The sequence below is a fragment of the Pteropus alecto genome, unplaced genomic scaffold (assembly GCF_000325575.1).
Source record: "Pteropus alecto unplaced genomic scaffold, ASM32557v1 scaffold166, whole genome shotgun sequence".
Taxonomy (NCBI): Eukaryota; Metazoa; Chordata; class Mammalia; order Chiroptera; family Pteropodidae; genus Pteropus; species Pteropus alecto.
In genome coordinates, this window is record NW_006439757.1 from 3,050,004 (window position 1) to 3,104,529 (window position 54,526).

General features: G+C 34.6%; 2 protein-coding genes across 2 annotated transcripts; one reads left to right on the forward strand and one right to left on the reverse strand.

The window, feature by feature from the left end:
- Nucleotides 1–14,600: 14,600 nt before the first annotated feature.
- TDO2 (tryptophan 2,3-dioxygenase) lies at nt 14,601–31,471 on the forward strand. Its single transcript, XM_006916990.3, has 12 exons — nt 14,601–14,688; nt 14,893–14,998; nt 16,271–16,361; nt 19,178–19,248; nt 20,343–20,470; nt 22,090–22,273; nt 23,442–23,549; nt 26,178–26,289; nt 27,519–27,576; nt 28,711–28,790; nt 29,489–29,579; nt 31,279–31,471. The coding sequence occupies exons 1-12, from the start codon at nt 14,654–14,656 to the stop codon at nt 31,430–31,432; spliced, it is 1,218 nt and encodes a 405-aa protein (XP_006917052.1). The 5' UTR covers nt 14,601–14,653; the 3' UTR covers nt 31,433–31,471.
- A 1,557-nt stretch (nt 31,472–33,028) lies between these two features.
- CTSO (cathepsin O) lies at nt 33,029–49,321 on the reverse strand. The gene is made up of 8 exons (XM_006917030.3): nt 48,956–49,321; nt 45,615–45,723; nt 44,895–45,034; nt 42,119–42,286; nt 40,715–40,836; nt 37,184–37,347; nt 36,526–36,618; nt 33,029–34,555 (listed from the first exon to the last, which is right to left on the reverse strand). Exons 1-8 carry the CDS (start codon nt 49,304–49,306, stop codon nt 34,521–34,523), a joined length of 1,182 nt encoding a protein of 393 aa, XP_006917092.3. The 5' UTR covers nt 49,307–49,321; the 3' UTR covers nt 33,029–34,520.
- Nucleotides 49,322–54,526: the final 5,205 nt, after the last annotated feature.

The following is a 54,526-nucleotide window of genomic DNA, read 5'->3' on the forward strand; positions in this document are numbered from 1 at the left end:
ATTTCTGTCCTTCCATCTTATTAAGGGAATCTTAATGACTAACCATGATAACAATATGAGAGCTCTCTAAAAAATTTTTTTCTTTCTTTCTTTTGACTTAGAAGTTTTTCCAATTCAAAGGATCCATCAGATCCTACTGGCCTTGACAAGTAGGATTTTAGTAGCCACTCAAAGCAATAAGCTTTTTTATGGCTGATGGACGGAAGAAGCATTCCCAAAGAGGGATACTAAAAAATGCAACCTTGTCAAGATAAAGTTCATTCCCAAACAGGGAAATCACATCTCCCCACCCACCCCCCTTCTGAATGGGCTGTTTAGATTGCTTCAGTTCAGATCTGCAGCCTGCTTGGATGCCTGCCAGATGCATGTGCGTCCTCTAACTGGTGAGAAACAAGAATGAAGGGCCCTGTTTTTACCATCTCTGAGAGGAAATGAATAGACACAGAACACACTCTTGAAAACTTAGCACGACCGGGCAGACAGTAAGGTACAACACGGTACGTTCACCCTGGAGATGGTGGAGGCCAGAGAGAAAATATTCTCACTGGTCATAAGGCCAGAATCTCAGGACATATAACAAGATGAAAGAAGAGAAACCAGACAGAGAAGGGAAAAAAAGAACAAAACCCTGTGAATACGCATACCAAATACCCCAAAATTGCTACACCCAAGAAACTAGTTTTATAAATATTTTTTCCTGCTAATTTAAATTTAGAAAAGGAAAAAAAAAAAAGACTCTCACCACTCTGCATCTACCACTCTGCAGACAGAGATCCGAGAATCTAACTTGGCAAGAATTCTTACCTTGGCTGGCTCATGCTAGAGTTCCCAGGGTCTTTCTACTGTAACAGCTTTGGAGTGAGCAGTGTCCAGCTGGTAAGGTATCCTGCTCAGAGCACCAACTGTAGGGATGGAAGAAACTTTCTTCTACCTCTAAGTTCTCTCAGCTGGTCCAAGTCAAATAGACATGAAACACTTTAGCAAGAGAAAATGACCAAATTTAATGACATGCCTCTGTATAGGAACCCCACACACATGTGAGGGTCAGAGACCCTATATGCATGAGAAGTTCAGAGACAGAAAGGGAAAATGAGGTATTTATGACATTCTGAGCTAAAGATGAGGTAAGATGCTTTGGGGCTTCAAAGGGGAGAAAGATCTTTGAAGGGTGCTAAGAAGAGCAGATGTTTCGTAATTAGAAGTTTGCCTCGACCTATAGATAAAGCATAAGGAGTTATTTCTGGTGAAACTCTTACTTTGGCCAAGGCCCCTAATTTAAATTCTTTAAGGGAGAAGTAAAAGTTTCTTGTGAGTTCTCATGGTCTGGATTGCTTTCAGCTCAAAATAATTCACATGCCAAAATGGTAGATTTTGGGGAGGCTTGTTCTGAACCCCTATGCAAGAAAATATTACATATCTGTGACATCATCATTAACAAACATATATTAAACATGCCATGGATATATCCTAATTATTTGATTATTCAGAAAACCCATCCCCAGCTGGTGTGCTTTGGGAAATCTATACATGAGTTTCTTACTCCACTTCTCTGCAATAGTCTGCAACTGGCTCGGTCTACGGAGAGGTTTCTGTTTGTCACTCAGTGGTAGCCACATCATCAGCAAAATACCGTACTGAAAATGTTTTTGTCGTTGGTCAAGGTAAGGGGATGGACTCCGCTAATGCTTAACTTGTAGACTGGTAAGGTTGCAAAATTATGTGTACATGACATTATGCGTCAAGGTTACTTGGAGAGGGTCAAATTACGCAAACATTCTACCAGCCTGTCTGTTTTCTCAACTCAGATCTCCTATCCCTTTGTGCAATAGATCATTTGGGAGAAATGTACCTTCCTGCCAATTACTTATAACAAAAATATAGATTTACCATTATTTTCATACCTTTGGGGACTATTCCATAGGAGGGTTATAAGTTGTATGCTTAGTGCATCTCACAAAAAGGAAAGCAAAACAAACAAACAAGCAAACAACTCGAAGGTGACAAAATTTCAAAATGGAACATGTAAGTATAATGTAAATGGTTTAAATTTTTAAATTTTCAAGTGAGCAAACTAGCTAAGTCAGCTAGAGGGAAGAAATATCTTTAGATATCAGAAGTTGTCCTACTTGCTTGTGTGTGGTTTAGGAAGTGTATTGTATAAAATATGTAGATGGCCAATGTCTGCTTCTGTAATCCATTTACTTGTTAATTAAGGGTGTTGTTCCGGGCAAAGATATGCTAACAGCCAACTTCCACTTCTGTAATCTGCTGGCTTGTTCAGGGGACCACCAGGATATGGTCTCGAGCTTTATCAGCTGCCTCCTCTGAAAGCTCGGGGCTGATCTCTTCTAGCCCTGCGTGGTAGAGAGTCAGTCGCTGGCCGGCTAATAAAGGCTCATGATTAATCTCAATTGGCTCCGTGGGTCTCAGAATCGTTTGCGCCATAACATATGGATTTTACACACTGCAGTGGGATAAATAGTGTCTGCCGAAATTCATGTCCTCCCAGAACCTCAGTGTGACTCTTTTAAAAAGAGAGTCTTTGTAAAGGTGATTAGTTAAGAAATCATCAATTTGAAATCAATCTGAATTTAACGTGGGCTTTAAATCCGATGACTGTTGTCTTTATAGAGAAAAGAGAAGATTTGGACACAGTCGTACAGAGAGTAAAACAGATTAAAGTTAAGCTGCTACAAACCAAGAAACCCCAGGAGCCACCAGAAGCTGGAAGAGGAAAAGAAAGATTCTCTTCTAGAGCCTTCAGTGGGAGCGTGGCCCTGGCAACACCTTAATTTAGGACCTCTGGAGAACTGTGAGAGAATAAATTTCTGTTGTTTTAAGCCACTGTATTTGTGATTTGTTGTGGAAGTCCTAGGAAAGTAGTACACACACTGAAGCAAAATCAGATAGATTTTAACTGAGGATTCCTAAAAAGTTATAAGCTTCCTTGGCAACTACAAGAATTTTAAGCCTGATGACAAAGCCTAGCTTTGCTATGTCTTCCAAAAGTGTTCACTGACCTTACGTATGAGATGAAACTCTTTTGCAGCTCCATGGAAAAACAAATATGATAATCCAGACGAATGTGAGGATAAATGTAGAATAAACTATTACAATGGCAAGAAATAATCCATCAACATCTGTGTCACGCACACGAATTGATCAATATGACACATCATACAAAATAAAAGATAAAAATTATATGAACATATCAACAGATGCAGAAAAAGCATTCAATAAGATATAACATCCATTTATGATGAAAACACTTACTAAAATAGGTATAGAAGGAAAGTATCTCAACATAAAGAGGGCTATTTATGACAAATCTTCAGCTAATATCATACTTCATGGTGAAAAACTGAAAATTTTTCCTCTAACATCAGGAACAAGACAAGGATGCCCACTCTCACCGCTCTTATTCAGTATAGTGTTGGAATTCCTAGCTAGAGCAATCAAGCAAGAGAACTAAATAAAAGACACTTAAATTGAGAACAAAGTCAAATTGTCACTTTTTCCAAGCCATGTGATGGATTTTTGTATTGATATTTTGTTACAATATGTATATTTTTATTTGAATAAGGAAAAATTAATACCTAGTCTTTCCTTAAGGTCTTTTATTTTGATATAACCTCTCTACTGAAGAAAACAAGAGGTTTTCAAATAAATTGCTGAGTGAGAATGTTCCATGTGTGTGAGTGTGTGTGTGTGCATTTTAAATATCTAGTGACATTAATAAATATAAAAAATAAAGTGACCAAGAGGTCAGTAATAAAGGAAACCAGAATATGTCACTCCAAAATCTGCTTCTTTGACATAAACATTATTTGGAGGTAAAATCAATTAAGAAGCAGTAAATGCAGAAAAAGCTCCTCCTTTTTTGCCCAGAAGCAGGAAATAAATTCTCCTTTTACTGAGAAGAGTCTCACACCAGTTCAGAGAAGACACCAAAAGAATCTGCAAATAAACCTTGATAAACTATCTCTTATTTTTATAGTTATTTCATCACCATTTACTACCTCCAGCCCATACCCCTTTGTCGTGTCATTTCTTCACAAATTTATTTTTTCTTCGTTTAAAATGTGTAGAAGCTTCCTGATCTGGTCACTTTGTGTCATCATTCTCTTGTGAAGTCTTCTATGCACATGTACAAATTTAATAAAAAATTTTATACTTTCTCTTGTTAATCTGTCATTGTCAGTTTAATTTTTGGACACAACTAGGGACACTGAAAGGATCAAGGAAAAATTATTTTCTACTCTAACAATTCTGAGCATTCATTGTATACAAAGCAAACACTAAACTTCACCAGGGAAAACAGGTTTTTCAAAGTAGACATCAAGGCAGGTGGCTAAAAGATAGCTGGAATCTATTGACATAAGAGTTGCCGAGAAATTGCTATTGATGGATGAAATGAATTTAACAATCGATGAGAGAGCAATGATTCTTTCTCTTCTGTGAAATGAAATGTTTCTTGGTTGGCGGTAGCAGCTCTTTTACAACAGCCTTTTTAGCCTGAGATGATGGAAAACATTTGCTTAAAATAAACCACAACTCCCTAAAGTCAGAATGATAATTTGACTTAAAAACACACACACACACACAAAAAGAAAGAAAGAAAAGAAAAGAGTTGCCATTGCTTTGCTTTTCTGGCATTTAAAATTTTTAACTTAGAATCTTAATTTGTTTTTGTTGGTTGGTAGAATTTTTTCATATTACATTTTGTGGTCTTCTTACTTGCCATTATTATAATTCATCAGGTTGGTTATACTTTGTCAACCAGTTTGAACAAATATTAAGATGACAAACTTTTTAAGAGAAAAAATTATTTTATTCTTAGAGGGCAGCAGATAAGAGAATAGAAAGAATATGTATTTGAATGGACTGAGGGTTCTCTCCACCAAATTCATATGTTGAAATCCTAGCCCCTAAAGTGGTCGGTAATATTAGGAGATGGGCCCTTTGGGAGGTGATTGGGTCATGAGGGCAGAGCCCTCATGAATGGGATTAGTACTTTATTCAGGAGACCTAAGTGAGCTCCTTAGGACCTTTTGTCAAGTGAGCGTCAATGAGGAAGTAGGCTCTCACCAGACACCTAATCTGTCAGTACCATGGTCTTGGACATCTCAGCAAACAGAATTATGAGAAATAAATGTTTATTGTTTATAAGCCACCTAGTTTATAATATTTTTGTTACAGCAGCCCAAATGGATGAAGATAGTATTTGAAATCAGACTTAAGATTCAAATCCCGATTCTACCACTTCCTGACTAAGTGACCATGAAAAGTCACTCGGATTCTCCAAGGTACCATTTCTCCTTCTGTGTAATGACTGCAGTGTCATATATAAAGAAGAATTAAGTGAAATAACATGTATCTCCTATATGATAGGTTCGATATGTGTTAGCAATTATTGTTACAGACCAGCCCATATTGTCAATTAAGAATGACTTGTACAAGTTTTTCTTTTTTGTTGTTAAAATTTGAACAATAATTATAATTACAAGAATATTTTCTAATTTTTAGATTGATATTATAATTTAAATTCTCAAAGTCATATGCAGTCTAGAGTCTTTTATTTGTTTTTTTAGCATCAATAAAATTTTTTATATAATCAAATCGATTGTGTAGTATCATAAAATCAAATTCACAAAATGTCATAGTGTCTACCAGGAGTAGGACAAGCTATGGAGTTTTCTGGTGTATATAAAGTCTGCCCTCTAGATTCAGAGATGAAGAAAACATTTGTCAGATGAGTTTTTATAACAGGCATACGGGTTTTACATAATAGATAAATAATAGACCCTCTGAAATCACAGGAATTTAACTTCACTGTGTGCTGATGGTGCTGCGAGATGACATTATGATAAAGGAAGGACTTCAACCAAATCTTGAAGAATTAAGGAAATATTGGGGGATTATCCATTATTTTGTACAGGATGAAGACATCTTACGAAAGTGTGTTTATTACTTTCCACAGCAAAAAAGATCCCATCTGAACTCAAATTTCCTCTTCTGCTAATCTGAGATTTTACTTCTCCAATGAAAACTCCAGCTCCACTTTTTCCTCCTGACTTCTGGAAATTATAATACCCAATCACCAGTCATTAATTGTATAATCACAGCACTTTTTTTGTATTTCATTTATTTTACCATGTTAAATTTACCTAATGAGATGTTAAGATTCTGATGAGAAGTAGGCAGTATATGGTATTTTCGATACAGTATTTCCCAAGTTTTGTTCTATATGCTACCAGTTTGTTTTGTTTTTGTTTTGGTAAATCTCTGGTTGTATTTAACTAGGTTTTTAAAAACCCAAACTGGTGATTTCCAATGCACTTTGACAGTTTTAAAGGTTTTAAGAAGCCTTGCAGGATCTAAGCCTGCTTGTGTGCAGCCAGCATTTGATTATAGAAACCTTTATTTCTGTTATTCCTGTGAAATCAGTGTAGGAAATTTTGTTCCAGGCTATTCCCTAAAGTGATGAGTTAAAACTGCAGTGTATTAATAAAACTTCTTAGGCAATTCAGGCACATCAGAATCCTCAATCAAATTTCTATTGACTGAGATTAGTGCCTAACTCATCCATTCATCCATTCACCCATCCACTCTCCATATTCTGGATAATCTCCTTATATTAGAACAAAGAAAATTTCTCTTCATGTCCTTACCAGGACTGTTTGTGGATTTCCTGAATAATTGATGTATCTTTATTTTAATGGAACTCTAAATCATATACTTATCTAAAATCCTTCTTTGTATTGGCTACTAGAAAACTTAGACTTAAATTTTGACCTATGTCCAAAAACTCCAGATTCTTACAGCTTGCGTTATAATAATCTCGTTTTTTACTTTATTGTATTTTCCTATGTTTATTTTCCTTTTGCCCTGTTCTCTTTATCTGCCTAGTTTTAGTTGCATTTTTCCATGCTCATTAAATGTATATTCTAAGTTGCCTTAAAGTTGTTTGTTTTTTCTTTTGCAATCGGAAAAATATAAACAAATAATAAGTAGCAGTGTTTTACCCAAGTACTTGCAGGCATTTTGTTAATCAACCCAGTCTTCTTTTAGAAAATGTAACGACTGCATTCTAAGACCTAGGAGACTTTTATGTGGCTTTGTCCTAACTCTTTCTCTAACTTCCTATTACATTTATTAGGCAATATTTTGAAATTCCCTTGGTTTTCGTTTCCTCATCTGGGATGTGAGTTCATTAGAAATAGTTTAGGTTAAAGATTGCAGGCCAAGTAGTTTTTCTGAGAGATATAACAAATCTTTAATTTCATACTGCCAGCTAGAAAAGGAGAAAGAAATGACAGGGCCAGCTTCTGTCAGATGTGGGATAAACACGGGGCTGATCTAAAACTTGTGGGCAACTAGAGTTAGCTAACATGTCGGTGGCCTTTCAAATAGATATCTCATAGATCTGTTTTTGTTTTTGTCAGTTTATTTGTTCAGTGGGACTAAGGAAGAACAAACTTTCGTTTAATCAAAACTTTAAAACAGATTAACACTATAATTCACTTTCAATATCTGAAATGGAATGGATAGTTTGAAAAATATTCAAAAAATGACATCTTCATTATTATTCTGTCTTTTAAATTCCTCTGAAAATAGGATGTCAAAGGATTGAAAATTATATATTAAAATAAGTTATTTTTTTCCTATTAAACAACAATATTTTTGCATTTTTTAGCTTCTCAGTTTTAGCTGACTGTATTGCACATGCTCATGGCACAAAGTGTTCAACTGCAGGGGTTTAGGGTTAACGAGGAGACTGTGCCCCACCCTTTCAGCCTTGACGATGTTTTCTGTGTAGGCAGAAGAAAATTCTGGTTGTATTTAACCAGTGATATGAAGATCTATATTTATATTAATGTCATAACCCAAAACTTCTCTAACTGTCCTCGGCAAATGAGACAAAAATACAGGTGAGCTTAATAGATATATGACTGTTCACACTAAGCAAAGCCAGGATGTTATCACTGTGTTTTGTTGGAAAAGATGTTTCATAATTGTCTAAATAGACAAAAGTGCTGGAAGAATTGAGACATCACACGACCCTGTCCTTGTAGGCAAGCAAAACCTGAGAGACTTGCATTGAAACAAGTGTAAATAACTACACTGGATTGCCACACAGTTTCAACAGAACATTGAGTTAGATGTATACATTTAAATTTATTAGATATATAGTTTTATTTCTATGCTTTTGCAAATTTGCTTTGGAGTTAAAATTCTGTGTTATGGCGCAAACGATTCTGAGACCCACGGAGCCAATTGAGATTAATCATGAGCCTTTATTAGCCGGCCGGCGACTGACTCTCTACCACGCAGGGCTAGAAGAGATCAGCCCCGAGCTTTCAGAGAAGGCAGCTGATAAAGCTTAAGGCCATATCTTGGTGGTCTCCTGAACAAGCCAGCAGATTACAGAAGTGGAAGTTGGCTGTTAGCATATCTTTGCCTGGAACAACACCCTTAATTAACAAGTAAATGGATTACAGAAGCAGACATTGGCCATCTTCATATTTTATACAATACACTTCCTAAACCACACACAAGCAAGTAGGACAACTTCTGGTATCTAAAGATATTTCTTCCCTGTAGCTGACTTAGCTAGTTTGCTCACTTGAAAATTTTCTACCCTTAACATATGCAAAGGAAAATCACCTAATATCTGATATTATGTTCACTCAAATCTAGATCTGGCTGATTCTTTCTCACCATTTAGGCTTAGCATCATCCTCTCAGAGGGACTTTCTCATCAAGACTTCCTACTCTCTGTTATTCCCTGGCTCATTATCCTATTTTATTTTATTCATAGCCCTTATTGTGATCTAAAATCATTACCTCATTTCTTAATTTGTCTTATTTCTTATTGTAATTTTTCTCTATTGGGTATTAGCTTCATGAAAGAATGAATATTTTCCATCTAGCTCATTTTAATCCTGGGGCCTGGAACATTGCTTATAACATAGTCATCATGCTCATTTTGAGTGAGTGAATGTTTCAGTACAAATTCAAATAACCTCATAATATATGTAATTTAAATCAATACTTAAGATTATATCTTGGTACAGTATTTTAAAGGATTCTTTACTACTGGATAGATGTTGTAACTGGCTTTTAACTTCTAAAACCTAGGCTGAATTTAAAATGTGTAAAATATAATGAAATAAGATATATTATGTAGAAAATATTAAGAATTTGTTCTTACACCAGAGATATGAGTTTTTGGTTCCTATTGATATTTTACCCTATTAACTTTTGATACATTTCTTCCAATTTGTCTATTTAAACATACCTAAGCCTTGAAGCAAAAAGGGATCTTCCTATTCTTTCACAAATGCCTTAATTCCTGGAGACACTAGTAAACTTGCCATATGGGTCAGATTCTGGATTTTGCAGTTTTGTCATGTAATAAAATAAATGTTAAATTCAAAGTCAAATTAACAAATCATTATTTATTAATTCCTTTGTAGCCTAAAGTAATTAAAGGTATTTCTAGATTTACAGCAATGCAAAACATGAAACTTAATCCTTGATGGAGAAGAGAATCAGTAAAGATATATAAAAGGGAAAAACTCAGTTTTCTACCTGTCGTGTCACCTTTACTTTTACACAGAACACTTCTAGCCACCAAATATGTGGAGGTTTTTCCCCACAGCAAGCAATTCTCTCTGTCTCTTTCTCTTCTTTTTTGTCCAGAATTACTGATAACTGTTATTGCAATCAATGCAGGTTTTAAAATCCCACCTGGACATCTGGTGAGAGCAGGAGAAAGCGGATGGCTGGTGAGCTTGCGGCCACTCGTATTTCCACCAGACAATGGCTACTGGACAGGAAAGAAGTGGTCCTCACAAGCAGAGGCTCTGCCCTAGAGCAACAGGGTAAAGAGACCACCAAGAGCTCCCAACTAACCACATGGGAGAAGCAAGAACATAAAGCATCCAAGGGGAAGGAGAAAGAAAGCTAGATGCCAGTTGGGTTTCCTATAATTGAATTCACTTCTGACACAGTCTCTCTGGAGATAGTGTCAGACTTCCCCCTCCCCTCTCAAGTGAAGGACTCGGTCTCACAAGACTGCTCCCATCAGGTGCCAGTCATAAGTAGAGTTTCCCCACAACTTCTGTCCAATTTAATTATAAATTGGGGGTTTCCACAACCCTCTCCTCAGGTTCAATTAATTTGCTAGAGTGGTTTGCAGAACTCAGGAAGACACTTACTTACATTTACCAGTTTATTAAAGGACATGATAAAAGATACAGATGAACAAATAGAGGTCCATGGGGAAAAGTATGTAGGATGAGGTATGGAGCTTCTGTGACTTCTCTGAGTGTGCCTCTCTTCCCTCACTTCCACCTGTTCATCAATCCAGAACATTTCCATAATCTACAGTACTGAGATTTTTAAGGTGGCTTCATCACATAGACCTGATGGATTGTCAACTCCATTTTTGCCCTTCTCCTTTCTCAAGAGAAGGAGGAGGGGTGGGCTGAAAACTCTAAGCTTCTAATCACGGCTTGTTCTTTCCAGCGACCATCCCTCATCCGGAAGCAATCCAGGAGCCCACCCAGAGTCAGCCTCATTAGAACAAAAGATACTCCTATCACCCAGGAAATTACAAGGGTTTTAGGAGCTGTGTGCCAGGAACTAGCGGCAGACACCAATATATATTTTCTATTATCTCGCAGTATGCTATCCGAAGTCCAACAACTGGGGATCTGTGTAGGAGAAAGAGCAGGGACTTCAAAGTGAGAGTCTTTGGTTTATATTTCAGCTCTGTCAATTACCACTATCGGGGCCCATAGATGAGTAACCCCCCCAAGATCTCACACAATGGCGTATTGATAATTTTGAATTAAAGTCACTTGAGAAACAGCAGAAACAGCAGAAACCAGCAGAGGACAATCCTGTGTCTCTAAATGCAGAAAATAACTCTCCCTGAGGGCTGAGAGACAATCTTATCACAAGAGTTATAAAATCCAGAGTGACAAAAGTCAGTATAAACAAATCTTGTAAGACTTTATTAATTTGTTAGCTAAGCCCAAATCTTGCTTAGATTTCTTTCTCAAAATACCAAGTTTTATTGACCTGTTAATTTCCCACAAATTTATTGTTTCTTTGTCTAAAAAGGAGAAGAAGGTGCCTAGTTCGATCATTTCTTTGAGATTCATTTTGTGATCTGAGCATCACATTGTGATTCTCCCATGCACGTGTATGAAGTTGTTCTTTTGCTCTCCTGTCAATCTAGTGTTGCATCAATTTTATTGTTTTATTATTTTCCAGCCATGAAACTAAAGGAAGGTAGAAAGGGGGCATTCTTCTCCCCCAGATTCCAGCAGATGCAGTAGCCTCAGTTCTCAGAGGACTAAATGAATAATCATAAGGAATGACCTTAGCGTAATGTATGGCATACAGTAGGCATTACAAAAGTGTAATTCTTGTCTCTTTCTCTTTATTGAACTTTCTCCATCCATTTGTGCCAATCATTTCACACATATTGGCTGATTATTTGGGAGTGATCAATTTAATCCTGGACACATGAGAATTCAAAATGCTCCGAAGATCGTTAACTGCACCGGGACAACGAGTTCTTGACTTACTGACTAGCCTGTGTGCAAAGATTAGGTATAAATATACAATCCATAGGATCTAACGCTTCATCATTTTAAAACAAAGCTTATTGACTTTCTTCCTAAATTATCCATGCTCATTCTTTCCCATGTTTCCAAATACTAACAACCTGCTACTTCGCTACTAGTTACCTGAGCTTTTAAATTTATCTTTGCCTTGACTGAACAAACAGTGATGGAAAGATGAGGTCCACTTTTGCTGAGAATGTTTGTTGTGTCCTTATTTACCTGGCTCTTTGACAGGTGCAAAAGATTCAAGTGCAAAGTACTTAAACACAAAGCCTTGTGGAATCACCGAGGAGGAAGGAAGAAATTACTCCACTGAAGATATCATAGAAAGCATGCCAGAGAGGAAGTGCTATTTAAAATGTGTTTCAAAGAATGCTTAAGGAATCAGTAGGTGGAGGGGTAGGAAGATCACTGTAAGCATGGAGCATTTAGGAGATTCAGAACTTAGTCTCTGTGCTCTGGATTTACTATGAGGTGTTTTGATGGGAAGTGATGGGAAATGAAATCTGAAAATTATAGAATCTGTTGTAAGAATATGAAGTCTTTGGTTCTCTGCTAATAGTTTAGGCATTATGCATATTTTGTTAAATATTTCAAGATATGCATTTATCCTGTTAAGTATTAGATTTTGCTTCTTTCTTCTCCTTTGAAGAACAGATTTGTTTATGAGGGCATTTTGCAAATTTTTCTAACTCAGAAGCCCCTTTAATAATATTTTTTTGTTTCGCATTATTACTTGAATAGTTATAAGGTGGACCATATGAAATTGCTGGCGTTCAACCATTCTGACTCACAAAAGCAAAAATTTCATAAGATTCAAACTATATATTATGACTACAGTTTCTAAACTTTTTCATAATTTTATTGATTTTAATGTGGTTGAACACATAATTTTAGTTATGTGCTCTTAGTACTTTTTAAAATTATATGATACATGAAGATTATATTATAAAGTTTATTTTAATACAATTCATTCTATACAGATTATTTAAATCATCATTTACAAATAGTACAGTAATCTAAAAAATTTTATTGTTATATAATAAAAAGCATGATTTTTGACAAAATTTAAATGGCAACGTATCACCTTTAACCTGGGGAAAAAGTGAATGTTAAAATGTTGATTGGAGTTTTTTCAATACGTTGCACCATCAATTGTGGACAAAAGCAGTTTTTATAACTTTGTGCTTGAAATTACAACTTATGTTTAAAATATCAATGGAATTGTTTTTATAATGTTCATGGTTTTTAATAAGTAAGGAAAATAAGAGAAAAATATGTTTATCTGTAAGCATATCTCCACGAATACCACATTCCATAGCCCAGGGTAAAAAAAGGTCCCCTGGTTCCTGTCTCCTTTGTGATACTTTTGCTGTGTGAGACAGGACAATTTTCTACAAAATAACCTAGAGCAACCTTATGTAAAAACAGCTTCCTGTAATGTTTTTTTCTTCTTTCCTTGGAAACTAGTCATCCAAAATTCACACAGAAGTAAGAAATAGTCGCATAATTAGCAACACCAGTACTCCTTCCCTTAAAATTGGTGTCCTATTGGTTTCTGCTTTTTTTTTTTTTTCTGCCATAATAATTACAGCTGAACAAACATTACTTGTTGATGGACATTCTTGGGTTTTATCAAAGAGACTTCGAAAAGTTCCTACTTGTTAGACTAAGTTTAAATCTCAACTAAGGAGTTTTAGTTTCTCTGCAAACTCCTGCCTATAGAAATAAAACAAAACATTAACAACAAAACAAAAACAAAGGCCCACTTCATATAACAAATAGCCATAAACCATATCAACTAAATGAATGGCCTATTGAATGGCTGCTATGTTTATGGAACTTCCTTTTCTTGGAAAGAAAAAATATTTTCAAAGACCAAAAAGTAATTATTCAGTTCCTAAATGTATTAGATCTCATGATGAATAAGAGACCTATGTATTAGTTTGGCTTTCTCCAAAGCAGAATTTGAGATAAGGAAGTGTGTGGTGAGAAGGTATTTGAGAGGTGTTCTCAGGAAATGGTGAGAGAGTAGGGAGTGTGAGACAGGAAGGGAAGGACAAAAGGCCAAAATAAGGATTCAATATTGAGGTCAACCCCGTGAACAACTGGGCATTCCTCAACAATATGTGGAGAAAAGTGCAGAGTACTTTCTGAATTATCTTCTGAAAAATAAGATGCTGAATCATTTATTCATGAGAACACCCCTTTGGGCTTAGGGTTTCTGAGTCTGTTGCAATCTCTAGCTATTGAGTAAGAAAAATGTAAATAATGGGGTTACAGGGTGGAGGTGGGAGTTGCTGTGGTCCTAAGCAATGAGGGTGATGTGACAGAAGGTAATGTAACATTCCACAGCAGATTACACATGCCCTGTTGCTGGAAACCAAAATGGTGATGGCTGAAGGAATAAATTCCTATTCACTTTCTAAATTTAGCTTAACAGTTTAGTTTAGTTTAGTTTCCTATTCACTTTCTAAATTTAGCTTAACAGTTTAGTTTAATTTAGTTTCCTATTCACTTTCTAAATTTAGCTTAACAGTTTAGTTTAGTTTTTTTGGCTTAGGAGTTCTAAGAATATCCACACCTGAGACTGAGAGAATAGGTATTTAGTACTTTACAAGCTCCTCATCTTACATATCCTAACATTATGCCAAATGTGTTTTTGAAATAGAATAGTTAGATATCTTTTTTAAAGACTTAACCTCCATTTATTTATTTATTTAATGTTTGCTACTTTGGATACAAAAATAGAACCTGGGAAGTCAAATGATTTGGTTTGACAGAATATTTAATATTCTAGCAAACAAACTGTTTCCACAGTAAATCCATTCTGAAGTTTACAGAGGTTCAACCAATTGAAATGAGAGTCTATCTAGGAGTACAAAGAGAAGGCTGATTGGCAGATTCAAGGTGAGTAGGATAAATAAAAGGCAGCAGTAGAACATCTAGGAGGGTCAATATCCTTCAGCCAGAACCAAACTCTGGTGTTTCTCAGACAGTGCGTTTTCACTATGAGTGGCTGCCCATTTTTACGAGATAAATTTGGGTAAGTATTTACCTGTATTTTATGTATGGTGAGACTCTTAAAAATGCCAAGTATGACACTTTAATTTCTGAATTTTGAGAGCATTTGAAAACTGTCTCCCTTGTTCCCTTGATTAATAATCTAAGAGAATTTTAATCACTCATATTATTAGCTACTGTGCTTTCTCAAGTTCCATTTTTTTCTCTTCACTTATTTAATCTTCAGATATGATTTTAAAAAACGCTCTTTAGAAGGCAGTGAAGAAGACAAATCACAAACCGGTATAAATAGAGCCAGCAAAGAAGGACTTAACTATGGCAATTATCTGCATGTGAGTGGCTGAGTGTCTTACAGTGTTTAGCTTCTATTGTTGGGCACTAAATTCTGCTAAGTGACATTTTCATGTTTTTTTGGGGGGGGGGGTTGTTTGTTTGTTTGTTTTATTTTTTTCTCAGTCATCAAATCGTTTTCTGGACCTAATGATATCTTTTCAACAAATGTATGGTTTTTCATTTTTTTTTGCTTGAAATGTTCAAGAGACTCATATGAAAATTCACCTCTCCAACAGAGGTACAGTAAAAGAAGTAAGTAAATGGAGATATTGAGCAGAAAAGTATAAATAAGATTAGTGTAGATAACTGGCAGGCATTGTATAACCTATATAAATAAGACATGGTCACTAAATCTCAACCTACATAATTATAAATGATTCCAGAAAATTTTCTCTTTTAAACTCTTTATTATATAGTAGAAATGTTAAAGGAACATATTTTATTTAAATCATTAATAAATAAAAGTGGGATGATAGAAATGAGGTATTCGAAGATTATTCTGGAGTAAGATTCAGTCTATTTGTCTTTCATATTTTTAAGAGGTGAAATGATTCAAGCTCTTGATGTCGTCATCAGTGTATTTCTAAGAATGAGCTGATAAAGAACGTTAAGATCTTAGAATAGGTTCTTAAGTAGAAGAATGGAAGATACGCAGTCAGCTAAGCAAGATATTAAGCTTTTTATCATACTCATCTCAAGAGAAAAAAGAAACATGACCACAACGAGTGTAATAACGTTTGTTATGATAGAATCCCACCAAATGTAAAATTCTTCAGAAAAAATGAAAACCACAAATTTAGCTCATTATGCACAATGAGACTCACTAATTATTTAAAAGAAAATAGAATGAATCCTGAGAATTTGAGAATTCAAGGATTTTTTCAGTATTGTATTCTTCCTCTTATTAAAGTTAGTAAAAAACAAGTTTTGCAATTTCAAATCAGTCATTTAATTTTTTCTAGTTTTATTGAGATATAATTGACAGAATAATGTGAAGTTTAAGGCATACAACATGTTAATTTAATACATTTGTATATTGCAATATGATTACCACCATAGCATTAGCTAACAAACATGTCTTAGCATGTCATATAGTTACTATGTCTTTGTTGTGGTGAGAACATTTAAGATCTACTCTTTTAGCAACTTCTAAATAGAAAATACAGGGTTAATAACTATCATTGCTATGCTTTACATCAGATCCCTATAAATTATTTATCTTATAACTGGAAGTTTGTACAAAATCTGTCTTTCTATTTCCTTGTTTAAAGCTGGAAAAAATTTTGAAAGCACAGGAGCTTCAAAGTGAAATAAAAGGAAATAAAATCCATGATGAACATCTTTTCATCATAACTCATCAAGGTATGTTGCACAAAAAGTTAGATAATATTTGTTCCATAGGCACGTCCCATCAATAATGAAGAAAGCTACAATTCTTTTAACTAAAAGATGGTGAAAGATCAAAGAATCATTTTTGTTAAAAATGTTCGAGGATATTTTGCTGTTAGATAATTTCTCATAGGACCAACTTCTGGGATATATGTCTTATTTATGTTACTTCATTGCTAATTGGATCAAGTTGAGCTTTAGCTTTGTCCTAAATCCAAGGAGATGTTTTATCTTTTCGAATTCATAAAGAATTTACAAGCTGTTACTATTCTTCAACTTGGAACTTTAAAAACTACTTTCAAGAAATAGACTACTCAAATTGATTGATACTTTACATAATCCCACATAAATCTAAACATGTTAAACAGAAACGTAAATTTTTTCTAAAATGTGTGGTTATCCTCTTCAGACTTATAACTTCTGGGCAGTGGTTTTTAACATAGCAGTTCATGACTTTGGAAATTTAGAAAGTCCGTGAACTCTTTGAAATCATGTGCAAAATTTCATGAATATGTGTCCTAAAGAGGTCTGTGACCCCAAAATATTAAGATTTACTCTAAGATTATTGGTGTCATAATGTCATGTGCTCTGGTTGGCAAGGGCCCAATGATCTGAGCCAGTCATTCCCCATTTCTAGACATGTTTCCTTGCCCTACCAATTTTTTGTGTTTTTTCCTCAAATAGTTGTTTGCTTCACTGACTGGCTAAAATGATCAACTCCTCTGAGTAAACAAATTAAAGATGGAAAATGATTGGCTTAATGTGTTACTTGTCCTGTTTTTATGTTTACATTTTTATTGGTGGCTTACACCAAAGCAAAATCAGTAGAGAAGGGTTAAGGCAGAGTAGTACGTATTTAGAATCCCATCTCTACCATTATAAATTGTGTGACCTTGATATGGTTTCTTGACCAGTAATTCTCTCCATTTCCCCATGTGTAAAATGGAGAGAATTATTGTACCTTCTCATTCATAGAGTTCTTATGAAGGTGAAATGACATAATATGCATTAAGCACTTAGCCTAAGGTATAGCAATAATAATAAGCAGACAACAAATGATAGGTATCATTATTTGATAGAGAGCCTTTTTTTCTATCCTTTAGTTACAACATATAGTCACTGGGTCATAGTAATAGCCACATGAAGTTAAAACAGAAAAGTGGATACACAAAAAGATTCAGAAATGTCTGATTTGTCACTAACCATCAGATAAATGCAAACTAAAACCACAATGAGATATCGCCTGACACCTGTCAGAATGGCTATCATCAATAAATCAAAAAATAACAAGTGTTGGTGAGGATGTACAGAAAAGGGAACCCTCATACATTGTTGGTGAGATTGTAAATTGATAAAGTCACTATGGAAAACAGTATGGAGATTCCTCAAAAAATTAAAAATGGGTATACTTTTTGACCCAGCAATTGCACTTCTGAGTATTTATCCAAAGAAAAACAAAACAATAATTCGTAAAGATCTATGCACTCCAATATTCATGGCAGCACAATTTACAATAGCCAAGATATGGAAGCAACCTAAACGCCCATTAACAGATGATTGGATGAAGAAATTATGGTTCATATATACAATGGAATATTACTCAGCCATTAAAAAAAATGAAGTCCTACCATTTGCAATGACATAGATGGACTGAGAAGTATTACGCTGAGTGAAATAAGTAAGAGAGAAAGATAAATACCATATGATTTCACTTACATGTGGAATCTAAGGAACAAAGAGAACAAACTAATCAAAAACAGACTCACAAATATAGTGGACAATTTGGTGATGGACAGAGAGGGGAGTTGGGGGCTGAGAGAATGGGGTGAAGGGTTAAAGAAGTATAAATTAGTAGTTGATAGTTGGTTAAGGGGATGGGGAGCATGACAGAGGGAATGCAGTTAGCATTAATATGATGGCTAGGTGGAGGGCCTGGGGGGGAACAATTGGTGAGATTATTGTATGAACTATATAGATGTCTAATCAATGTACTGTATACTTGAAACCAGTTTAAATAAATTAATAAATAACTGATTTACTCTTTGTCCAAATATGAAAATTCAATCTATAAAGTCTCCTTAAATGTAATTTAAAATATAATAATTTCTGCTTATTTGTACAGAAACATAGTCTTTACCCTTATAATAGTACTAAATAGAATGCTCTAGAGATCCTCTAAGATTATTGATTTTCTATGCTTATCTAATGACTACATTGGTTATTTAATTCATTTATTCATAAAATAATCATCCAATGTTTATCTTATGCTAACACTATGCTAGGTACTGAAGGAAATAGATGAATATGACAAAGTTTCAGATTTAGAGTATTCATAAACTTGTCCTTCCCATAATATTCTAAGCCCCTAGAAACCAAAACTTTGTCATATACATTAGGTGAGTAAATGCTGATGTTTCAGTTTATAAATAAAGTTGAGTATTACTTCTGCTTTTTTGCATACCTCCAGCTTCCAGTAGAAAGTTAGAATTAGATTATGTGCTATATCCTAAAAGATCTAAACAATATATTTGTTGAGGGAAATCAGTGTAATAATTACAAATATAAAGCATATAGACTATACGCCTGGCATATTAAAACATTCAATAAATGGAGGCTATTATAAGTTTATTACTAATATTTGGTTATAGCATAAAATAGGGCAATATTGGTATTTATTGATTTTTAAATTACATTTTTATTATTTTCAATGTGTTAACCATGTCTTTTATATAATTATGGTCAAAGAGGCTCTTAAAACTTTCCAGATGACAATGGTTTTTTCATTGCAGCTTATGAACTCTGGTTTAAACAAATCCTCTGGGAATTAGATTCTGTTCGAGAGATCTTTCAAAATGGCCATGTGAGTTCTTGTGTCACAATATTGAGTTTATACTCTTTTTGGAGATTATAGAAAATAGTATTAATGAGAAAAATTTAACATCAAATGGTGAAATTATTGCTTGATGAAAAAAATTATTTTGAGGACAAGGCTTTAATCATATTTTCCCAGCACCATTGCTACCCTAGAGCTACACATTGCTTTAAGATTCCTTTCAAATTTCAGTTTCAAGCCCCTTGTTTAGAACTTATTTTTTTTTTTTTGCCCTTAAGAAAAGTTGTTTCATATGATGATAGGTTGCCAGACTAGCGAATATAGAGCCTTTAATAAATAGGTACCAGAATTGTATTTCTAATGAGTATGTGCTGTGTGAAGATAGGAGAAAATAATGAGGAAAGTGGAACAGGAAGAGGAGAAAGAGAAAAGAGTAGCAGGGAGGAGAAAAAGAGAAGAATCAAGGGAGAGAGGAGGACAAAGGACAGAGAGGATCAGAGTGGGAGGAGAACAGAGCAGAGCTTCGGAGGTGGCAGAAGTCTGAACTGCATTTTCCTACTTCCCACCCTGCTTCCTGCTCCCACAGCCCTCCTGACACAGGACCCAGCCTGAGGTCCTCTACCTCTGAGCCCCTGCTTCAGGACGGGCTGGGGAAAAGAGAACATTCATACAGACAACGCTCTTCTTTTATATGTGAATACAATTCCTTTTTATGTCAATGGCTACTTACTCCCTCAGTAAAGAGCAGGTTTATTCAGGTACTGCTTAATCCTCACCCAGAAGTTTCCATGTTACCTTGATCTTTATTCCTTGGAGCAAACTTAAGGAGAAATTTACTTTAAAATCAGTGTGTTGTGTTCCAGAATTTATTTTTAAATTGTTTGCATGTAATTTTCTATTTTAAAAGAAAGAAAAATAATTCTGATTTTACATTCATTTCTTGCACACAACGCATAGCTGCCATTAGTTCAACATATTCTTATAGCAATTTTTAGTTCCAATGTTCCTTTTTTTTTTTTTAACAGAGATGAAACTAATAGGAATGCATTACCGTTGCAGTCTATTTTGTATCTTCTAGAAATCAGAATTGATTATCCACTGTCTCATTTCTTAACCATCAGCTCAGAGATGAAAGGAACATGCTGAAGGTTGTTACTCGAGTGCATCGCATGGTAGTGATCCTTAAACTACTGGTGCAGCAGTTTTCCGTTCTAGAAACGATGGCCGCCTTGGACTTCAATGACTTCAGGTGTGCATTTGTGGCTTTGTGTTCATGCACTGTGGTTTACCTTCTCACCTGAGTGAGGTACAAGGCGAACAAGTGTGACATGAGGAGACTGTCCTACTGACGCTTTGTACTATCAGCGCTTGGGAGTCTTAATTACAAAGCATTTGAAAAGTTATGAAAAACATTTCATCACTCACTTTAACATATAAACATAATATGATCAAGTCATTTCAATTCATTGTTGTGCCTTGTTTTTATCCAAAGTGAATTTTAAACAACTTATCAAAATGGCTAAAATGGCTGATATCATACATATAACTAAATTTTAAAAAAATCTAAAAATAAAATCTTAAAATAAAAGAGGAACAAGAGTGGAACTATATTAGACGAAAGAGAACCTCTGCCATTGTGAATTAACTCCAGTATTATTTTGTCATTTAAAAAATTATTTTAGATTTTTAGTTTATTATTTATAAATATTTCATTTTATAATCTACATGCTTCAGCTTCTATTATGAGAAAAATATGAAAAGAATACTGTCTTCCTCTGACACATCTTAACTGGCTAAAAAAATGCAAAGGGTATCTTTAGTGGAAGGGTTAATTGGATTTCCCCAAGCCTGAAAGAGAAACATGTAGCTCTTTTTTTCTTATCATCATAGTCACTCTTTCGTGTTTACATAAACTTGCTAAAAGTGTCTGCTTCCTTCAAAATGTCAGTCTTATAAGGAGAACAAGCATATTTGAGCAATATAAACATAGCCAAGGAAAATGAAAGTCAGAATCACAATGAGATGCCACTTTACATCCACTAGGATGTCTATAATCGAAAAGATAGACAAAACGTTTTGAAGAGAATGTAGAGAAATGGGGGGAAAAAAGAGTGGTATATAAAGAAAGATATCAGCAAAAGCGTCATTTAGTATAAGTTATGGATTGAATTATAATTTTTAACTCTACATTTCCAAGCAGCCAAAGCCATACCAAATTCGAAGATAAATTTTCTTAGAACATTCGCTGCATTTAATGATGTAATAGGCAGTCCAACATGTTTCACAATCAAAAGAAATGTAACAGAATGCCTTTGTGGTAGATTTAAAAAATTATGAGATTGAGTGGTTGTGTAGGGTAGGAGTAATAACATATTTTAATTGTTTATTTTGTCCTAGTCAATATCCCCTTCATTTTACTTGTGGTATCTCATCGTTGCTCATAATAATATTAGGTGGTGAAATCAGTGATAATATCCAAGAATGTAAGTTTTAGGAGGGATCGAATACTATTTATAATTTATAAACAATCTTGAAAAAATATTGCTCAATGTCCATCTGTCTTTATTTTAGGAAAAACAAATTAGCACACATACATACACATACACATTTTGCAAACTCTACAAACATGTCAAATTTAAATTGATTGACAGACATCAACAATGATGTTTAAGTAGCTCATTTTCCTTATTTTAGTAAGGTCTGAACTAACTATAGGTCCAACTCTAGGCAGTTGTGTGTCTGCATCCTTGATAATATGTAGGAGAGTAAAACTGACAATCTCTCACAATACAAGAAATCATTACAGTAATTTATAATGTCAACTTATCTCGCCTTTTTCTTCTCTTCCCTTCCTCCATTTATTCTCAGAGAGTACTTATCTCTAGCATCAGGCTTCCAGAGTTTGCAGTTCCGACTACTAGAAAACAAGTTAGGTGTTCTTCAGCGTTTGCAAGTTCCTTACAACAAAAGACATTACCATAACTTCAAAGGAGAAGATAATGACCTGCTGCTTAAGTCCCAGCAAGAAAAAACACTTCTGCAACTAGTGGAGGTACATGCGCAAATACTATTTTTACAGTCTACTTCAATACATCTTGTTAACTTAGTTTCTGTTAGGTAAAAATTGTAAAACTCATATCAAAATTTGGTATCATTCATTGTAAATAAAAAAGAATTTAAAAAAATTTGTAAATTTGTATATTTATATTTAAAATAATATTTAAAATATTAAGAACTGTTGAGAATTTTAGAAATATTGATATAAGCAATTACATATTACTATTTAATAACTTCCTTATCTTATTAAAATAATCCTTTAAACATTCATACTAAGTAACATTTAATTAGCTGATTTTTAAACTAAGTGTGGTTAAATTACTGAATAAGCTTTATTTCTTCAAAATATTTCTTAATCGAGAGTTCCATGAGTTGTGTATTTTTCTCAAATGAAATTATTAAGAGTATGTACTCTTGAGAATTTTCTCCTTCATGTCTTAATTCCCTGTAGGTCTATAAATAGTTCTGGGGAATAATTAATTTGTTTTTTCATAAGTAAATTATTAAATAAGTATCGTATGGTCTTGAGTTCCTTCACAAATCCTGGGTACTGTAAATTAAGATTAACATATAATGCTATATAACAGCTTATAAAGCTAGGGAGAAAAAGAATCACAAACCTAATTTCAAAGCCAAAATAGGTTAAATGAGAACCCACAGAGATGCATGAATTATGTTTTATTTCTAGATTAAAAAGTTTTGTGGAATCTTAAAATAATTGAGCAGTTTATTTCAAAGTTGTTAAGTATACCATGCTCTTGCATTTAGAAGAGATCATATATTATTATGCATGTCATAATTCCTTCAGATACTAAGACATAAAGTATTTTGAAAATAAACCATAAACTTTATTAAAACAATATTTAGACACGTTCATAGGTTTATAGAACAAAATTGGGATTTCTGTAATAATATATTTCTTAGTAAAGAGTAAATATTAGTAACATGATTGCCTTAAAGATTAAGAGATGAAATACAATATATTGTTATTTTTAAATGAAGAAATTGAAGGGAAAAAGAACACGTTTACACACAAAAAACATTACATTTATATCTCAAAAACATGAAAATTTTCTGTTCCAAGTTCATAAATGTTAGTTAAAATGTATTTTACATATTTAAATTTTTACTATGTACTCATTTTAAAATAATATTTATTCAAGGCATGGCTGGAAAGAACTCCAGGTCTAGAGCTGCATGGATTTAACTTCTGGGGAAAGTTTGAAAAAAATATTGTCGAAGGCCTACAAAAAGAATTCACAAAAATTCAGGTATTCATGATTCCATAAGTAAATATAAGCTTACTATAGAAAAGTATTGGGAATTATAACAATTCTCTACTTTCCCTTTAACTTTCATTTTCTTATGTTTATTTCACAAATTCATCTGCTTAGAATATATTACATGACAGATTTAATTTTTTTATGTACCATAAAAATTAAAATAAGGAGTTTATTATAGGCAAGATTTTATCTTTGATAAATAGATGAGATTAATATATTTGTCATTTCTATTCTAAAAATGTTGATTATGACCAATTTTAGATAGCAGTAGACTCACAAAGGACCAGTTAGCCAAATATATTTAGCCATACAATTTTCCCTTGGCTCTTATATATTCGTTGAGTTCTTTCTACCGGTTCTCAGACAATGTCAAGTTTCTCACTAAAAAAATACTGTTAATTCTTCATTTTCTTCAAATTATAGGCCACTCATCCTCTTTTCATGACTAAATGTCTCGAAAGAGTTGTTTCATTTCTGTCTTGTGAAGCTGTAGCAGGTAGTATGGAAAACAGAGACTTTGAAATCACAGTGCATGGGTTCAAATCCCACCTCCATTTCTTAATTGCGTGACATCGAACTTCTGCTGCTTAACTCTCTTTGCTTCACTTCCATCATTGGTAAAACAGAAAATAAAAGTATCTACCTCATATTAATGAGATTAATATTTGTAAAATATTTAGAACAGTAGTTAGCATAATTATTTATCTTCCCTTTTTGAACTAATCAATCATTTTTTCTCCCATCGTTCATAAATGGCCTCCATGTTCATAAATCCAATGGCCACTTTTTATCTCCATTTTACTTGAGCTAACAGTGGCATTCAATACTATTTACTATTTACTCTTTCTTGAATATTCTCTCCTCCCCCTTGGATTTAGTACACAATATTCTGTCTTTATCTAATTCTCTGGGCCTTATTTTTTACTGGCTCATTTTTATCCCTCAGACCAATAAATTGTAAGGTTTCCCAAAGCATTGGCTTATAGCCTTTATATCCTTTCTCTGTGCTCTTTCTCTAAATGAACTCATGTATACTTACTGCTTCAATGTATACCTATACACCAATAGTTCTTAAACATTTACCTCTAGCATAGATATCTTCTTAAACTTCAGAACATATATTTAACACCCTAATTTATATTTCCTCCTGGTCCTCTCAAAAACACACTGATAAAAACAAAACCTAAAAAATTTCCCCTTCCATACAGCCTTGTATCAACTTGATCTTCAAGTTTTTCTCCTGTAAACCATATAGTTTGTCAAGTAGGACTCGCAAAACTTATCTTTTTGCACTCCATTTTCTTTAGCAATCAACAAAATGTTACCACCAAATGCTACTAACTTAATCTTCTAAGTAAGTCAACTATTTCTCTCTAACCTACCACTACCAATCAAGTGCAAACTGTCATTGTTTTCACCTAGACTAAAATAGTAGTTTTTCAACTATTTAACAGGGCTCCCCAATATAGCTCTAATTTATTCTCTAAACTGCAGTTTGAGCAATCTTTCAAAAATTCAAATCTGATTATATTTTGCTTTTGCATAAAACACTTTGATATCTCCCCATTGTTTTCAGGATAACGATAAAGGTATTTTGTAATCTCATGTGACCAAAACATGATACATTTCTTTAAACTGAATTTAGTTCTTCAAATTTACCACCACAGAGTCTTTTTATGTGTTATTTTCAGGGCTTTGAATGTTCTTCCCCAGGTAACTTCTTTTCAACCTTCAGGTCTTGGCTTGAGGAAAATTTCTGCAGGAATGTCTTTCCTGATCTCCTTACTAATCTGTTACCATGGTACTAAACTGCTCCTGTATGCCACTCTATGGTATAGGACACTCCTTTGTGTCCATGGTTGCAATTTAATTTGCAAATGATTATTTGTTCAATGTCTTATTCCCCCAGACATTATACTGCATAAGATCAGGGGATTCAATTTTTGCTCACAATTTTATCTCTATCACCTTAGCATGACATTTGCTGCAAAAATGAATAATTAATTGGCAATAATCTACATACAAGTTCTTACCACACAGTGTGGTTCTGCAGAATTGAAGATAATCAGGTTAATTAATTTTTTCTCCAGCCTAATTAGTCGAGTGGCAAGTAGAGCATGTGTTGTAGGAAGAAAAATAAAAATTTTCCTAAACAAATCAATAGATAGCAAATGAATAAAAATATAATGGTAAAATATCTCTAAGACATTATATTTACAGAATACAATACTGAATATAGAATTTCAATAGAGTTAATAGTTTTCCTAACCAGAAATTCTTAACTTTTCTTAAGTGAAAGCACTTTACTTCCTGTGTTAAATAATTTCTGTCAAAAATTAGATCATTATTGACCACTGTACCCAATGAATTCATTTCTCATGATATTTATTGAGAATATTTTAGACTAACAGATCACTTAAATTGAAATAGGATAGAAACAATAGTGTGAGAAAGATGCCTTTTTATAAGCTATAATTTCCAAGTTATAATAGTAAATAGTACATATCCAAGTATACCCTTTCTGCACCTTGTGAGTCTACTTTTCACAAGCAATGTTTTCTAAAATAAGAATCTATTCTCTCTAATGAGAATATTAATGCAGTATTTCCCCCAAAGGCTAAGGAAGAGTCAGAGGAAAAAGAGGAACAAATGGCTGAATTTCAGCAACGAAAAGAGATATTACTCTCTTTATTTGATGAGAAACGTCAAGAGAATCTCCTTAGTAAAGGTGAGTGATGTTATATGAGTAGAGGTAATAATTTTCTTTATTATCATTTCCCTGCAGTGTACTACTGTGAGACCAAAAGATCAAACCTTACTTGTGAAAAATAAAAGGAAAACTGACATTCCATTCATAGAAACAAGATTGGATTAATAGTATCTATGATAACCCTATATTAACAGGTTTAAACGCCCAGCTTATCTCAAAGACATTGGTAGAAACTTTCATAATATGTGAGATGTGAGGGCTAGCAAGATACATGGAATATGGTTTCTCAGCCTAATAGATACGGAAATGAAGACAACCCTGTAATTGCAATATACTATGATAACAGTAGGATAGAGAAAGAATAACTCCATTGTAAAGGTGAGGGGAGCTTAGGTAAGGAAATTAGTTTCCCAAGCAGACCAGGAAAAGCACACATTGGGACTTCTGGCATTATTAATACTGAGCTATTATATTCTGAAACTAATTGACCAATACAATCAATATCTTTATTGTTTATCTGTTTGAAACTCATGCTCATTTTTATTTAGAACTTTTATTATAAAGTACCTATACAAATTGGAAACATTTTTTTGTGAATTTAAGTATAAGGCATAGCAGTATATGAAATTAGTATGAAAATCTGTAATCTTAAAGGTCATTAGCCTGTTTTTTATCAAACCTCAGTAAAGAATAGCAGTCTTATTTTCCCGCAGACAGAGCAAAGCCTTTTGTTGTAACATATACGAGATTTTGTATAATGTTTATGTTCCTTGAAGACAAGTGATTTTAAGTAATTTAAGTAATTTTAAGTGAATCAGCGAAAAGTACTTTCAAATGAAACTTAGAATAAGTCCTTTTTAACTTTATAAAAGGAAGTCGTCACACTATTTTACTTGGAAAATACATTCTATCATGGAAGTTAATTATTTTCTATACCAGATTTTCCTAATATGAATTTAAAGGTTCTGAGAATTCAAAAAATGTTTTGAGATATATATACAGTTTAAATTCTCAAAATTTAAATATGATATATATATATGTGTACATATATATTTGTTTCCCTTTTAAAATCCAGTATGAAAACAATGTTTGATATGATAGTTTTCCAATTTCAAGCTAAGGGCTAAAATTGTTAAACTAAAACTTACATTGTTTTTTAAAAACATATAACAATTATTTAAGGCAATGGTGCCAAATTTATATGACTACCCTAAATGACCTATTGAAACTTGCTGTGTATCTTGCAGGTGAAAGGCGACTGTCATACAGAGCACTTCAGGGGGCCTTGATGATTTATTTTTACAGGTAAAAGCAAATTAGAAGAGAAGTAAAAATTAAAAGTGAGGATTGGCTATAAATAATATATCAAGTATAAAGCTTATACATTGCAATCATTGTTTTAATAAGTCATTTAGTTTTGGAGGAAAGTTTAGAAAATAAATTGTGAGGTTTTATGAGGTTTTCTTTCTTTTACATAGTAAGAGTATAATTGTATCTCTGTAGTTGGTTAAAAAAAACCACTCACACAAATTAACCAAATATCCTTATATTCTATTACATGAGACATTAAGAATTCTAAAAGGCTAAAGTTTAATTTGCTACAGAAATTCAGTCATGAAATGTGTTCTGTCATTAAACAATGTTGTAGTTATTCCTGGTTTATATTTTAAAAAAAAGAATGGATAAATTGAAAATACCTTATAAACTATTCTTATTCAATAATTTCAAGTAAAATTGTCTTCACTATTTAATACATTTGAGGTGACCCTTAAATGTCCACATACTCCTATTTTATATATTTGAAGGTCTCATCTTCATGTATCATGAATTAAATGAGTCAGAACACTAGCAAAAATAGCACACTCGTGAAAATACCCATTTGCTGGATGTCTTACTTTTATTTAATTTTTAATCTTCTCAAATCTGTTTCCTTAGAATGGCAACATAATCAAAATTTTTTACTCTTTTCCTAAATTCTTATTAAAAGTATGCCACTCAAGCTTACGTATCTTAAGCAGAACTTGTACTGAGTTGAAGGATTAGATGAAGAAAAGGGAAAAAATACATACAAAACACATTTTTTAGAGGAAAAAAAAGCAGTCTTTTTTTTTTTTTTTCTGTTTTAATATCTTTGCTTGGAAGACCTTTTTGACTAATATTAGCTGTGAAACCTGAGATTGTGTATGTCTGCCTTTTAATGAGAACTGATGTTAGGTGGGACTCAATCTCGTTACTTCCTGTATATTACATGGATATTTTAGACTCTTCAAACAAACACTGTAAGCTGAGTGGTAGTACCCCCATTTTTGAGATGAAAAACTAAGACTCGGAGAGTAATGCAGAAATGCACAGCGCCTAAGAGGCAAAGTTGATATTGTAAAACACATGCTCTTCTTAACACACTAAATTTGCTTAGATTCCTTCTTATTTCTCTTTTAGGGAAGAACCTAGATTCCAGGTCCCTTTTCAGTTGCTGACTTCTCTTATGGACATTGACACACTCATGACTAAATGGAGATGTAAGTCCTCCCTCTCATCCTGACCCCATAATTCTTCTCCCCGCATCCTGTTCTTTTACTCCCTTTCTCCTTCTGTCTATCCTTCTTCCTGTTCTCCTTTCTTTCCCCTTTTGTGTATGTGATGTGTTGTGTGTTGTGTGTGTTGTGTTTGGTGTGTAACGTGTATGTTTAATTAGCTTAACAATTACTCTCTCCCAGGGTCTACTTACCCAGTATACACAACAGGCACAGTGCCTAGAGCCCAAGGCAACTTTTGGGGCCCATGAAAATGTTTTATTTGGTAATCAGAAAAAAAAATAAACTTTAGATCCAAGCAAATGTTTTAATATATAAGAGTAATCTATTCATCTGTATACCAATATAATTTTAAAATAATTATAATTAAGAAAAATTTTTTAATGGAGGAAGAGACCCATAAAAGCAAAATGACCAGAGCTCATGAAAGTCATAATGTATCCTTGTTCTCCCCTACTGTGTTCATAAGGTAATTGTAAATACAGAGTCAGATCCATGTAGCCTGAACCAAGCGGGCTGCCAGGCAACCTGCTGGTCTCATCTGGCTCTCACACGTGAACCTTCCATATGGCTAAGTGATAAGATATGAGCCTTTTCCCAGAAGCAATAACCATTACCAGCCCCTTGTTTTTAGAACTAATGGCAGAAAAATATCCATGGAGTTAATTTGCGTGTTTGCCTAGATAACCATGTGTGCCTGGTGCACAGAATGCTGGGTAGCAAAAGTGGCACAGGTGGGTCATCAGGCTACCAGTACCTGCGCTCAACAGTAAGGTAAGATGGGGGAAAATTCACCTTTTTATCTTGATGGAAATCAGCAAGTCTTTGTTTCTCCATATGTATGTGTGTTGTCTAGGAAAAGTCATTTATACTTGGTCTATTGGCTGACAAAACATTTAAAGTTAGGTTAAGGTATTTTTATTAGAAACTCTGGCAGTCATTGTAAAAATCTTTAGTTCTGGAAGTTCATCATTTGATCCTGTGATGAAAGAGACATGGTATTCATGGCTACATGATCTCTGAGGACACGGAAGAAATGATCCAAGTAGAAAATTTTTCAACTCATTCTGGCTAAAGTTTAGGCTAGACTAAAACAGTTATCATTAAGTATACTAATGTCTTCTTGGTGATATGAATGACACAGATAAAAAACAGTCTCATGTTTCCTGATATGACTCTATCTTATAGCATAAAAACTACTTCCATCTTCTCCAAAAGGGTCCTTTTTCATGTTTTCACAAGAAAAAGCTCAACATTTATTGAGCACTTAAAACATGCTAGAAAGATTTTATTATGTTTGTCTTATTTTATTTAATATTCAAATGACAGATTATATATAAAGATTCATCTGAAAACTGGGAAATTTACAAGGCCCCTTGAAATAAGAGAATCAGCTCAAGAATGTTATTCACATTTAGTCTCCAAAATTCTTTTTAGTATAGTTTTTCATCCCTACTCTTACCAACCAGATTGACTAAGTTATAAAATACACAGGTTCAGTTTTTCATCATTTTTATATTTTACTTTCCTTGGGAAGAAACTCTAGATTGAATGATTTAGAAAATTCATCGGTGTGAATTTTCACAATAGGTACATATTTTCTCTTTCTCTGGGAATAAATTCTCTAAGTATGAAAGAGTAAAAATGGTTGTACAAAATGAGGACATCATTGGGTGGTGGGAATAATTAACACAAACAGCATTTCTAGTGTGTCATTAATTCATCGAATCTTCACAAGGGCCTGGATAGAGGAAGGGACTGTAGTTTTTATTTTATAGAGTTAGAAACCAAGACACTGAGGTTTGGACAACTTGTCCAAGGTCACATAACTTGCAAGTGACAGAACAGGATTTGAACCTTAAAAGCAAATGTTCTTCTGACAGAACAGGATTTGACTTTAAAAGCAAATGTTCTTCTGATATAAAACTACAACAGTTAAAATAGTCGACAAACACGAAAGCAAGTTTAAGTGTTAAAACCATTCTTACAGACATTTGTTATGAATCTAAGATGGGATTTTGATTTATTAACCCATTCATGTCAGTTACTTGGAAGCTACTTTGCAGGTAAAAAATATTTTCTAATGAACAGCTGAAAACACTGATGATTTAAATGTATTATTTTTCATACCTTCCTTTTAAAGTCAGAAACAAGAATAAACTTTCCACTGTCTTTATAAAGTTACTATGACAATAATAAAATTCTAGTTTTTAATATGAACCAGACTGGGCAGGATCAGTGAAACACATAATACTGTTATGTGGGCATGAACTCTGGATGCAGACTAAAAATGAGGCAATTTTCATATTAATATTACTTAATAAAATATAGATATAATAACATGTAATGTATAATATAATGCTGCATACTAATTATTTATGGCAAAATATCATTATCTGAAAAATAAAATTTTTCTATGGGAAATTTTAAAGTTTCATGTCAATAAAACATCTGTATATATGTGTTTTTCCAGTGACAAGTACAAGGTATTTGTAGATTTATTTAATCTTTCAACATACCTGGTTCCCCGACACTGGATACCGAAGATGAATCCAAATATTCATAAATTCCTTTACATTGCTGAATATTGTGATAGCTCTTACTCCAGGAGCGAAGAATCAGATTAACATCATCTGCAAAAATCTACGAAGAACACTGATTTCTGTTTTTTTTTCTATAAATTTTGATGAATATTTGAAGAGTCCTAATGTTATATACATATATTCATAGTTAAGCTCTGTGGTGCTCTTACTCCTGGAAATAATGTTACTTTATGTATTGTGACAATATAAAACTAAGAATTTTTGTGATGATATAAAACATTAAGATAAAATTAATTCAGTTAAATTGTAACATCGTACATAAGAATTTTCCTATTAAAAACTTAATGTCCCCTGATACTTACCTACTGTAATCATTTAACCTAATCATTATCTCATTATTTTATACTTTATAAGCTTATAAACTTCAGCTATTTCAAATATTTCATGCAATAAAATATATCATTCTGTACAAAGACTTATTCAATCAAATTTTTTTTCCTGTCACCAAGATGCCTTGGAATCTTGGAATAAATAGTATTTGTCAAGGTTTATTTCTTTAACAAACTAAATAATTTAATTCTTTTTATCTATATTTCTTGGTATTCCAAAGCTATGGAGTTGTATTTTTTCAAAAGGTATATCAGTAATTCTTAATGTACATGTCAAAACAATTTGTAATACTAGTTTCTACCCTTGCCCTTATTCAAACTTCCTTCTAGTGCTGATGGTACACTTTAAGTAATAATTCTTAAGTGGGTCACAAAGTGATTATAAGGTTGCCTAATTTAGTATTCATTTTGAGATTTTTGTAAGATCACATCCAGGAACATCTTGCTGATTTTCATTATGACTCCTAATTATTATGTGAAATTTCACTGCTGTTGTCTTAGCCTCACTGAGTGAACCTCAAGTAGTTTGTGATGGCTGGAGCACAGCATATGCCTCTGTTGAACAGCAGAGATTGAGCTGAGAAGGTAGAAGGGGACTTCTCTGTGAAACCTCATTTTAAAAAGTTGGCATTGGGGAGTCCCTAAATAGTTTAAAACAGGAGAATAATATAACATTGTCTTTAAGAAACAGGGGACCTAGAATAGATGGATTATAATGACATCCATCAGAAGCATCTAGAGGGATTATTAAAACAAAGTGTTTACAAATCCTCAGGTAGCTTCTGTTCTGAGGACTATACTTAGAGAACCCTTGGATTATGGAACATGGGGTTTATTGGGTAGACTACTAAGCAGTGGAGATAAGATACTAAAGAACATGCATCTAGCAAGGGACAGTAGAAATGGAGAGGGGCAGGTGATTAGGTGATCGGTTATTAAGTACAATGGATCTAGTTAAATATCTAAATTTCCTTCAATTTTACTGATTGGGCAATTACATAACGTTGATGCAGTTAACTGAAATAGAGCCTCTAGGAAGTGAATAAGTTTGTTTTGTTTTGTTTTGAGGGGAAGAAAAGATGAGAATGGAGTTTTGGAGATGCTGAAGTTAAGGTGTCTATGGAGAAAACCAAAATTACAGATTTGGAGTTGAGCAAACTCTTGTGTGAATGTAAAGCACAGTAACACTGTGTTCATGAAATATAAGCCATACACGTATGGACAGAGTCTTCTTAACCTAAAGTCAAATATAGTTTGTTTTATTATAAATGTTATCAAAATCCAGAGCAGCTGAGAGGTAATAATCATTTTTTAATTTTAAAAGTTCTTTAGCATTTGAAAAAGTATCAGAAAAACATTTATATTGCATAGAATTCAGTCGGTAAATGCGAACATGTTCCATTTTAGTATACTTAGATCATGAGAATATTAATTAAAATGTCGATGTTTGTCTTTCTAGAACATTTCTAAACCTGAGTCAATACAAGCTATTTTACATTATAAAGCAACCAGACATTTTAGAGAAGAAATATATGTAGTATTTGATAGGATTTTCTTATATTAATTTATTTAATATAGTTATTTTTATATTTAATCAGAAGATCAGCTCTTATACTCTGGGGTTCTAATACAGCGACACATAATTACTTAGGCAAGAGAAAATTCGGCCATCAAGAACCAAGATCCAGAAAAAAGCCAAATGGATGCACAAAAAATAATTAGAATGGAAGTCCTGGAAACATAAGCAGAAAATGGGAGAAACAAGAGAGGCTGGGGAACTCATATTCTGGCTGATACTCCAAATGAAAGAGACTGTACTTTGAAAGGGGTGGTGCCTACAAATGATGGAAGGAAGAGAAAGATGAGAGCCTGATGTTGATGGCTGAGGTGAAGCAGGATCAATGGTTATAAAATAGAAATGAATAGTAAATAATGAGACTTCTTACCCAGGGAAGCCAAACCACCACAAAAACTTAGCAGCATCACAGTGAATAGTAAGAAAGAGACTGGGAAAAATGTACGAAAATACATTGTCCCTCAATATGGGGAGAACAAAGTAAGAAATACATTCTATTGGAATTCTATTGACAATGAAAATATCCAAACAATAATTTGTCTCTCAGGCATTAATGCTTGAGTTTTTTCTTATTACTTAGTTGCCATATTGGTCACTTAATTTCAGTCTCTTAAAAAGTGATTTTGTGTTTTTATTTCTTATTACACGATCTCTTTACAGTACAAGGGGTAAGCGGCATTTGTTGAGGCAAAGCTATTGGCATTTCAAGATCTTTATGAAATTCTATTGCAGAGGGCTGTGAGTATAACTGTGAGAGGCACACATAGCTTTAGGTTGGCTATTCTTGTACACAGGGGTAAGCTAAGGCGGTGATTATATCCCACAAAGGAAAAGAAATTCTTACTACCTTTTTAACCCTACTTGAAATATGCTATTAAACATAAACACAAAACAAACAAAAACAATAATCAAATAAACCCAGATATTAGTCTCTTCAAATCAAAGACACCTAAAATATCTCCTAAACTGATCTTCATCCCAGAGTAGGAAATTATTCCGCAGACTTCCTCCCAGGCCGTGGTGCTAGCCGATGTGCTTCTGACTGACTATGGTTGTCCATTTCCCTATCAGAAGGGAACATTCTACAACTTAGTTTAAATAACTACTAGGCCCTAGAACCTTTCATGAGTAATACTAAGAATGAAGTACCATGCTACTTTTCATTATGAACTTCATTTTGTAGTTGCCTCTTGATTCGATCAAAATATCATATAAATACGGCGGAAACGAAATCTGCAATACCTAGGAAAAAAGAAATTATTTCCTCTTTATATGCCTTTTAAATAGCAAATTAAAACAATTTTCATTATGGTTCAGAAAGTTAGTGTCTATTAAAAATAATTTAATGGTTATAGCTATCTGTCATTATAAACAGTAACCTCAAAAGCAGATATTAAAAGAGATGACTAATTTGTTTCAAGAAACTACAAAAAAAAACCCAAAAAACCCAAAACAACCCAAATGACTTATTAACTGAATAGGAGAATGTGTCTGAAATCTTTATCGCACTCATATACATTGCTTAGAGGTGATAATATAATTTACAGAATTATTTTTAATACAATTTGAAAATTCAAACTCTAAGATTAGAATTTTAATTAGCAAAAATTCAGTAAATCACGAATTTGCTATGTTTTCTTAGCACACAATAGCACAGATGTCCATATCATGGTGAAAACAATAAATAGCCCATTTGAAGACTAAATTTCACTGTAATTAGCTATATTTTTGAAATCTCTTGGGGACACAGAATGCTACCTGCCTTATAACATTGTTCGTAAGAGTAATGTGATTGTCATCAACTATGTAACTTTCAGGAAATACTTTCAGGAAAAATTTGGATCCTCGTATAATTACTAACCAGGCAGGCCCTCAGAGAATCAAATTGGGAAACAAGTAGAGAGGAGAATTTATTCCAATTCACCCCCAGTCGCTGGGGGCCAGAGAAGACGTGGAGGAATGATACATAGGTATAACTGAGGCAATTATGAACCAATGTCCAAATTATGTTCTTGAAACTCTTCTGCCAGAGCTTCTGCCACCCCTCAGCCCAGATCCAGGCATCACAGTCAGAGATAATTTATGTTAAGTAGCAAAGGTTCAATGAATGGCAGAAGTAATTTATCTGCAAGTTCTAACAATGTAAAAGCCTCCAACGATGCTAAAAAGTGCAGGCCTGATTGAGTTGTTAGAGTTCTGACTTAAAAGATTTCTGTGATGTTTGCTCTCTTTAATAAATAATTTATGAAAAACATTTTACTGGAGTGATAGATCAGGCCATTTTTTAGTTCTCATGGATTCTATCTTATGGAATGATTAGACAATGCTCACTGACTGAATCAAAACATAAACTCTCAAACTTTTCTATAACTCTCATCAGTCTCACAACGTGGAAGGTTCTATAATTTTTTAAAAAGTTGGATATATGCCAGAAATAATTGTGATGAGAAATTAAGTGATTATTCTCATATGCAATACAGTTTGGTTTCAACTTGATTCAGAAAATATGTTGATTTTCCAGATCAAAAATTTTAGAATATGAATTTAGATATAAAAATTTTACAGTACAGTTTAAAATACTTAACTAGCTATTTTATTTTGGTTTGTGGTTAACTAACACAAGAAATTGTTATTCTATAAAAGAGCAAGTTTGGTATTTGCTTAATTAATCCTCTCAAATCATGGGTGTTATATCAGAATTTTGCAGGTGCCAAAGGACATATTAAATCAGAAACAATTCTAATGTTTTTTTCATACATTTTCATACATTTTGATTCAAAGAAAAAGTGATTCTTGATAATGCTTGAGCAAGTATTATAGTATGCAAATTAAGGAAAATTCATATAGTTATAAAAGTAAATTTGAAACTAAGAGGTGTTTTTGGAGAATTTCAGCCTCCTAAATTGTTTATCTGGTTTTTGAATTAGTTAACTTTGGTAGATTATTACTTAATCTTAAAATATTTTACTTATTATGTATTTGTTTTTACTACAGTCTTACTACTTTCTAAAGTGTAAATATGTGCAGTAGTGTCTCTTTTTAAAACACTATTTTATTTTTATCAGTTGATAAAGGATGAAAACTATTGCTGTAAAAGTGATTTGAGTACATTGGCAGTATATTTTGGACTGGACAGGTTTATAATTTTAATATGTTCAAAGTATCTTCCTTGATATTTAGTCTGAAGTTTTAAACTTAAATTTATAACTCACCACAAGTATTATCTCCCATTTTAACATGGGCATAGCCATCTACTCCCCACGAACTCCCCCATGAGTTCCGCACAATCCAATACGGAGTACTTCCTATGAAACAAAATGGTAACAAACTCATATTTGTTGTGAATATGTGTTTATATAAAGTTTATTTCTTGATCAGTGTAGTAGCTCTGAGAAAACAGTTAAAACTGTAATGGAATGCTAACTTAATGGAATGCTAGCCAAGTAAACTTGGGCTGTACTTAGTATCATACTCCAATTAACGTTAAAATGTTTGAATTCATTTCATCTAATACAGGGCCCACTTAAGATCAAAACACATGTTTCCAGGAAAAGGGAAAAAAATAATTGTTAGGTATGTATGATAAAATAATAGACACTTCTATTTTCCCAACAATTATCTTAAACATTCCAGATGGAAAATGTACATTATTTAATTCAAGAATTATCATCATTTTAACAAGATCTCCACCAAAATTGATAGGGAAAACATGATGGGTTATTTATATCTGGAAGTCTACTAAAAAGTTATAAAGGTCTTAAGAGGACTTAGATATAGCAGGATTAAATTTCAACATTTTAAAGGACGGAGATCATTTGTCATTCAGAATTTAAGCTGGAAAGCAATCAATCAAGTCTTATCAGCACTTACCTGTTTTATCAAACCCAGTTATGATAACTGCATGATTTGCTTCTCCACTAGAGCAATGATGCTGTATTATGCCTCCCAGATAATCTTGCCAGCTCACTGCATCTACTATCCCTACCAAAGGGCCAAAGGTAAGAAGTGCTTTTGCCATTTCGTCTTCTTGGTCACTACCAAAAGAGGAAATATTTGGTTTAGTTTTTAAGGTATACGAATATTTTATAAAAAATAACCTCTTTAATCTCTGTATGGTTAGAAGTAGGTTTGGTGGCAATTACAGAAGACCTAAACTAAGATGGGGACTGCAGTGAGGCTTCGGGATATCAGGCACTGAGGCTCTTTTCACATTATTGCTTTGCCGTATGAGGTTTCCATTCTCAAGGTCAACTAATGGTCCAAGATGGCTGCTGGAGCTCCAGCCATTTAACACATATTTTATTTAGACAGCAGGAAGTAGAAAGAAGTGATATATTCCTGTTGAGGAGACTTCCCAGAAGTAACACACACATTCTGCATTTATCTGCACGGCTCTCACTGGCTAGAACTCAGTCACATGGCTAAGTCTACCTTTAAAAAAAGAAAGGTAATGGAGTTTTGCAGCTAGCAAAGTATCCAGCTTACAATACAGGGATCCTTTTAATAGAATAAGTGGGAAGACTGGATGTATGGAGATATCTCTGCCACACCAAGTGAGAATGAAGAGACTGACCAAGTTATGTTACCGAATGTCAAATATAGAAATTATAGGGAAAGGATACTCAAAAGTGGCAAATATAATTATATGATAGAAGAGATGTGAAGATGCCAGAAGAACTAGTATAGTTTGTGAAGACTGCAATACACACAGCTATTCCTTTCACACACGAACATCTGTTTGATAAAGTTTTATGTTACATAACATTTGTCCTTCATTGATCTTGAAAGTATGTGAGTAAAATATTATTTACATCTTGAAAGGTAAACTTTGTGAGTGAAGGACACTGAAACCAAGTTACTGATATTTCAGGCCATGAAGTAGCATTTGGGAGTTTGCTATAACAAGACATGGATGGATTAGTCATTTGAGAGAGTACATAATCCCTCATTATGCCCCATTTGATTTCAATTTTTTTCATAGGCATATCTTCTCCAGAGATGAGGAGAAAACTGAGTGACTAATAGTGGAATTTATTAAAATAAAAAGTACACATTCATTTTACACATTTATTCATGTTATCTTTTAACTTGAAGATTTGCTTTTGGGAGATGTATGAGTAGTCATTTCTAATTTTTGCTACTGTAATAATAATTGGTATTCCTTAAAATGACCCTGAGACAGGCAAAATTATATAATTCTTAATAGGCATCATAGTAAGGTATAGGCTTTAAAGTTTCACGTACCTGGGTTCGAATTCCAGCTGTATGCTGGAGTCATTCCACCTACTTTGCAGAATCAGTATAAGAATGAAATTTATAGGTGTAAATTTTGTAGCAAGCCCAACCCATAAATTATCCTCTACATTTATAATAAACATTGTTTTCGTCCCTCATTTCCAAGTTATCTAATAAACTAATTTTGCCCAACATAGGTTTTAGTGTATATTTCATTGTATTCAATTAAAAAAATACTTTTTAATCCTAATGTGACAAACATGATAATCTCTATATTAATCAACACAGCTGTCTCCACCTTTTTAAGATAACAAAAGATACACTGTAAATACATGACATCAATGATTCAGTTACGGGGACAGCATGAGGGAATGAGGAAGATCAAGAAGGAGAAATACTTTTTAGAATGCAAAGGGTAATTCGTAGTGTAGGATCGAAGAAACAATTTAGTAATAATCCATGCTTTGGGGCAGGGCTAAAGAAAAGATATCAAAGATACTGAGAACTGTGAAATGGGAAGACACACCACAGTCGAAACTAGCAGAGAAATATTTCATTTAGCGCCAGAATAACATAGTTTTCACTTGTATTTCAGAAAAGGGGTCTTTTAAAATATACTCCAAACAGCATCTTTATTTCCATTATTAGCCCAACCTAGAACTATTATCGAAATGTACACCAATAATATAACCATTGATAATGGATATATTATTAATCCTTAGCATTATATTACCAGAGTTCAATGTTACTGTAAATGTAACCTCTTATAGTGACCTCTTCCTGTTAAATCAAAGGGTTAGATAAATCTTGTTATAGGCCCAATGCCAGTGACCTTTGCATTCTCTCTCTCTCACTCTCCAACTCAGAGTAATGCCTATCATTCTTTTGTTTCTAACTTTTTCAATTTGCTATGCATGACAAGGGGATTCCCTGAATCCCTTTTTAGTGAAATTTTGATAATATAGTTCCTTCTTGTGTGCACGCTTCCCTTATACCCTCAAGGATCAAAGAGCTTACAGAGGCACTTTCTCATTTTAAAAAATGTGTCATCTTTACGCTCAAAAGAGATGCTGACCACTGTACTCAGTGACTCTGCACATTTTATTATAGATCCTGTGTAGCCTGTCGTCTGTGGAGTTGAAGCTTCCCGGTCACCCAAGAGCACTCGTGGACAGGAGCTCTGTTGACAGTCTGCCAGTCCTTTGACACATACATGCTTATTTAAAGGAGTTCTATTTTGTTCAAGGGTCCAGTTTCACCACTGATTCCTTTCAGGTCCCATGGGTAGATACTATCTGGATGAAAAGATTCTTTTATATTCAATACCAAAAAGTTATAGGGCAGTCTATCACCTCATCCGAATTTAACTTCTCTGTGTTCTCTGTTTCAAAAGACTGTGCAAAGCTCCCTTCATATTAAAAAAATAAATAAAGTATTTTGGTTGAGTCTTCCTCTGTCCTTATCATCCCTGAACACCTATTTTGCACTATATCAAATGGTCACAATAGTTTTCTAGCTGGCTTTGAGTTTTTTATATGATGTGAAAGCATTTTTTAATGATTGTTTTCCCTTGAATCTGTCCAAAGTCATCTTGCCCTTCAAGTTCTAACACGAGTCCTCTTCCTGAGCCTATCTGTATCTATCCTTGCACTCACAACATGCGTATAGTATATGCTACATAATCAATCTCCAGTTTGTAATGTGAAAGTTTCAGTTTATGCTTGTCTTATAGCTGATGCTTTGAAAATGCAAGGAACATGGAGTGTGTTCAGAAATGCTTCTCGGTAAGCAGACTGATTGATATTAGCTGGAGCAGCTACACAGCAATTTCCGATTAATTCAACGGGAAAACTGAAATATGCTAATTGTAATTGTGACACTTAAATTGAGGAAGAGGAAGGTGGTAAATATAAATTATATCTTTAACTGGATTTAAATGTGTTATTTAAGGTTATTTCTATTATAATGACACATGGAAAAATAAGCAGATCATATTTAAGCAATGACATCCATAAAACTCCACAGTAACTGACAGTCTCTCTAGTAAAATGATTTTAAAATAATAACAAATATTCAGTGATGCCTTCAATGAAGTTATTAATTCTGAAGTCAACAGATCATAAATTAAGAAATAGGAAGTAAAACACAGTGGAATAAGGCATTTACCTGAAGTCATGTGCAGAATAACCTTTGATTGAGAATCCAGAGTGTGTATCAGCAAAGTAAAGGCACAGACCATTCTGTGCTTTAAACGGGTATTCTGAATCCCTCACCAGTTTCACTTGCGTCTAAGAGAAAATAATCACCGAGAGTGTTTTCGGTCATGCCATTGTTTTAAAAATCAAACAGAACTTGCTGCAATGTGTCAAAATAAGATTCAGCTTGGCCATACCTTCGATGTGTGGGTATTCTTTGGATAATTTTAAGATCTTAAATTCAATCTGTAGGTCTTTGTTATGAACATCCTAGGCAGAGTCAATATTTTTATTTCTCTTTTACGCTTGTTGTTTTTCCTCTATGTTCCTTTTTTAGAACCTTTATTAATCTGATAATAAAGTCTTGTCATCTTTCTCCTAAGAGTACACAATAGGGAGCCACTTTCCTTTGGGGCTCTGTTTTTATGCAATTCTTTGAGTCTCACTCTGCCCAGTGGTTTATGCAAAGGTAATGTTTAGATCACCTGTCCTTTCTATCTACTTTCCTCTGTGCTATTCATTTGGCATATGCCACATATTTTATAGTTGTCTATACAGACGATTCCTTTTCAGATTATTGGGTGTATGAAAGGGAGAGAACACATGATTCATTGTTGCCCATAATATGGAGCAACTTCTGGCACTCAGTGACTCAAGTACAACAAATGAATAAAGGGAGGATATTTTAGTTTGGGGAACTCTATAGCACCCTCATTGGCCGGTTTCACACAATCGATGTGGGGTCTAGGACAATGTCAAAGAGTACCCTAAGAATACCAAGAGACACTGTGGTGCACTGGGTAAAATGCTTCAGTAGGAGGCAGAGTACTTTAAGGTGCAAACCTGGCTCAGCTACTGATGTGGCGATATGCTCTCATCTCTCAGGTCTCACTTTTTCATGTATATAAAGAGTTACTAAATTAGCTGACCTCTACCATCCCTTTTAACCTTAAGATACAGAAATTCAATGGAAATGGATAATAATGTATTCTCATCTTTCTGAGTCACTATGTGACATGTATCTGCAAAAGAAAACAGCATTTATTGAAAAATAGCATTTACCTATTAATGTTAAGAAATAAGTAATCAGAATAAGTAAATAAATATAAATATATATAAAATATTTTTTAAAAAGAAGTAAATATTTTTCGGAAAACAGATTTCGGGTAAGATTTTTCACCCTTTGATCCCGATGGATGACTTGCTGAGAAGCAATTCATTTCAAAATCTTTCAATTAATTCAAGCTTTGGTCCTCTAACTTTCTAAACTTAAAAGCAATATTTAGTAAACGAGAGTAAACTGTTTGGATCCTGAACACACATTAAATAGGCAAAAGAAGAATCAAAGAGTTTAAAAGGCTGAGAAACCAGTCACCTTATTTAGCCAGTACAAGGCATTGAGAGTAGACCCTCCGTTGCAGCCGTAATTATTATATGAACAATCAATGACCTGCTGCACACTGAGGTCTTCCAAAGGCTTCCCTTTTATTGCATACGCTGATTCCACGGCACCTACCACACTGAAGGCCCAGCACCCTCCGCACTGTTTAAAAATAGACATGAAACAGCATTATCAAAAAATGTTTGAATCAAATTTACCAACAGTTTTCAACATCACAAGTTACCAAATCAAGTAAGTGAGCAGAATCTGGAGGCTGACAAAATATAAATGCCTATCCTCTCAATTTCCAAATTAAAAAAAGAAAAGAAAACCAAAATTCTCTTTTAATTAGTTAAAGGTAAATTAGTAGTATCACTATTGTAAATTAGAATAATTAGTTATTTCTAATAATTAGTTAAAGGTAAATTAGTAGTATCACTATTGTAAATTAGAGAATGCCAGATAAAAATGAATTTTAGAGACTGAGAAACCAGACTGATGGTGTTTTAAAAGACTAGTCAGTTCACTGAACAGGTGATTCTGTTTTTAAGAAGTGTACCAACTCCCACCCCATTCTCCAATCCCTCTTGTTTCACCCCTGACACTATGATTCTCTGTTATCTACCATCTCTACCTTAAGGGTGGAAGACAGGAGGTGAAGTGGGGTGAGGATGTATGTGGTATATGTTGTACTCATTATTTGACAGACACAGGAGCGGAATGAATTACTTTTTAGGCTATCAAGAGGCTAGTATGTGCGTATTATGAATGAACATAAAATGTCTCAATAATAAAAACCTACGTTAGTCATTCCTCATTCGAATATTGGCTGGCAATCATCGTGAGTCAGGATCTATTAACTTGCTTTTATTGGACAAACTAGAACAAAAGAATAAAAAGATTGGTCCCAAAAGAAAGGGAGGAGATGGAGCAAATGGAATCAAGGATCATGCACAAGAAAGACGAATCCATGGAAAAGGCAGAGGTGATTGTGGGATTTGAAATTGGGTGAAACTGATTTAGTTACAGGACCATGTGCTGCAGAGTTAAGCAAAGAAAAGAAGAATTGGATGTCATCGCGGAAGGAAGTTTTGAGCAACTCTATGGCTTCAAGTGGCCTTATTTACGTCTAGATCTCCAGTGCCTACGGCATAGTAAAATACTCAGGGACTCGGCTGCAGAATCTCCACCCTTGAGAAATGTGAATACAGGCTGCCGACATCCTATCTATAGCTAGCTTTAGTTTATCTACTTTTGGCTTCCCCAGGAGGGCATTTCTGTCCAAAAATATCTCTCCAATATACTCCTTTAATTAAAGATTCCTAATTAAAATTCTCCCTTTAACAGAATGTAAACATTCCTGGAAGGATTAGATTTCAGACTATTTCACACTTGATTATGAATCCAATAATAAAGCAAATGATTTGGTGGTAAAATCTAATTCATGGCAACATAGAATCTGAGAAATAAAAAAGGGTCATCCTCAATAAATGGTGATTGAGAAACTGCTGAGTCCAAAATACTTGCCACACTGTCAGATGGGTACTAGACTTATTAGGGTGATCGCTTTGTAAGTTATATAAACGTCTAATCACTGTGTGGTACACCTGAAACTAATATAATAGTGTATGTCAACTGTAATTGAAAAACATTTTTATTAAAAAAAATACTTGCCATACAATGAGAGGATGAATGACCTGTTGAGGTTTCCAATGCAGACAAATCGAGACCATACCCATGCGATTAGAGGATTGACTTTCCTTGGTCATCTGACATTCCCTATGCCAATGATGGGAATGCAAAGGGCTAGAGAATGTCAGCAAAGCAGGTATACACACCCCTCGAACGTCACCAGCGAGACTGGTTCACTGTGTGTTATGAGCACACCCACCCACATCTGGTATTATCGCTTACCTTCTGACTTCAGATAACCCTCCATCCATCACAATAACGCACAGGCTACAGACCTCCAATGCCCACTGCCACAGGCACACTTCGGGTTTTTGTCAAGGTAAATTGCTGCATTTATGGTGGTACTTACATATTTCTTAATCATTTAACATGTGGAAAACTGTCTTGCTACTTTTACTACTTTCTATCTTTTTTAAATGTGTCGCTAAGGTTGTAAATGCTGTGCCCTAAACTCATTCTCCCATAACATCTTTTGTTTTTGCTGCAGGGTTTTGCACAGGTGGTGATTTTTAGGAATGTATATGTCACATTATAGTATAACTAACTGCATTTCTAAGAGTTGCAGATAAAAAGTGTACGATCTTGTAGGGGACAGGATTTTCCAGAGAGCTCAAGGGATGAGGCCTGAGAACCCAGGAGACCAGGCTACACCGTTGCTAAGTGTATCTGGTATCATGTCACTTTTTCAGTGTCATTTCCTTTTTATACTACTTAAGCATTTAGTAGTAAAGTTTACCTTCCTCAGCCTTCCACCTGCTATTCTACTGAAGGTCTGCTAACTGACACAGTTACTGGGAAGCACCCTTGAGCCAGTGTGCTGGTGGCAATGGTAATTAGAGAGCGAATACAGCAAGGAAGGTTCATCTCAGAATAAAAGTCGGGCACTGACATCTGCTTCTCATTCCGCCAGAAATTCTCCTCTTATTGCCATTTTTTGAATGACTGGGGTGTGATTTTTACCTAGAGAAATGATGGGTTCCATTACAAGTTTGATTGACCTTGACTTCAAAGACGACTTCCCATGCTAAGATGATTGAAAAAGAAGGAAAGAAAGAAAAAAAAAATCCCTAAAACTTACCATCTGCTGGTTTCTCACTTGTGTTACAACATGCTTATCTCTCCAGTCAAATCTTAATGGCAAAGGCAGCTTGGAGATGACTGTTAGCAGGTCTGCTGAGTATTTAGGAAATCTGGAAGTTTTGCTTTTTAAATAAATAGCTGAATAGAAAATGAAACAAAAAGGTAATATTATATTATAGAGAGGATCCCTTGGGGTTCTTTTTGGAGGACATTTTCAAACAGAAATAGTAGCTTTTTAATAGAGCCTGACATTTGTGATTTTTCCATGTGCTTTTCCATAACATGAAATGCAGTCAACTGAAGGTTATAGAAGAATTCCTGCAATAGGGCTGGAGCTGCCATATAAAATGACTTGTTTGATAGAACCAGGTCAATAAAAAATGAGTGTAATTGGCATCATTTGTTTTATCGTCACTCACGGAACCATGGGGGACTTGAACAGAAATGGCACTGGAAAACTGAAGAAGAAATGAGGCGCTGTCCCAACAGCCACATGGAAATGTCTGTACCTATAATATCTAGTCTTAAGCAATAATTAGAAAGTGGCCATAAATTTATTTTTCTGTCAGCACCTTGTACATCCTTGATATTTGTAATTATTTGATAAATATTAACTATTACTCAATTTTCTAGATTTGCAATCAAACAATTCTTCAAAAATTAAGGAAACAAGTTAAAATCAGGAAACCAAACAACTAATAGCATCATTGCATCATACCTTTAAACTCTTCAGGAAACAAGTGCGAAAACTGATTTATTCCATAAACAGCAGTAGAATTTTCACTAGGAAATAAAGAATTCAAGTATCGATGTCTATTAAGACTTTCCTAAAAGAAAAAAAAAGTTAATTTATGTCACCTACATTAACTTTCCAAAACAATTTGTGTAGAACTAACTTGGAGATATTGTTCAGATGAAAAAGTCAAAGCTTGATTTAATTCCGGAAGAGCACTAAGAGAGATTGTATACGATAATGAGATCAGATTTATAAATGTTTTATATTAGAACTATTATCTGATTTCAGGTTTAGTTTTGAGGCTAGGAAAGATATGTCTTATTCATTTGTAATTCTTTTTCACTAGCACATTGAAAGCACTAAATATGTTTGTTTAACATAATGGAAAAAATAAAATAAATTGCAAGTAAGTACTAGGTACTAGTGGAAATTGTCACCAACAGACACAGGCGATTAAACAGTTATGAATCTGGAAAGTGTCTTCTTTATCTTTTTATTTCCCAGTACTAAGTAATGAAGTATGAAAAAGGAAATGAGTAAATAATGAATAACTAAATCTGATTCTATTTGAGTTTTATTGATCTCTATCAAATTTAGGGTCCTAGGCTTTGTGAAAGAGGTAAAACCTTGGAAATGGTCCAGGAAGACAGGTTGGTTTGTCTAGCTGGATGGAAACTATTAGCATTATTTAGATTCCTCAGCTTTTGTGATAATTTATCTTAGGTTTATCTTTTATGAGAACATGCCTCAATTTCCTAATATTATCCAAATAACTAGGATAAATAAAACTTCAGGGGGCCACCATTTATTACTTTTCCAACTCTAGCTCTTCTGTATTTGTTTATGCATTTATCTGTTTATTGTGTGTCTGTCTCTTAAACCTATATGCAAAATGAGAGTAAGGCCTGTCTGTCATTCATCACTGTGTTCCTCACACACCAAGTACATGCCTGGCACACGATAGATGCTTAATTAATATCTCTTGCTGAATAAATATATGTGACATTTTATATATGTCACGCCCTTAAGAGCTTTAAACAGTTTATTTTTATATGAATTATCACTAGGATTTATCATAATCTTATTTTTTCCTTATTGAACGTGCCTGGAACAGTTGCTAATAAATGAAGTAATAAAAAATTATTGACTGGTTAGTACTTGGATGGGAGACCACCTAGGACTACCAGGTGCTATAGGTGTAAAAAAAAAAAAATTGAGCTTTAAGCATTTAAAAATAATCTTGAGAATCAGAGCTTTAAAGGTAACTTGAAGAGGAGAAGTATAAATACAAAGAATAGAACTGAAACACAAAACAAGTATGTATATGGCAAGTAAGAAACACAAGCCAGAGATGGCTTTTGCCAAGTAGTCCAGAGAATTCATTTATTCTCTGATTGGTCTGAAAGTACTGATTGGTCATCTTTGTGAGCTGATGTAACCGTAGAAGGCATTGACAATGTAGGACATTGTAGGTCGATGTGGGAGCCCTGAGATGGGCCTCACAGACCAACAACTACAGGGATTTTAACTTCTGCGCCGTGTATTACCAGGATTAGACCAAGAGAGGCCATGGTTCCCACAGGCGGCACCTAGCCAATGACTGACTGAACAGTCAGACTGGCCTATTTTGGAGAAATGGCACTCCTCTGGAAGCTGGTTTTTGATTAATGGGTCCCTAACGGCCTCTCCAATCCTTCCCTGGCCTGCACAGCAGTGTAGAGCACTTCCCCCAACCTTCCTTTCCTCTCTCCTTCACTCAGAGCTTCATTGCAGTCAGATAGCTCTCCGTGACCCTCTACCCATCTGCTCTCACAGCCACCAATTCTGCAAGAAGAGGGGAAAAAAGGAAAGAAAAGAAAGAGAAGCCACAGATTGCTTCCATCGCATCAATATATCCATGAATAATTACTTCCTGTTTGCTCTAATAGAACACATCTTAAGTCCACCCAACAGTGGTTTAAAATCATTTAATCTTTAAAAAACCCTGTATTTCATTCTTGAAATGAACTACTCTTTCAAGTGACTTTTCTAATCTACTCTGATTCTTCTTGTTAGAGCAGATTTCATAGAAGCATCACAAACTGTAAGTCTATATTGAGCTCCAATTCCTCATCATAATAACAACCTGTCATAGAATTGACAAAGGTAAAGGATTAACTAGCATAGGTTCTTAACGTAAGACAATGGAGGATGTAATATTGATCAACTGCATAGTAAACATCCCTAAAGCTGTATAAAATATTAAAATGAAGGAGCTGAATTTTAATTTCCTTTATGGAAAGATATAAAGTTTTAGGGATTACACAGGAAACTTATTAGCAGTTTTCAAAAGTGCGTAAGTTTGAAAAACAAATGGATCACATACCTGAAAAATGGGAGCTGATAAATCAAAACAGCCTTTAAACAGATTTGGTGAAAAATAATTATCTTTACATATTTTTTGTTTTGTTTTAACCGAATGCATTTAATTGAATGAGTTACAATAAGATATACCCAATTCCTGTCTGGAAGGGGATACAGGCTCAAAGAACTTGAGGAAATTATTTTATGATGATAAAACTAGGAAAAACATGTCATTTTGACATTAAAAAATATTTCGTCCTCTCTCGAATCAACCTTATTTATACTCAGCTAACTTGTCCGTACCAGTGTTTTAATGCTGGTATAAAATCTAAACAATATTATGAGGCCTTTTCAAAATAATCAGAAAAAGAAATGAAATGCTTCAATCAGTCTCCACCGTTAGGTGAACTTTTAAGGTGGTGCATGAGCCTAAAGAGACCCAGTTCAGGGAAATCATAAATGCACAGAATCCTCTGAGCTTGCTCAATGCAGGCTCTTTATTTATAAAATTCTGATTACAGAAGGAGGTTATCAGTCCCCCCTCCCCACGTCGAAGAAAAATGACATTTTCCTTCCGCTTATTTCTGGTTCCCGTTACTTTTTAAAGGGACAGTTTTGCAAGGGTGAGAACCGTCAAAGGGTTCTGCTAAAAGGGAGTGCTTCTTCCAATCAAGAATACTTTGGACATGTTTCATGAATTACTTTGGGTGCATCATAAATCCACAGCCACAAATCCTTCCTGGAAAAAAATCTTACGATTAGCAAAGGCATAGGACAGAGAGAGAGAGTGAGATCCAGGCACGTGGGGAACGGAAGAAGTTTGCTGGCGTAAACCCAGCTCAGAAACCCCAGACACGTCACAAAACTGAGGGCAAGGGGACCACCAGGAGTGGCAACTCTAGGTGACCCCTCTGCCCCAGCCCAGACTCGGGAAAGGAAAAGGCAAGGAGACAGACACACAGGGAGGCGCGCGGTGGTACCCGGAAGGCGGCTGCCTGTCGCTCGCGGCTCCGCGGTCCAGGGCGGGCGAAGGTGGGACCGGGACCGGCTCCACGGCCACTGCCGCAGCACCAGCAGCAGCCAAGCAGCCAGAGGTGCCACAGGGCCCGCAGCGCCATACCGCAGCCGCCCGCCCGCGTCGGTTTCCCTTTCGATTCCTCCGCTCCGCCTCCTCGCCGGGTTTGCTGGGCGGGAGACCAGTCTGGGGTGTGCGGTCCTGCAGACTGACGCTGCCTCAGTTCCCTTTGCTCACTTAACCGAGAACTGAGATTCTCTTCTTTTGCGGGGTAGAAGCATCGGGCATATGTCCACGTGCTTTCTGGTTTCATCATCCATCGATCAGAGACAAGACTGAGGGTCCTTTATACAGTAACATGCAAATACCAACTATTGGGTGATGTGCACTTCCAGAATTAAGTCCTTTAGTTTTCTTCCTTTTACCTCAAATTGAAAGATTTAGGTAGTAGTTGAATTTAACTTGGCATTAATCCTGTCAGATTTCTTCTGCAATGATGCTTCACATTCAAAAACTAATTCTGAAATAATGTTTGCGAACTTGCACAAAGGCATTCATTCAGCACATGTTTATCAATATGTAACAAAAAGGTACAGTTGTGGAAATAATGTACAACTTCTTGATGTATTATATTTTGGCCATTTCAAAACTCTTGAAGCCTGTTTCTCCACTTGCACAGGAAAATAGAGATAGCACTCAAGTTTATGGTACAATTTAAATAAAATAATCCATGTAAAACACTTTGCAAAATGGCTGGCACATTTTACTTGCTCAGTGTTGGCTATTTATTTTTAAGGAGCTACCCCCTTGGTTATTGCACACTGCTTTGCACCTGCTCAACTGAATTCATAACACATTCTTCACACTTTCTTCCTCTTGTTTTTATTTTTTTGGAACTATTTCACTTTATATTAATCCAATCCTAGAGAATAGTTCATAGAAGGAACAAAAGAAATGTTCAAATCAGTTAACATCCCAATTTGGATTAAAGATTTTCTGGTGGAAGTGGGGAAAATCCTCTTCGAAGAGACTGGGTGACTTCAAATGTCCATTATCACAGGTCCTGGATGACTCTTGGAACAGCTCAGCTGTTTCTCAATTTTAAAATGCACGGGAAATCAAAATTCTCATTCAGCAGTTCTGGCGTGAATCTTGGTTCTCCTTTTTAACAAGCTCCCAGGGGCTGCTGCTACTGCTGCTGGTAGCACAGGTCACACTCTGAGGAGCATGCGAGTACACCGAGTACACCGCTGCTACTGTTTCTCCAGTTCTCACACAGGGGGAAAGTGGGAAGAGGGCTGGGGTATCAATCTCAAAGAAAATTCTAAATGCCTTTCTCGACACGCCATCTCTGCTTATTTCCTTGGAAACTGAGTAGTCAGTACTCAATATTACTGAGTAATTTCATCTTCTCCAGGCCTCAGGACCAGCTACATAATTTGCATGCCCAGTGCAAAATGAAAATGGAGGCCCTTTATTCATACGTTATTAATAATTTCAAAACAGGAACAGTAGAACATTAAACCAAGCGATGGGTCTTTCTAAACACTGGATCCTGTGTGACTGCACAGGCCATACATCCACTAAGGCAACTCTGCAAAGCTTTTCTATTATAACCGTTTCTAAACGAGGCTTTTGGAAGTCTTTAAAATTGATATCATGACCCCAAACGTTTTAGAATCACCATCTAATTTATGTCTTTAGTTTTTACCTAGGTGCAGTGAGTCATGTTGTTCTCTGAAGCAAAATTGGTAATAAAAATAAAGGACATCTGTTCTGGGTATTAACAGTAAAGACGTGGAAGCTTTTTTTGCATGGGTGTATGATGAGATATATTGCTCTGGGAGTTTATGGTGATCAAGATTTAATTTAGATAGTTTGCAGATCAACGTTCATGTTAACTTCTGTAATTCTCTGCGCCTAGCCATTTCTCGTAATTTACTCATGCTAATACTTCGATAAACAAACAAACAAACAAACAAACAAACAAGAACACTCCAATAACGATTTGTATTCGGATAACTACTATTTATTGGCAACCTATTGAGTCAGGAAACTTAAACATAGACAGTCATCCTTACCCCAGCACAAGTGGTCCTGTTAAAAAACCATTTGAACTAAATTTACTTCCTAAGCTTTCATCAACAAATATTTATTGATCACCTATTAAGTGCCAGGTATTGTTCTACGTAATGAGGATCCATCAGTACATAAGTGAGAAAATATACAAAATTCCCACTCTCATGGAACAGGCATTCAGTGAGGAGAGATGCACAAAAAATATTAATAAAAATGTTATGGGGCAATAAAACAGTGTAAGGAGAGTCAGGAGTGTGAGGGTCTCGGGTTGCAATTTTAACTCAGGTGTTTGGGCTAGACCTCCCTGGGAAAGAGACCTTTGAGCTAAGACTTGAAGGAGGTGAGAGACAGATTCAGGTATTTGGGGAAGAGAAACTGAAATGACAGGAAGAGTTGGTGCAAAGGCCTTGAAGTGAAAGTATGCCTGGCAAGTTCTAGAAATATAAAAGAAGTCAGTGTGGATGAAGTGGAGAGAAAGAGGCTAGAGCAGAAGATGAGATAAGTAAGAAACATACAGATTATATAGGTCTTTGTATATTAAAGAGCTATCAAAATTATTAATTTTTTAAAGTTTGAAAAGTTTTTATCTTGATAAGTGAAGGTCAACAGTATCTGCTAATTTTTGGAATAAACACTGTAAATTACATCTATATGGGAGGTGTAATTTTTTGACTGAATTTGCAAAATACCACATGAGGGTTCCTTCGCTCCCATGTTAATTATTTATTGCTGCATAACAAATAACGCTCAAACTAACTAGCTTCAAAATACCAACATTTGTTATCTGACACAGCTTCTGTGGCACAGGTATCTGGAAATAACCTAGCTGGCTGATTCCGGCCCAGGCTCTCTTATGAGGTTGCAGACAAGCTGTCAGAAGAGGCTGCAGTCACCTGAAGGTTTCTCATGTGAAGTTTTCACAGGGTTGGAGCGTTCGATTTTAAGCTCACATGGCTGTTGGCCAGAATCCTTGGTTTTTCTCAGGCTTTTGGACAGAAGCCTACCACCTGGGCTCTCCAGATGGCTGTTGGTGGTGTGACAACTGTCTTCCTCAGGAGTGAGTGATTAGAGAGACAGAGAATGGGCAAGTGGATGACTAAGATGGAAGCAGCAGTGTCTTTTATAACCTGATCTTGAAAGTGACATACCATCTCTTCTGCTCTTGGTTGCACAGACCCAGCGCAGTACAATGTGGGAGGCGGGGATTACAGAAGGGTGTGAATGCCAGCAAGTGGGGCTCCTTGGATGCCATCTGGAAAGCCAGCTAGCCACCACAGTCTCATCTTTGACGTTAGCTGCCCAGTAACAAAAAATGATCATTTGTTTTGTGTATGAAAATAATCAGGCACTCATCCATTTTTCTCAAATGCATCTTAGCTCCTATGATATTCAAATCATTATTTGTTGTTGTTTCCATCCCGTTATGAGCCTTCTGGTTCTCTTCAGTTTTGAATCATTCTACTTTATTTTAAATGACCTTGTTATGGAGTTATTGTGTTGTTTTTAAAAATTTTTACTCAATAAACACTCATGTATTTATTATGATTTACCAAGCATTGTGCTAAATGCTTTTACAAATATTACCTTTATTCAATTCTCATAACAAATACTTGCAGTAAATAGTGTTATAATTTCTACTGTATAGATGGGGAAACTCAGGCACAGAAAAGTTAAGGTAATTGTTCAAAGTTATGCACTACAAACTGGTGGATCTAGTACTCGAATAGGTGGGGTCTGTCACTAGTCCATGCCATCTCTGTCCCCAGTTCTTCATCACTATTTTTATGTTTCATGAAATTCGGTACCTTCTCAAGAAATTCCTTATTAATTTGTTATCGATGAGCATTATAATTGCATGAGATATGGTACATTTCAAATAATCAACTGAAGAGTGTCAAATAATTTAAAGCAAACTGAGATTCTTGTGTTATGCTGGGGAAAACATATAGATGGATATTAATTTTATGAGGTTAGTTCTTTCATGATTGTTTTCATGATATGAGAGACTGTGCATCCCTGTACTACCTCCTGACTGCCGGATTTCAGATAATGAATATGCTGATAAGAAGAAAAGTTGTCCATTACCACTAATCCTTACAACAACCCTGCAAGATAGGAATTATTATGCTCTCTTTGTAAATGAGGAAACTGACTTGTGTAGTGATTAAGGAATTTATTCAAGATCCTAAGCAGTAAGTGGCCATGGTGAGATGGAAACTGAGTTGTCAGACTTCAGAGTCCATTGCATGCTTTTTCAGCAGTGCCAAGCTACCCTGTTACTTTAAGGCATATGTTGCGGTTGTTTTTTATTTTATTTATTTATTTATTTTAATTTTGCGTTGGTTTTTCTTTATTAACCATATCTTTTGTCGTCCACTAGGAGCTTTCCATGTTTACTATAACTTACAGGAAAGCATGACAGTTGTTAATACACCTGAGTCACTGTATTATCTCTGAGTCGAAGAGGTTTCTGTTTTGTTTTGTTTTCCTTTTTCATTTCTTTTCCTGCATTATGGGAAGAGAATTTATAGTTCTAGGCAATTGATTAGTTACTATCTGGATTGAAAGATTTGATTATCTTCGGTCTTGGATTTTATACTGAAAATTTTACTAATGCCATGAAATCCTCCCCCTGCTCCCTTTTCATTATTGTTGTTGATTGGGTTCAAGGATCATTGCAGTTGACCTTGACTTCTTGTACTGGCAGCATTTCATAGGGACTACATATATCCTGAATATTAAAATGTGTTACACAAATTTCTAGCCTTAGACTTTCAAATTTCCTTTCTGGCCAAAAAAAGAAATGCTGTCTGAACAGCCAGTGCTAATGGGCAGGATTTGTTAGGTTTTATAAACAGCTCATTCCAGTTTCTCAGCTGGAAGGGCAAGGCTGCAACACGGGCTGCCAAAAATGAAGGAACTCAAGGAAGAATGTGGTGACTCCACTGACCAGCTTCTAATGAGGAGAGAAAATACTATTGCACTTGAAACCTATATAATCTTATTAACCAATATCACTCCAATAAATTTAATAAAATTTAAAAAATAAAAATAAAAAATAAAACCTTTTAGAAAAGCCGTAACGTGTACCTTCTTTCCCCAAACAGATAATGGAACAAAATGCTCTGAAAAACACCTGAAACAATGAGTGGTTTCTATGGAAACCTCAATCCATTTCTATTCTGCTGACATTTGAATAAATGTGAACAGAGGAATGCTTTAGCTCTGCTGCCTTAAATATACTGTGGAGACAGAGCTTATGGGTTTATCTTAGAACCATTATTAACTGCTCGTAGCAAAATAGTGTCACTTGTATCCTCATAGACACAGACTATTCCATAGACCTAAGTATTTCAGAAAAAATTGAGATTAGTAGGTAAAAACAACACATTTTACATGACAATAACATTCTGCAGGAGACTAAAATGCTTTTTCTTTCATGTAATGATTTTAAACA

Bases quoted from the DNA above. Each gene is read 5' to 3' on its own strand.
- CTSO (XM_006917030.3), bottom strand. From the start codon at position 49,306: ATGATGAAACCAGAAAGCACGTGGACATATGCCCGATGCTTCTACCCC. The intron at 45,724-48,955 runs GTACCACCGCGC...TTTTTCTTTTAG, and splicing joins GACAGGCAGCCGCCTTCCGG to GAAAGTCTTAATAGACATCG. The intron at 36,619-37,183 runs GTAAGTGCTGAT...TTTGTTTCATAG, and splicing joins AACTGGGTTTGATAAAACAG to GAAGTACTCCGTATTGGATT.
- TDO2 (XM_006916990.3), top strand. From the start codon at position 14,654: ATGAGTGGCTGCCCATTTTTACGAGATAAATTTGG. The intron at 16,362-19,177 runs GTATGTTGCACA...TTTTCATTGCAG, and splicing joins TTTCATCATAACTCATCAAG to CTTATGAACTCTGGTTTAAA. The intron at 27,577-28,710 runs GTAAAAGCAAAT...TTTCTCTTTTAG, and splicing joins TTGATGATTTATTTTTACAG to GGAAGAACCTAGATTCCAGG.